At 45.9% G+C, this 72,089-nt stretch overlaps 1 protein-coding gene and 1 long non-coding RNA gene across 2 annotated transcripts; one reads left to right on the forward strand and one right to left on the reverse strand.

Annotated features, from left to right (window-relative positions):
- Positions 1 to 13,630: 13,630 nt before the first annotated feature.
- LOC120997340 lies at positions 13,631 to 37,478 on the reverse strand. The gene is made up of 3 exons (XR_005778152.1): positions 37,314 to 37,478; positions 13,703 to 13,709; positions 13,631 to 13,644 (listed from the first exon to the last, which is right to left on the reverse strand). It is a non-coding gene; the product is annotated as an uncharacterized LOC120997340 (long non-coding RNA).
- On the forward strand, positions 33,552 to 34,964 carry LOC120997339 (rho-related GTP-binding protein RhoB). The gene has a single exon (XM_040427381.1). It carries the CDS (start codon positions 33,716 to 33,718, stop codon positions 34,304 to 34,306), a length of 591 nt encoding a protein of 196 aa, XP_040283315.1. The 5' UTR covers positions 33,552 to 33,715; the 3' UTR covers positions 34,307 to 34,964.
- Positions 37,479 to 72,089: the final 34,611 nt, after the last annotated feature.

The raw sequence follows: 72,089 nt of genomic DNA on the forward strand, positions 1-72,089 counted from the left end.
AATATAGCCACCTTTCTTTGCAAGGACACTCAAAAGCCTGCCATCCATGGATTCTGTCAGTGTTTTGATCTGTTCACCATCAACATTGCGTGCAGCAGCAACCACAGCCTCCCAGACACTGTTCAGAGAGGTGTACTGTTTTCCCTCCTTGTAAATCTCACATTTGATGATGGACCACAGGTTCTCAATGGGGTTCAGATCAGGTGAACAAGGAGGCCATGTCATTAGATTTTCTTCTTTTATACCCTTTCTTGCCAGCCACGCTGTGGAGTACTTGGACGCGTGTGATGGAGCATTGTCCTGCATGAAAATCATGTTTTTCTTGAAGGATGCAGACTTCTTCCTGTACCACTGCTTGAAGAAGGTGTCTTCCAGAAACTGGCAGTAGGACTGGGAGTTGAGCTTGACTCCATCCTCAACCCGAAAAGGCCCCACAAGCTCATCTTTGATGATACCAGCCCAAACCAGTACTCCACCTCCACCTTGCTGGCGTCTGAGTCGGACTGGAGCTCTCTGCCCTTTTTTTTTTTTTTTTTTTTTTTTTTTTTTTTTTTTTTTTTTTTTTTTTTTTTTTTTTTTTTTTACCAATCCAGCCACGGGCCCATCCATCTGGCCCATCAAGACTCACTCTCATTTCATCAGTCCATAAAACCTTAGAAAAATCAGTCTTGAGATATTTCTTGGCCCAGTCTTGACGTTTCAGCTTGTGTGTCTTGTTCAGTGGTGGTCGTCTTTCAGCCTTTCTTACCTTGGCCATGTCTCTGAGTATTGCACACCTTGTGCTTTTGGGCACTCCAGTGATGTTGCAGCTCTGAAATATGGCCAAACTGGTGGCAAGTGGCATCTTGGCAGCTGCACGCTTGACTTTTCTCAGTTCATGGGCAGTTATTTTGCGCCTTGGTTTTTCCACACGCTTCTTGCGACCCTGTTGACTATTTTGAATGAAACGCTTGATTGTTCGATGATCACGCTTCAGAAGCTTTGCAATTTTAAGAGTGCTGCATCCCTCTGCAAGATATCTCACTATTTTTGACTTTTCTGAGCCTGTCAAGTCCTTCTTTTGACCCATTTTGCCAAAGGAAAGGAAGTTGCCTAATAATTATGCACACCTAATATAGGGTGTTGATGTCATTAGACCACACCCCTTCTCATTACAGAGATGCACATCACCTAATATGCTTAATTGGTAGTAGGCTTTCGAGCCTATACAGCTTGGAGTAAGACAACATGCATAAAGAGGATGATGTGGTCAAAATACTCATTTGCCTAATAATTCTGCACGCAGTGTATATATATATATATATATATATATTATATACATTCTTCCCAACACCTCTATAAATACATAGGGAGGGAGAAAGTTCAGTTCCTCCTGCTCTTCACAAAATGGCGCCCGCTCCCCCCACTCTCGCCTATTTAAATCCTACGGCCAACCCCCCCTCCCCCCCCCCCCCCCCCCCCATCCCCTGTACTAACCATCCCCAACTCTTTCCTGGCCGGGCCCTTTTTACCAACACCTCTCATGTCTTTCTCCCTGAAACTCTATCCCGTCCGTCCTCACTTGAGTAGGTTATTGGTTATTCTTCGGGCCCTCCAACCCCCTCTAATTTCACCACAGTGCCACCATCCCCCAAAAGAAACACACACAGCCACTGTTTGGATTAAATCGGTCACAGCAGTCGTTTTATTAATAACTTTAAATATATAACATTAATATTAACATTAAACCTGACGAGGGAGGTCGTAAAAGCCCCAAAATTTAACCTCCATAAACAACCCCCATGGCAATTCCATCTTGCCTCCAGCGGTGTAACACCAGCTCGGAGACACCAACTGATGGACGCCTCTCTGAACCAACCAGGTGCTCCAACTATGAGAATCCAGCCCCCATTAAGGCCCTCCCATTTACCCATACCATCCTGTACCACCAGCTTCTAGGACCTCCCACCGCCAACAACGCGCAGCTTGACCTTACCACACTCAAGCTTGCGCGTTCCTCCACACCACACCACGCGCGTTCCTCCACTCCATACCCCCTTGCAAACCCAGTGACCATAAATCAATACCGACTGCGTTAAGGTGTACCCCATCCATTCTCCAAAACCCACCACTGCCAGCCTCCAACTCGGGATGTTGCACTGCCACTGCACCATTTCTTGTACAGAACCACCCTTTCGCCCTATTCAACTTAACCCTGGCCTTATTTAACCGCTCCACCGATCTCACCTCCCGTCATGACTTCCTCGGCACATAAACGCAGAAGATCAAATTTGATGTCTCTGATCAGTTCCCTACAGGGCCTAACTCCCAAATCATTGCCCCAACATGTAACACTAGGATGTCGGGAGTCCGGTCCAAACACGCATAATGATGCACTTCCTGCAACACAAAACCCCACAACATACCTCTACGCCAGAGCCACCTGATTACCGCGACGTCCTGCTCAAACTCCAATTGCCGCTCGTTCAGCCGCACATGAGCTATCAGCGCCCCCAAAACACAAATAAATGACCTAAAATCCAAACAAGCACCACCGCGGTCCCTGAAACACAAAAAACAAACAACACATATTAATCACAAAACCCCGAACCCTCACATAACTCCCAACCTCACATACAACCTAAAACGGGCCGTTTCCCACCTACCAATCCTTTTATTCACCTCGTCACTCATGCCTAATCTAGCCGCCTCCGTGGCCGCCCCGATCCGAAAGGAATGACCCGTAAAATCTCCAGAGTCCATTCCCAAAGCTCTCAAGCACTTCTTAAACACTGCTACAAATTGGAATCGGGACAAGAATGACCCATCCTCGTGTCTGAGGGCCTCCCACAAAACTCAAACCCGACCTGTACTCCCTCATGCACTTGACCGGACATAACAAACCCAGGAACCTCAAACAATTTAACACAGCAACCCCTACCCTCCCTGTCCGTTTTGGAAAAGTGAATACGAACCACCACCCTGTCCCCGTATAGATCGATATCATCCCCATATAATCCACCCTCACACACGCTTTTGCAAACTAATTCCCCCAAGCAAAATGCTCAGAAAAAAGCCAGTGAAAATGCCAATCTAAACAACCGCCCCTTTCTGAATGACCTACACACCAAACCCGCCTGAACACCTAAGCTTAACAACAAAGAAAAAGACACTGGTCGCCTACTAGAATCCACTGTCCACCTACCCCGCCTGCACCGCTTCAACACTTGCCTGACCAAGAATGCCTTAGTAACATCCCGCAAACCCCGCAATTTAAAACCAAACGCCAAACCCGCCATGCAACTATTTATCGGCGCTACAGACCAACCCTTTTCTTCAACATTCCCAATGAATAACAACAAAGGTATCTCACCGGAATCCGCTCCCACCGCCAACTCCCCACACCACTGTTCCCAACTACGCCACGCCCTATCGTAAGACCACCATGTCCCCTCACTCAAAGAGTTCCTCAAAAGTCCCGCTACCTTACCTCCAAGATAGGGACTCCGGACACACCAATTCTTCTGCATTCGATTCTGGTGCCAGCTGACGAAAACACTCCCACTGCAAACGAGAAAGAGCATCAGCAATGCCATTGGAAATCCCCGGCACATGGACAGCCACAATCCAAGCGTTAAGCGACAAACAAGGTAAAACGAAATGCTGCAATAAACGAACTACCGGTGGCGAAGATGCCATCAAACCATTAATCGCCTGCACCACCCCCAGATTGTCACAATGAAAACAAACTTTATTTTTGAACTATCGGAAACAGTTCCAGCAGTGCCACATTCCGCACCCAACCCCTTACAATCCAAGACTCCGGCCATCTGTCCCTGACAATAGGATCCAAAATCAGCCCCTCCCGCTGCATCTGTAAACAATTCGAAATCAAAACTATCGACCGCAGCTCCCATCACCAACGCCCTGCGAATAGCTATTGCTATAAAAACCAGTCCCACACCGCCAAATCCCCCTTAAACTCCTAACCCAGCCTGATAAAATGATGCGGAGCAACAACCCTTCCCGTGGCCGACGCCAACCGCCTACAAAAAATACGGCCCATAGGAATAATGCGACAAGCAAAATTAATTTTCCCCAGAAGGGACTGTAAGTCTCTCAACCGTATTTTTTTCGCCCGCAACGCTTCTGCCACCACTGCCCTCAGATCCTGCACCTTGTCTTCCGGCAAACGACACTCCATCTTAACTTTATTGTTTATATATTTCATATGTGAAATTGGGAAAGGGGGTGATTTATACTTAATATTTTGGTGTTTTTTTAATTTTTTTTTACACTTTTTATTTAATAACTATTTCCCTCCTTAGGGGCCAGAACCTGGGATCTTTTGATCCCTTGTCCTCCGTAGCTGACCTCAAATTCTTCCCCTCTTGCCAAAACTCCCCTTCAACAAACGGGATACGAAAACCTTCCCTAAAACCCGTTAAGGCCTTGTTCACACATCAGTTATTTGATCAGTTATTTACATCAGTTTTTGTGAGCCAAAACCAGGAGTGGAGGCTACACAGAGATAAGATACAATGAAAAGTTCTGTGTTTTTGACCCACACCTGGTTTTGGCTCGCGATAACTGATGGAAATAACTGATCAAATAACTGAAGTGTGAACAAGGCCTAACAAGAATTCCGCCACCTCCACATTAGGGTACCTATTTAGAAAGGGCTCCATCTCGGTTACCCGAATTTATGTCCGCCCCTTTTCCCGACGCATCACCCCAACCTTTTCCTTTTCGCCCTTTGAAGCATCTCTGTGCTCCATGATTCCCGCCGCATGAGGAACACTCGTGCTTAAATTTGCACTTGTCCCCATACTTGCATCCTCCCTCATTGAACAGAAAACATAACCCCTTTTGCCAGGCTGCCGAGCGCTACGATTGCCCAGAATCCCCGGCGCCCCCCAGAAAGGGCTGCCTGTCCTGACCGGTGTCATTACCCGCATCCACAGACCGATGTCCTTATGATCCCAGCGGATGCTAGGCCTAACCGCTTTTTGCTGCCGAAACTGCTCATCATACCTCAACCATCCCTGCCCCCCATACACTCAGTACACCTCCCCTATGGTGTCTAGGTAACAGAGAAGCGCAGGACAATTTTCCGGCGCTTTTTCCCCAATGACACTGGCTAGGATCACAAATGCCTGCAACCAATTAGCAAAGGTCCGCGGAATCAAATGGTACCGCCACCTATCCTCCTCCTCTTTCTTCCTATCCTCCCTCCTATTCCTATCTAAGTTGAAACGTTCAAGCGGGAGTAACGAAAATATGTCCATTTACTCCCCTTTCCAAATTTTTTCTCTGACCTCCTGCTTCAAGTGGGCCCCCAGGGGCCCCTTAAAACAAACATAAACTTCCCTTTTAGCTGCGTCATCCACACGCGTCTTCCCCCCATCCCTCTCTTTAGTCTCTTCCCTCTCTTTGTCCCCATACTTATCCGCCAATCCTTGCTGTGCTGCCCCAAGCGATCCACCAGCCCCCATACCCCCATCCACACTATCCCCCGTCATTTCTGTTCCCCCTGCCACACCAGTACTAGTTGACCCTGACCCTTGTAAACCCCATGCCGCCAAAGGTGACCCCGCCACAGACCCAGTACCTACTAAATCCCGCAACCCCAATAATAACTTCCCCAGCCCTCCCGTAACAGACACCCCTGAGCCCTCCCCAACCCCGGGAACCCCCCCAAAATAAGCAACCGCTAATGAGGAATCCCTGCATGTCTCACCTGGCTGCATGGACGCTGTGATTCCAGCAGCCGGATCGTGAGAAATTGGGACTTGACTGGCGACGGACTCTCTTCTGGCAGTCCTCTTCTCTTCAGCACGTCCTGTGCCCTTTCGTGCCGCCACCGACGCCAAAGCCTGCAGTTCTGCAGCCTCACCACTAGGTGCTGCCATTGTCAAACCTGGCGTCGCCTCCGAGCCAGCCGCGGGCTGCCCGATCAGTGAAACAAGCGCAGGGCCGCTGTCACCACCAGACATCTGAGAAGCTCTGACAGACGTCCTTCAGAACCTCCTCCTTGAGGTTCCTTGTGTTTTGCTTTCATTTTCTCATCTCGTTAGCCTCTCTCAGCTGTCATGTAGTTGCACTGATTGCATCCCTTTAAATCCCTTCCCATACTGCATCACTTTGCATTTTATACAACTTCCTGGAGTATATGCATGCTGGATGCTACTACTGAGTATTCTACAGATAAGTTTTGTTTATTCATTTGTATTTTCCTGTTTGCTGGATCCCAGGAGACCCTGACTCCCTCCGTATCAAGTGTAGGGAGCCGGTGGTCGTGTCCCCTCACTATTATAGGGTGTTCAGGGGTTATTCAGTCGAGGTACGAGGATATCTTCTGGGGGACAAGGTGACTAAAAATGGCGAATTGCGTGGTTTAAAGTTTTTTTTTCTGTTACTGCCTTCACCAAGCGGAAATATTTTGTAATATTAATAGCTCACACTTTTTCGGACGTGGCTATATGTAATATGTTTATTCTTTATTGTTTGTAATTTTTTTATGTAAAACTGGGAAGGGGGCCATTTAAACTTTTAGTATTTTGGTGTTTTTTTAAACTTTTTATTTAATAACCATTTCTTCCCTTAGGGACTAGAACCTGGATCTTTTTACACCCTTGTGCTATTCACCCTGATAGATCTCTATCAGGGTGAATAGGATCTCACATGTCTCCCTGCTGCCCTGGGCTTTGTGCACACAGCAGCAGAGAGCTGAACATGGCAGCCAGGGCTTCAGTAGCGTCCTGGCTGCCATGGTAATGATCTGAGCCCCAGCAGTGTAATCTGCCACTGCCACCACTGGAGGGGATGGGACGCTGTGGCCACCATATAACAATGGGGAAGGGGGGGGGGGGACTTGTGGCAAGTGATAATGGGGGGGGGGGCTTTGGGAGGGCGCACTGCGCCACCAATGAATGTAATTAAAGAGGACCTTTCATAGGTCCAAAGAATATGAACTTAGTAGCAGGATGCATAGAGCGGCGCCCAGGGATCTAAGTGCACTTACTATTATTCCTGGGCGCCGCTCCGTTCGTCCGCAGTGGCCCCCGGTATTTTCAACATTCAGAGTGTTGCTGTCAGGGAGACAGAGACACTGGCGTCTCCTCCTCCTTGCTCTGAATGTTGAAAATACCGGGGGTCACAGCGGACGAACGGAGCGGCGCCCAGGAATAATAGTAAGTGCACTTAGATCCCTGGGCGCCGCTCTATCATAAAATGGCCAGCCTCTGTACTTTCACTATGAATGCACTGCAGTGCAGAGAGCGGCAGAGAGCGAGCCGGCCGGCGTGTGACTGACGTCACTGTCACGCTCCTCCCACTTAATTCAGGAAGCAGGAGCGTGACTAAGTGACGTCAGTCACGCGCCGGCCGGCTGCCTCGCTCGCTCCCGCTCGTCGCTGCAGTGCATTCATCATGAAAGTAAGTACAGAGGCTGGACCTGTTATCAATAGGACAGAGGACTTTTTATCAATAGGGGACCCTTCATATATAATCGCAGCATTTACGGGTCGGCCGAATCGCCAAATCGCATTTGCCGATTGTCGCGATTCGATTACTTTTGCGATATATCGTGCAGCCCTACTTCCCATACTGCATCACTTTGCGGTTTATACAACATCCTGGAGTATATGCATGCTGGATGCTACTACTGAGTCTTCTACAGATAAGTTTTGTTTATTCATTTGTATTTTCCTGTTTGCTGGATCCCAGGAGACCCTGACTCCCTCCGTATCAAGTGTAGGGAGCCGGTGGTCGTGTTCCCTCACTATTATAGGGTGTTCAGGGGTTATTCAGTCGAGGTACTTCTTCTACCATTGAGAATTTTGCATAGGCTGAGCAGTTTAGGGAGAGAGCCAGGTCTGTTGCAGGGCTATCCCTTTGGTTCCTTAGTTTTGGATCCAGTCAGCCGGATCTTCCTTTTGTGTCTTCTAGTTTGCTGTACACCTTCCGTGACAGCCGCCATCTTGACCCAGCCGTCGTGCCCCGCATCCTGGGCCACTCTCCACCGATAGGCAAGGTGACCACATCCTGGTTCCCCCCCCCCCCCCGCCCCCGCCGATCCCGGTCCTGACTCCCCGCCGACTGAATCCGAGGAGGGGGCATCCCAGAACCCCCTCCCAGGGCCCCGCCTCACTACAGGATTCCTCCCGGCATACAACCACCTAGATGCCCTATAACTCGATGCGGAGCATGCCAGAGGGTCCCCGGAGGGGCTCCTTACCCGGCGCCGGAGGCTAAGGCGCGCCGGAGGCCTAGTCCTCCGCGGCCGGCTGATGGGGGGAGCCGATGTAGCCACATCCCCTGACCCCAGGAGCAGGTCTTGCATGGAAGCCTGCAGCCATCCGAATCCTCTGCACTCCGCTGCGCCAGTATCGCTTCCACCTCGGACATCGTGGGACAAACAGCGTCACTAAGAGGTACCGCAGCAGCTCCGGCAATGGGCTGCTGCAACACTGCTGTCCTTACAAAATGGCCCCTTTTTCCGCCCTTGCTACCCCATTTAACCCCTAAACCCCACCCATTAGCACACTGCCCAACTTTATACCCTATCCTTAACCCCATATGTCCCAGAATCCACTCCCTTAAAGCCTCTGTCATGCCAGGCCTCTGTCCAGGCTTGCAGCCCTAATTCTGGCCTGTACTGGAGCAGTGGGACCCGCACCTTTCTGACGTTTATAGCATATCCTATCAAAGTGCCATAAATGTCCTAGATGGGAATATTCCTTTAACACACCCAACGGTATTCTGAGTATTTTCAGTGACCTAATCTCAAGTTCTTCTTGCCAAGATGTGATAGAATTTATCTGACCGCTCACTTCTGAACATGTCCATTTATGTGAAGATGAAAACAATCGTAAAAAAAGGAGGAGAGCGCTCTGTGCTGTAAGAACATTCCTAATCCCTGTGCTTCCTTCCAGGAGACATTTTATGCTTCACTTTGCAATCTGTTTATGTGATGATGAGTAGAAAGGCGCCTGATACCGACAGTTTACATACAGTAAGTACCACAGGCATCAGGAGACACATCTGTATGGTACATAAGCTTGTCTTTTGTCACAGCTTTACACGGCTGTCTTTTGGGGAAAGGTTGTCATGGTTGAATGGGATTGTACAATAAGGAAACAGAACAGGATTGTCAAATTTGCTCATATTTAGTTCTTGCATGGTTATGGGCAGGGGTGCACCACCAATGAGGTCAGGTGAGGTGATCACCGCAGGCAGCACCAGGTAGGGGCAAGAGGGAGTCAACGGAAGGGCCATGGGTAATGAACGCTTTAATTGTGTTAAAGGGGTTAGGTTAAGAAATGGGCATTGGGGGAGAGGGGGTGCCGTTTCAGTTTTCGCCTCAGGCAGCAGAAAGGCTAGGTGCACCCCTGGTTATGGGGGCAATAAGGAGAATTCTGGCTCTTTCTTGGAGGCACCATGATTGGTTCCAATATGGAGCACTCTGGCTGCCATAAACTACTTTTCACTCTAACTAACTAACTAACGTTTATTTTCATCAATTACTCTAGCTCCCATGCCTCCTTAGATTGTTTTTTTAACCTCATTTGCAGTTTTCTCTTATCCCCCATGCTTGAATCCTACTTCCTGTTTTGTCTCGTGTCTGCTGTCCCATCAGTGAGATGTGTCCTGACTTCAGCAGGACATGTGACCCTAACCACATCCCTTATTCTTGCAATGACTCTTGAGACTCCTGCATTACAAGGCTCCAATGCAGGATGTAACCTAAAGCAACTAAATATCAAAAGAGATTTTCCACAGGGTGCCATGGGAGACTAATACGTTTAGAAGAATAAGGCAGTTTTGATGAATGGTGGTATTTGCAGAAAGTGTTATATAATGGCGATATCTGTTGGGTGCGATACATTTACATGAGTGTAACAACCCCTTTAATGAGGGTCCCTTGGATAGCTCTTACGGTTGCACCCGTGCAAATATTTTGGGAGCAATCTGGTTGCTATCACGGCTAGCTCTAACTTGTGGCACAATTGCAAGGTTTTCTGTGTCTTAGGGTCTACACGTCCGCAATTTCGTTCCGCATTTTGCCATTATGTTACATTATGGTATGCACCCCTTTATTGGGCTTATTTATATGGCTCTCCTGATCCCTCATTATTATTATATTATACTCACTTATATAGCACTGACATATTCCACAGCACTTTACAGATGTTAGTGAAAGAAGACGAGGGCTGGGCCCACAGGTACAGAGGGTACACGATGCCACACAGACAACGGTTATTTCCCAGCAGTTGAGTTTACTGAACAATGTAGTGAACAAGAAGCTGAGAATATATAAAACAGATTGGAAGACAGAGAATAAACCAACAGTAAATGTAACACTGTCTAACAATAAACCAGCAAATGTGATATTTTACCCAGAGTCCATTAAGCAGCCTAGCTGCACTTGTATGTTCCTGGACGAGTTCCTCGTTGGGGCGCACCCTAAGTATTGTGCACTAATATTTGTAATCCACAGGGAAATGATGTCTGCCTCTTGTAACTTTAATCCTTACTCCAGCTCACAGCATATAACACCCTATGAGCAGCCAGTGAGATAGGAAGGTGTCGGTGTATGAGTCCCTTAGGGCAATGCATTAGCTTGAAGCCTGTACACCGCAATGTAACTGTGTTATTGTATGTCCAAATGCCACTTCAACAGTGTGGTGCAAAGCTGCACTTACAGTGCCTTGAGCAGGTTCTTGGTGCTTTTTCTTATTTCCTTGTCCACTCCAGAACTGGATGCTACAGACACGACACTCCTGGGTTCGTCGCAGTCTTCACTGTGAGCCGGTCCATTCCCTTCCAGATTCAGCAGAGATGATCCCTTGTGGTTTCCAGCAGCACCAAGCACAGCCTCCGTCTGCTCACTTCCTGCTTTTAACCTCATTTGCAGTTTTCTCTTATCCCCCATGCTTGAGTGTGATACAATAAGTCATTTGCTAAGTGCACTTTTATCTTCTTATCCTTTGCTGCCGTTTACTGACCAAAGTGAGATGTTGCCGTAATTATACAATTTACAACATAGCAGAGTAATACATTTAAGGTCCCTTGTCCCACATCCTTACATTAGCATCACTCACTGTCCTCAATGGGGCTTACAATCTAAGCTCCCTATCAGTATGTCTTTGAAGTGTAGGAGGAAACTGGAGAACCCGTAGGACCCGTAGGAAACCTACGCAAACACGGGGAGAACATATGAACTCCATTCAGATGTTGTCCTTGGTCAGATTTGAACCCAGGACCCCAGAGCTGCAAGGCACTAGTGCTCATACACATGCATGCTGGACTAGGCAGAGCATACGTGTCCAGAGCAGTGGATTCGACCGTCATAAATTGAATGTCTATAGCAAGCTTCATATTTTCACTGCATTTTCAATGTATGTCCCCTTGGTTTGGAAATCTGATAATCGACCATTACTCTAGACACAGATCCAGTATGTTGCTATGAAGAAACATCATTATGATTTCTGATATTCTCAGGAAGCGAGGCCTCCATGCTCTGTATGCAGATCCCTGTGGGCACAAAGCCTCCTCTCATTGTTCGTACCCATGAACAGTCTTCCTCTGTATGAAATCCCTCCAATAACACAAAGATGTTATGTATCTGACACATTGCTCTTGTGCCCCTGATTTGCTGCTTCTCCTCTCGCTATGCCCACATCATGCCCTGTGTGGGTCTTCAAACACCAGCTTCACTTTGAATACTAGTTCTCAGGCAGGGAACAAAGCGGCTTTGTGTGACCGTGTATATTGCTGAGGCCTGAAACCACCAATATGAAGTACATACAATATATGGAGAAAAGTATTGGGAAACACGTTTTAACCATTGAATTCGGGTGTTTTATTCAGTCCCATTACCACAGGTGTATAAAATCCAGCCCCTATCCATTTGTGAAAGAATGGCTATTTCTAAAGAGCTCACTAAATTCCAGCATGGTCCTGTAATAAGATGTCACAATTCAGTTCGTGAAATTTCCTCCCCCCACAATCAACTGAAAGAGGTATTATTGTAGAATACCGAACCACAGGGGAAAACACGTGAGGCTCACGGTGGGCCGATGGGTGCAATAGTTTATGTACTCACGGTTAGAAGATGCCTCCCTGGGCTGGCGTACAGTGGATGGGAAGACAGCATGAAATCCTCCGGGGCACTCTCCGTTACAGGGAACACCAGCCAGATGGAAGTTGAGGTGTCCTTGATGGTAATGGGTGTTAGGTGCTTTTGCGGCTGGGCCCCTGGTTTGTGACGCCAGCACCGTTAGGTGCAAATGTTGAGAGTAGTAGTAAGAATGAGGAGTCGGTTGTTGCAAACCGGTTGAACATTTACTAAATCAATTGTCTCTGGACAGTCCGTACAGTTCATTAGTGGACAGCTTTTTGCATAGCATAAGTAATAAATTCCCTGGTGATCCTATTATCAGGTAGTGGCAGTTGTCAATGAAGGAGTTGTCCTTTTTAAAGTAGACACTTTACAGTCAAGGATCCTAGGGTTATCCTAAGTTCACTCTTTACAGCACTCTGGCACTAAAGATGCTATTAACTATTTATTTAGGAGTTATTCTTTAAAGGGTTTCTGTCACCCCGCAAAACTAATTTTTTTTTTTTGGGATAGTTAGATTCCTCATAGTGCGATATAGCAGAATATAATGCTCTTACTTACTTTCATGCGGCCGATTCTTTATAAAACGAACTTTTATAATATGTAAATGAGGGCTCTACCAGCAAGTAGACGCCCTACTTGCTGGTAGCTGCTGCAGAAATCCGCCCCCCTCGCCGTGTTGATTGACAGGGCCAGCCGTGATCTCCTCCTCCGGCCGGCCCTGTCAGTAATTCAAAAATCGCGCGCCTCTGGTCATTCGGCGCAGGCGCTCTGAGATGAGGGGGCTCGTCTCCTCAGCACTCCCTCAGTGCGCCTGCGCCGATGACGTCTTCTCTTTCGGTGATGTCATCGGCGCAGGCGCACTGAGGGAGTGCAGAGGACACGAGCCTCCTCATCTCAGAGCGCCTGCGCCGAATGACGCGAGGCGCGCGATTTTGAATTACTGACAGGGCCGGCCAGAGGAGGAGATCACGGCTGGCCTGTCAATCAACACGGCGAGGGGGCGGATTGCTGCTGCGGCTACCAGCAAGTAGACGCCCTACTTGCTGGTTAGAGCCCTCATTTACAATATTATAAAAGGTTCGTTTTATAAAGAATCGGCCGCATGAAAGTAAGTAATGAGCATTAATTCTGCTATATCGCACTATGAGGAAATCTAACTATCCAAAAAAAAAAATATATGAGTTTTGCAGGGTGACAGAAACCCTTTAAGGGCATTCCCCTCACGGCAGGCAAACACATCTGCTTCATTCTTTGGCAGGAAACTCTTCTAGAAAGATTTTTGGTTTTCATTACTACCCAGAAGGTTTAGTTAGTGATCAAGACAATTCTGCGCATCAACTGTCCATTTGTGTCCAGATACTCGGAAAGCTACTCCTGGTCACTTGTGCTAATGAGGTCCATAAGCTATAGTTAGCTGTTACCTCTCATAGTCTCTCTGCATCTTGGTGTATAGACTTACTGTCTGGTGCTTGGTTTCTGTAGTTATCTTCTCCAGGCTTGATCAGGGCCCAGAGGAAAGGAACACAGCTACATGATGACTTTAGCCTGTCTCTCTCCTCCATGAACTTGCTTCTCCTCCTCTCACCAACTACTGACTAACATCCTCCTTCTCTACATTCTGTTCTCAGCTAGACCCCCCCCACACACACACACCTAGGGGCGAATGGATGTAAATGAAAATGCCAGCCAGATAATAGAGAATACCATAAAATGCTAATAAACACATGTATATACAAATGTAAAGATGTTTGAAGTGTCCCATTTAAACACATATGTGGGACGCTGCATAATTGCAAAGTGGTAGCATTCAGGAACCACAGCAACTCAACCACGAGACCACATAAAGTTACAGAACAGGGTCACTGAGTGCTGAGGAGCATAATGCATACAAGTCACCAACACTCTGCTGACGCCATAACTGCAGAGTCTAAACCTCTTCTGGTATTAATCTGCACAAAAACTGTGCTGTGTCGGAAGCTTCCTGACATGGGTTTCCATGGTTGAGCAGCTGCATGCAAGCCTTACATCACCAAGCACAATGCCAAGCTTCAGATGGAGTGGTGTAAAGCCTCTGAAGCAGTGGAAATGTGTTCTGTGGAGTGATGAATTACACTTCTCTATCTGGCAGTCTGAGGAACGACTCTAAGTTTGGCCAAAGTTTGGTGGAGGAGGGATGTTTCTATGGGGTGTTCTTCAGATGTTGGCCTAGGCTCCTTAGTTCCAGTGAAGGGAAATCTAAAAGCTTCAGCAGAGCAATACATTTTCGACAATTGTACGCTTCTAGCTTTGGAACAGTTTGGGGGAAGCCCTTTTCTGTTCCGGCATGACTATGTCCCATTGCACAAAGAACGATCCATAAAAACATGCTTAGGTGAGTTTGGAGTAAAAGAACTTGACTGGTAGCACAGATCCCTGACCTCAACCCATCCAACATCTTTGGGATGAACTAGAATGGAGATGCGAGCCAGACCCTTTCCTCCAACATCAGTGTCTGACCTCGCAAATGCTCTTCTGGATAAATGGGCAAAAAATTCCCACAGACACCCTCCAAAATCTTGAAGAAAGCCTTGTACCTTATCTGTGTGGGGGGACAGGGCACTAAGGGGCACCTTAACTGTGTGGGAGCACTAACTACTGCATGTGCAGGGCAGAAAGGGTGCACCATTACTGTAAGGGGGGCACTATTATTGTGTTAATACCAAAGGGAAGGATAATGTAGGGCAGAGATGTCAGAAAACTCTGCAGAGATAAGTCATGGTTGGGAGAAGTTGTCATGGTGGTCCTTGTCAGACTGAGAAGAAAAAGGGAAAATGATTTTTTTTTTTTTTTTTTTTAAGAAATCCAAACAACTTTATTTGCTTATTGAAATTTATACATGTTTCCGTTTTTTGCGGATCCGCAAAAAACGGATGACATACGGATGACATACGGAAACATTTTCAGGAACAACGGATCCGCAAAAAACGGACAGAAAATCGGATTATAGAAAAATACTGACGTGTGAATGTAGCCTAAGGGTCCATTCACACGTCCGTTGTTTCTTTCCTGATCTGTTCTGTTTTTTGCTGAACAGATCTGGACCCATTCATTTTCAATGGGTCCTGGAAAAAAATCAGACATTGAGCTGTCCGTTTTTTTTCAGGACCCATTGAAAATGAATGGGTCCAGATCTGGTCCAGATCTGTTCCGCAAAAAACGGAACAGATCAGGAAAGAAACAACGGACGTGTGAATGGACCCTTAGGATGGGATTACAGGACTGCATTTTCACAAGAAAGGTATGATTATCCCCACAAGACAGGGGATAACTATTAGATTGATGGGGTCCTACCACTGGGACCTCCACTGATCACGAGAACAGGGAACCTGGTGCCCCCAGAAATGAACAGATCTGCCGGTCAGGCACATGCGCTGCTGCTGATCCATTCACCAATCACATGATGATGTTCCAGCAGGGGGCACTCTGTGATCAGCTTCTTGCGGGAGATTATGCAAATTTGACAAATTTAAAGGGATGTGTGTGAGAAGCACTGAAGGTCTGGAGAATGCCCAAGGTCCATCTATGCTCTCAAACACCAATGAGTTCCCATACCAAGGATCCCAGACTGATTTGTAGCTGATCATTGCTTGCATTTCTTGACAATTAATTCCATCCTCTTGGATTTTGCCCTCATTTGCCTCAGGCTTATTATTCGCTGGTTCTGTCTCCTGACCTTCTGGTTGTCACATCATCCAGAGCTGAAGATTTATGAACCACATGGTCCCTCAGGATCTCTCTCCCTCAGGTTTATTTATAGTGAGGCCTCCCTGAGTCTCTAGATCTGGGTACTGTTAACCTTCAACAAACCGTTACAAAAAAATTAACGCTTTCAACAAATTTTTCCTTCCCAATGTCAGACTTTTTTGGCACACTTGTCAACTCTCCTGTAACGTCCAGGGAGCGCCTGGAAAAAAGGAAGACCTTCTAGATTCCCAGAAGAGCTGGCAAATATCCTGCACAGCATATGGTGTGTTACTTTCTCCTGGAGAGCAGCCCTCCATGAGCTGACTCGATGTGGCATCATCAGACTAAGTCCCGAAGCCTATACAGTGGTGCTTGAAAGTTTGTGAACCCTTCAGAATTTTACCTAAAACTAAATCAAGTTCTAAAAAGACCTAAAAAGCCATACAGTCGTGTGCATGAGCCCTAAGCCTTATTCACACGTCAGTGTTTTCCATCAGTGATTGTGAGCCAAAACCAGGATTGGAGCCTCCACAAACATAAGGTATTATGAAATGATCTGCACCTGTTCTGTGTTTAGAGCCGCACCTGGTTTTGGCTCAGAATCACTGATGGAAATCACTGACCAAAACAATGACGTGTGAATGAGGCATTAGACTAAAACGATTATTTATTGATAAAAATGATCCAATATTCCATGTTTGGGTGTGGCAAAAGTATATGATCCTTTAGGATTAACAGATAAATTGAAGTTAAAATTAGAGTTACGTCTGAGTGGATGTCCTGATTTATTCAAAGAACATGGATCTATCAACATCTGATCTTCGCAACATGTTTATGGAATTGTATCATGGTACAAACAAAGGAGATTTCTGAGGACCTCAAAAGAAGAGTTGGTGATGCTCATCAAGCTGAAAAAGGTTACAAAACCATCTCTAAATAGTTTAGGCTCCACTAATCCAAATTCAGAAGGATTGTGTACAAAAAAGGAATTTCTAGACCATTATTACCATCCCCAGGAGTGGTCAACCAACTAAGATTGCAGGATTGCAAGGAGAAAGCTGCTGCTCTCCAATAAGAACATAGCTGCCCATCTGCAGTTTGCTAAAGTTCACATGGACAAGCCAGAAGGCGATAGGAACAGTGTTTTGTGGATGGATGAGACCAAAATATAACTTTTTTGTTTAAATTACAAGCGTTGTGTTTGGAGAAAGAAAACACTGCATTCCAGCATAAAGATCTCATGCCATCTGTGAAACACGGTGGTGGTAGTATCATGGTTTGGACTTGTTTTGCTGTACCAGAGCCAGGATGGCTTGCCATAATTGATGAACTATGAATTCTGAATTATATCAGCAAATTCTAAAGGAAAATACCAGGACATCTGTCGATGAATGGACTATCAACTGGGTCAAGCAGCAAGACAACAACCCTAAGCACACAAGTCGTTCTTCGAAAAGATGGTTAAAGAAGAGTAAAGTTAACATTTTGGAAATGTCAAGTCAAAGTCCAGTAGAAATGTTATGGAAGGACCTGCAGTGTGCAGTTAATGGGAGAAAGCCCACCAACATAACAGAGCTGAAGTTGTTTCGTAAGGAGGAATGGGCTAAAATCCAAGCTGATGTGCAGGACTAATCAGCAATTACCGGAAATGTTTAGTTGAAGTTATTGCTGCACAAGGAGGTCACACCAGATACTGAAAGCAAAGATTCACATCCTCTTTCCACTCACGTACATGTGATATTGGATCATTTTCCTTAATAAACAAATTATCAAGTCTAATATTTTTTACTTATTTGTTTTGGTTATCTTTATCTACTTTTAGGACTTGTGTAAAAATCTGATGAAGTTTTAGGTCAAAATACAAATATAGACACGTCTGAAGGGTTTGCAAACTTTTAAGCACCACTGAGGGGGCATGATGCATTATGGAAAGGGACGTAGCACACCACCAAGGAGTGGGGGGGGGGGGGGGTGGACTTTGAAAAGTGGCTTGTCTACAGCCAGAAATATTTTGGGTGCAAAGAAAAAAACCTTTAGGAGTTGTCTCTGGCAGTCAATCAGATTGTAGCTCCCATTTTTCAGAGGCCCTTTTAAAAATGGAAGAAGCTACCTGATTGGTTGCTCTGGGAGATTACTCTACATTTCCTTTGCATCCTCTTTGCATTATGCATTAGAAAGGGGATCAGACCCCCAAAAGTTGAAGTCCCAGAGTGGGACAAAAAATTAAGTGAAAAAAAAAGTGAAAAAAAAAGATTTACAATTTTTTTTTAATTTTCACGTAAAAAAGAAAAAAAAGCGTCCTTTTCCCAAAATAAAGTACAATTTTTTTTTTTTAAATAGGGGAAAAAAGAAAAGTAGACATATTAGGTATCGATGCGTCTGTATCCACCGGCTCTATAAAAATATCACATGATCCACCCCGTCAGGTGAACGCCGTAAAAAAAATAAAAAAATAAAAACAGTGCCAAAAATTATGGTGTGCTTTTTTCCTGTTACCCTAAAAATTTGGGGCTAAAGCAACATTTTATTGGAAAAAATTAAACTTTTCATTTTCACAGTCAAGTGTTTCCAAATTCCGTAAAGCGCTTAGGGGGTCAAAGTGCTCAGTACCCCCCCCCCCCCCCAATATATTCTTTAAGGGGTGTAGTTTCCAAAATGGGGTCACTTTTTCAGGGTTTCCACTGTAGGGGTACATCAGGGTTTCTTCAAATACAAAATTGTGCCGAAAAACCATTCTAGCAAAATCTGCCTCCAAAATCCATATGGCGCTGCTTTTCTTCTGACCACTGCCACGTGCCCATAGAGCAGTTTACCACCACACATGGGGTATTTCTGTAAACTGCAGAATCAGAGTAATATATAATGAGGTTTATTTTGCTGTTAACCCTTGCTGTGTTGCAATAAAAAATTAACATAAAAAATCTACAATAATAGTGAAATTTGGAAATTTTACCTCCATTTTCCTTTAATTCTTTTGGAACACCTCAAGAGTTAACAAAGTTTGTAACATCAGTTTTGAATAATTTGAGGGGTGTAGTTTCTAAAATGGGGTGGGGCGGTTTCCATTACGTAAGCCCCTCAAAATCACTTTATAACTGAATTGGTGCTTAAAAAATGGTTTTGGAAATTTTGGTGAAAATTTGAAAAATTGCTTCTAAAATTCAAAGCCTTCTAACGTTCTAAAAAAATAAAATGACATTTACAAAATTATGCCAACATAAAGCAGACATATGGGGAATGTTGATTGATAACTATTTTATGAGGTATTCCTATCTGTCTTAAAAGTAGAGAAATTCAAATTTAGAAAATTGTGAATTTTTCCAAATTTTTTGTAAATTTTGGATTATTTTATAAATAAAGGTGAAATATATTGACTTAAATTTATCACTGTCATGAAGTACAATGTGTCACGAAAAAACAGTCTTAGAATGGCTTGGATAAGTAAAAGCGTTCCAAAGTTATTACCACATAAAGTGATACATGTCAGATTTAAAAAATCAGCCTGGGATTTAGGTCTCTTTCACACTACCGTATGGCTATTTCAGTGTTTTGCGGTCCGTTTTTCACAGATCCTTTTTTTCGTTTTTTGTTTCCGCTGTGTTTCCGTTTTTCCGTTCCGTTTTTCCGTATGGCATATACAGTATACAGTAATTACATAGAACAAATTGGGCTAGGCATAACATTTTCAATAGATCGTTCCACAAAAAACGGAACGGATACGGAAGACATACGGATGCATTTCCGTATGCATTCAGTTTTTTTTGCGGACCCATTGACTTTAATGGAGCCACGGAACGTGATTTACGGCCAAATATAGGACATGTTCTATCTTTGCACGGAACGGAGATACGGAAACACGGAAACGGAATGCCCACAGAGTACATTCCATTTTTTTGCGGACCCATTGAAATGAATGGTTCTGTATACGGAATGCAAAAAAACGGCCCGCAAAACGGAAAGAGGCCTTAAGATGAGAAGTGGCTCGGTAGTGAAAGGGTTAAACAGCATTCACCATGCAGGTTATTTAATGTGAAAGTTGTGTAGTTCAGATCATTACAATTATATTAATAATGTCTTTTCATTTTTCCATGTAATAAAGCATTTTATGGGGAAATAATTTTTTTGATTTTTTTTCTAAAATCTTTATACAGTCCTGATCAAAAGTTTAAGACCACTTCAACATGAAACAAGAAATGGGAGTGAGACAAAACATTTTTTGAGCATTCAATTTAATGAAAACAACGAATAAACTGAAACAGGCTGTTTTTCAGCTGATCAAAAGTTTAGGACCATACCTCCAAAAAAAAAAAAAAAAACCCCAAAACAGAAATCCAACTTCCAAACATGAACTCAGTAATGAGTAGCTCCGCTGTTATGGTTTATCACTTCCAAAATTCTTTTCGGCATGCTTGATGCAAGCGTTTCCATGAGGTGAGTGGGAACATTTCTCCAAGTGGTGAAGACGGACGCACGAAGGCCATCTACTGTCTGGAACTGTTGTCCATTTTTGTAAACTTCCCTTGCCATCCACCCCCAAAGGTTCTCAATTGGATTTAGATCAGGGGAACACGCAGGATGGGCCAAAAGAGTGATGTTATTCTCCTGGAAGAAGTCCCTTGTCCTGCGGCCATTGTGTACTGTAGCGTTGTCCTGTTGAAAAACTCAGTCGTTACCACACAGACGAGGGCCCTCAGTCATGAGGAATGCTCTCTGCAACATCTGGACATCGGCCAGCGGCCGTTTGACGCCCCTGCACTTCCTGAAGCTCCATTGTTCCACTGAAGGAAAAAGCACCCCAGACCATTATGGCGCCCCCTCCACTGTGGCGCGTAGAAAACATCTCAGGTGGGATCTGCTTGTCATGCCAGTAATGTTGGAAACCATGAGGACCATCAAGGTTAAATTTTTTTCTCATCAGAGAATAAAACTTCCTTCCACCTTTGAATGTCCCACGTTTGGTGCTCTCTTGCAAAGTCCAAACGAGTAGTTCTGTGGCGTTCAAGGAGAGGTGGTCTTTGAAGACGTTTTTTGTTTTTGAAGCCCTTCAGTCTCAGATGCCGTCTGATGGTTATGGGGCTGCAGTCAGCACCAGTAAGGGCCTTAATTTGGGTCGAGGATCGTCCAGTGTCTTGACGGACAGCCAATTGGATCCTCCGGCTCAGTGCTGATGAAATTTTTTTGGGTCTTCCACTTGACTTTTTTGTTCCATAACCCTCAGGATTATTTAAGAAATTCCAAATGACTGTCTTACTGCGTCCCACCTCAGCAGCGATGGCGCGCTGTGAGAGACCCTGCTTATGCAGTTCAACAACCCGACCACGTTAAGTTTTTTGCCTTTGCCATCACAACGTGTGACTACCTGACAGAAAATTACAATTAATCCACATCTTTGCACAGATTTGGCCTTTTGGAGGCATGTGGCCCTAAACTTTTGATCAGCTGAAAAACAGCCTGTTTCAGTTTATTCGTTGTTTTCATTAAATTGAATGCTCAAAAAATGTTTTGTCTCACTCCCATTTCTTCTTGTTGCATGTTGAAGCTCCACTTGGAACCTTGTTAAGATCCAGCCGTGCTAAATATGTTTTTTTGCCATTTTTCAAGTGGTCCTAAACTTTTGATCAGGACTGTATTGACTTTTTGATCAGAATCCATCTTCCACTGAGGACACCCCCTTTGGCAGGTTTCTGGCCTGAGCTTTTTGGATGGGACATCCCTTCCCCTATGGATCAGGCCAGAACTATTCCTCTCCCTGACACATGCACAAATGAGGTGGATTCAGATATCTAACCTCTATAGACATTTCATAAATGTGCATGAAAATTATAGTCATTTTAATTGGAATATAAATGAAGTTACAGAAAGAAAATCAATGCACATCCATATTTAAAATCATTCAGGGAATTGATAAAATGATAACATTTTAATACTGGTCTGCTGACACTAGATGGCGACATTGTACAACCATCCTGGACTTTGTACATTGTGGTGCAGGATTCAGGCTAAAAAAATGTTTTTTTTTTCTATAAACCTTACTGACAGTTTCCATTTAAGGCTACTTTCACACTAGGATTTTTGCGGATCCGTCATGGATCTGCAAAAACGCTTCCGTTACAATAATACAACCGCGTGCATCCGTCATGAACGGATCCGGTTGTATTATGTCTTCTATAGCCATGACGGATTCGTCTTAAACACCATTGAAAGTCAATGGGGGACGGATCCGTTTTCTATTGTGCCAGATTGTGTCAGAAAAAACGTCTCGTTCCGCATCCCAGGACGGACAGAAAAATGCTGCAGGCAGTGTTTTGGTGTCCGCCTCCAGAGCGGAATGGTGACTGAACGGAGGCAAACTGATGCATTCTGAGCGGATCCTTTTCCATTCAGAATTCATTAGGGCAAAACTGATCCGTTTTGGACCGCTTGTGAGACCCCAAGACGGATCTCACAAACGGAAAGCCAAAACGCCAGTGTGAAAGTAGCCTGACTTATAAAGTGTCACTTGAGGCAATAAGGAATTACAAGTACTACCATACCGCTACTCTCCAGTAGTGGAAAAAAAACATTAGGCTAGGTTCACATGATAGGTTATTGGTTAATTCCCTCGGGTCCTATTTTTACTGTTAAAAAAAACCCTTCCCCACTTACAAATTAAAACACAGTTACCAATTCGTATTTAATCGGCCACAGCAGCCGTTTTATTAGCAAAAATAAATGTATAAGCATAAATAACATAAATTAACCCTGACAAGGGAGGTCCTCGAAGCCCCAAAGTGTATTTTTCACACACCAAACATGGCCCTTCCATCTTGCCTCCAGCCCTAAAATGCCTGCTCGTAGACACCAACTGATGGACACCTCTCACTACCAACCAACTGCCCAACTATGAGAGTCCAGCCCCACCACTGAGGCCCTCCCATTCTCCCGTACCATTAATACCGCCAACTTTGTAGACCTCCCACCGCCAACATTGCGCAACTTGACCCCTTTCAACCTCAAGATTGTCCCAGGGACCACAAGTCTATTCCCACTGCATTGAGATGAACGCCATCCGACCTCCAAAATTCCCTAACACCCAACTCCAGTTCAGAATGCCTTACAGCCACCTCCCCATTCCTGGCCACAAATTTACTGATCGCCCTATTGACCTTAATTCTAGCCTTATTCAAGCGATCCACTGAACGTGCCTCTCTCCACGCCTTACGAGGCACAATACCAGACCATACCGTTACCATGGTCGGGAATAGGGACCACAATCTCAACAAATCAAATTTTATATCCCTTATCAATTCTCTAAACGGCCTAACACCTAAATCATTACCCCCTACATGAAGCACCCAAACATCTGGGGGCCTATCCAGTCTTGCAAAACGATGCACCTCCCTTAAAACACCCCCCCCCCCCCCACAACATACCTCTTGAACCTAGCCACTGCACAACCACAACGTTCCTCTCAAACCCTAACTGCCGCCCGTTCGGCCGGACATCCACCTTCAAAGCCCCCCAAAAAACGAAAGAATGCCCAAGGATCCATACTAACGCTGGGCCATCCCCTGAAACAAAGCAAACAAGCAAACACCATGTTAAACTAAAAATAATCCACGTTCACAGCTTGCTTAACCTCACATATGACCTAAACCTAACCGATTCCCACCTACCAATCCTTTTTATGACCTCATCACTCAGTCCTGATCTCGCTGCCTCCGTAGCAGCCCCAATTCTAAACTAATGACCTGTATAATCCCTTGAATCTATCCCCAAACCTTTTAAACAACGCTTAAAAACCGCCAAGAACTGAAAACGCGACAAGAATGATCCATCCTCATGCTTAAGTAGAGGACCAGCCCCAAAAGACGACCCTAAACCATAGTCTTGCAGACACCTAACTGGGCATAACAAACAACCCGGAACTGAAAACAGCCGAACACAACTCCCTCTACCTTCCTTATCCGTTTTTTGACCTGCGGATTCTAACCACCACCCTATCTTGAAAAAGAGCAACATGTTCTCTGTTACACACCAACTCCCCCAACCTAAATGTCGCCAAAAATGCAAGCGAAAAAGCCAGCTTGAACAACTTCACCTCCCCTGCCGACCAACACACCTTATCTAATTGTGGCCCATTTTTAGCAATAAAGCAAAATAAACTGGCCTCCCTGTATCTTCCATCCTCTGTCCCCGTCTCCATCCCCTCAAAACCTGTTTTATCAGAAATTTTTTGGTCGCATCAGGCAAGCGCCTCAATTTAAAACCAAAGGCTAAACCCGCTACCTATTTATTCAACTGCGCCACCGACCAGCCCTCTTCCTTTGCATGACCTAAAAACAATAACAATGGGATATCCCCCTCGTCCACCCGGGCTCCCAACTCACCACACCACTGTTCCCAATCACGCCAAGCTTTACCGTAAGCCGCCCACGTCCCCGCACGTAGCAGCCCTTCTATACACTGCGTGCAGAATTATTAGGCAAATGAGTATTTTGACCACATCATCCTCTTTATGCATGTTGTCTTACTCCAAGCTGTATAGGCTCGAAAGCCTACTACCAATTAAGCATATTAGGTGATGTGCATCTCTGTAATGAGAAGGGGTGTGGTCTAATGACATCAACACCCTATATTAGGTGTGCATAATTATTAGGCAACTTCCTTTCCTTTGGCAAAATGGGTCAAAAGAAGGACTTGACAGGCTCAGAAAAGTCAAAAATAGTGAGATATCTTGCAGAGGGATGCAGCACTCTTAAAATTGCAAAGCTTCTGAAGCGTGATCATCGAACAATCAAGCGTTTCATTCAAAATAGTCAACAGGGTCGCAAGAAGCGTGTGGAAAAACCAAGGCGCAAAATAACTGCCCATGAACTGAGAAAAGTCAAGCGTGCAGCTGCCAAGATGCCACTTGCCACCAGTTTGGCCATATTTCAGAGCTGCAACATCACTGGAGTGCCCAAAAGCACAAGGTGTGCAATACTCAGAGACATGGCCAAGGTAAGAAAGGCTGAAAGACGACCACCACTGAACAAGACACACAAGCGGAAACGTCAAGACTGGGCCAAGAAATATCTCAAGACTGATTTTTCTAAGGTTTTATGGACTGATGAAATGAGAGTGAGTCTTGATGGGCCAGATGGATGGGCCCGTGGCTGGATTGGTAAAGGGCAGATAGCTCCAGTCCGACTCAGACGCCAGCAAGGTGGAGGTGGAGTACTGGTTTGGGCTGGTATCATCAAAGATGAGCTTGTGGGGCCTTTTCGGGTTGAGGATGGAGTCAAGCTCAACTCCCAGTCCTACTGCCAGTTTCTGGAAGACACCTTCTTCAAGCAGTGGTACAGGAAGAAGTCTGCATCCTTCAAGAAAAACATGATTTTCATGCAGGACAATGCTCCATCACACGCGTCCAAGTACTCCATAGCGTGGTGGCAAGAAAGGGTATAAAAGAAGAAAATCTAATGACATGGCCTCCTTGTTCACCTGATCTGAACCCCATTGAGAACCTGTGGTCCATCATCAAATGTGAGATTTACAAGGAGGGAAAACAGTACACCTCTCTGAACAGTGTCTGGGAGGCTGTGGTTGCTGCTGCACGCATTGTTGATGGTGAACAGATCAAAACACTGACAGAATCCATGGATGGCAGGCTTTTGAGTGTTCTTGCAAAGAAAGGTGGCTATATTGGTCACTGATTTTTGTTTTGTTTTTGAATGTCAGAAATGTATATTTGTGAATGTTGAGATGTTATATTGGTTTCACTGGTAAAAATAAATAATTGAAATGGGTATATATTTGTTTTTTGTTAAGTTGCCTAATAATTATGCACAGTAATAGTCACCTGCACACACAGATATCCCCCTAAAATAGCTAAAACAAACTAAAAACTACTTCCAAAAATATTCAGCTTTGATATTAATGAGTTTTTTGGGTTCATTGAGAACATGGTTGTTGTTCAATAATAAAATTAATCCTCAAAAATACAACTTGCCTAATAATTCTGCACTCCCTGTAGTACCTCCAAAAGCTCCCACAGGGACTCCGGACACACCAACCCCTCGATATCCGCTTCCGGCACCAGGTGACGAAAACGCTCCCACTGCGAACGAGAAAGGGCATCCGCAATGCAATTAGACACCCAAGGCACATGCACCTCCACCACCCAAGTATTAAGCGACAGACAAACTAAAACTAGATGCTGCAGTAAACGAACCACGGGAGGTGATGATGTGGTTATACCGTTAATGGCCAGCACCACCCCCAGATTATCAAAGCTATCCACAGCGTCACCCAACACCAAAGCTCTACCATAGAATTTTTGTAGAAAACCCTCCCACACCTCCAGATCACCCCTTAACTCTTTTCCTAAACAAATTAAATGATGGGGGGCCTAAACGCCGACCAAAAATCTGTCCCATAGGCATAATACGACATGCGAAATTGAGTTTACCCAACAGAGATTGTAAGTCCCGCAACCTAATTTTTGGAGATCTTGCACCTTCTCATCTGGTAACCGGCATTCCATTTTTTCCGTGTTAATAACTATCCCCAGGAAACTCAATTCCGTCGTAGGACCTAACGTCTTTGTATCCGCTAACGGCACCCCAAACGACACAAAAATAGATTTTAACGTATTTAACAACAACGAACAAACCCGAGACCCCACCGGGCCCAAACAAAGAAAATCATCCAAGTAATGTATAATGAATGAACAACTAGAAACGTCCGCTACAAACCATTCCCCAATAAAACTGAATGCTTCAAAATACGCACACGACACTGAACAACCCATGGGCAAGCACCTGTCTACAAAATAATCTTCTTGGGCACTACGCCCAATGGCGTCACCCTTAAATTGACCATCGGTGGTTCCAAAAATGGGCCGTCCATATGGCCCAAGGACACCTCCCTAGGCAATTTTTGGGACACTACTTCCGGATGTTCAAGAGCCGAGCGCAGATTATTTTGCACCATAACCACCGGCAATGGCGCCGAGGGAATACTAAATTCCCCCGTGAAACCCTTTCTCCAAAACTCTGCCTCCTCCCGATTGGGGTATCTACTTAGATACTGCCCCATCTTTTCCACCTCCAGACCCTTTTGAAGCACCATCCCCCCCCCTTTTTGCCTATTTTCATTTGAAACAGCGATTGGCCCCGTGATTACCGCCGCATTACGAGCATTCATGTTTAAATTTACATTTTCCCCCGAACTTGCAACTCTCCTCATTAAAGAGGAAGGACAAATCCTTGGCTGATGCTGCTGTAAAACTAGACCGTCCCAATCCTCCTGACTCCCTCCAAAAGGACTGCCCAGGGCGCATTAGTGCCGTTACCCTCAACCAAAGCTCAATATCTTTATGGTCCCACCGTATGTTAGGGCGTACTGCCTTCCTCTGCCTAAACTGTTCGTCATAACGGAGTAAACCCGTCCCACCATAAACCCGATACGCTTCACCGATTGCATCTAAATTGCAAAATAGCGCCAAACAGCACTCCGCCATTTTTTCACCAACCACACTTGCTAGAATAGCAAATGCCTGGAGCCAATTAGAAAAAGTGCGCGGAATCAAGCGATACCGGCCCTTTTCCTCTTCTTCCTTTCTTTTTTACTCCTATCCAAATTAAACCGCTCCAGGGGGAGTACAGAAGAAATGTTGATGTACTCCCCCTTCCAAATACGCTCACGAACGTCCTGCTTCAAGTGAGCCCCCAATGGCCCTTCAAAGCTTTGCCTTTGCCGCATCATCCACCTTAGGTCTATCATCCTCACCCCCAGCCTGTGTCTGAACTGATACCGCTCCCCCCACCCGACCAGCAGCACACCCCGCTGCCCTGCCAATCCCAGCTCCCAAGCCCCACGCCGGTAGCGGGGAGAACCCAGGGGCCCCCAATCCCAATACCCATCCAGCTAAACCACTTAAAAGCTGCCTAATACCCCTACCCAAATCCCCTTGATGCCCCCCAGCCGATACGCCCCCTGGACAGCTAATAAAAGAATTAAGTGTTCTCCAAGCTATCTCACCTGGCTGCCCGGGCGCTGTGAACCCCGCAGCCGATGGTCCTGCTTCCTGATGATCTTCATGTGATGATCGCACTTCATCTCTCTGTCCTGTTGCCACGTCTTCACGGATGTACTGCATCCCAACATCCTCCCTGGTGGATGTGCTCTGTGCCAGCCATACTTTTTCTTCTGCTTCTCCCTGGTGGGCGGAGCCAATGCCATGCTGCCTTCCATCCTGCTGTGGCCTGTGCATTCCCTTTACCTCACCATGCACAACCATGTCATGCCGAGCACTGCTTCCACGCCGAGCGGGCCCCCCAGACCTCCTAGACAGGGGAGGAGAGCCCGCAGATCCCGGTCCTGCCTCCATGTCTTGCGCTGCTGAAGGCGGAGGAAGGATCCCCCCGCCCTGCTCTGGGCCCCGCCGTGCATTTGGATTCCTCCCACACCGGGAGGACCTGGCAATAGGCACCCTGCTGTCCCCCCGTTGTGAAGGGTCCCCGGAGGGGCTCCGCACCTGGCGCCGGACCCTAGGGGTTTCTTCAGGACTAAGGCACGCCGGCGGCCATACCCGCTGCGGCCGTCTTGTACGTGGCAGCGGGCTGGCTGTACCCGCCGCCTCCTGCAATAAGCCGGACACCTGATCCTGCAATCCTGCAGCCATTCGGGTCCCTGAGCCTCCGCAGCCGCCCGCAACTGCTGAATGATGTCGTCCACAGCCTGCATCACGGTAAGCCTACTGCTGCAATGGGAGATAATAATCACCCACCTCTTCATTTTTCAAAAACTTTAACCCCTGGAGTGCGGGCCCCTCACACCAAAACCTATCATGTCGGCTGCTGGAGGGGGCGTGCCAGAGGATCCATAGACCATCAAAGTGGTCCCACAGATGCTTCATTGGGTTCAAGTCTGGGCAATTAGGGGCCAGGGTAGTACTTGGGAGTCTTGAACATGCTCTTCCAACCAATGTTGGAAATTTCTAGCCGTGTGACATTGCATTGTCTTGCTGAAGAGCCCATCTGCCCCAGGGAAGACCATCAGCATGTATGGGTGCACGTGACCTGAAAGGATGGATTCATACCCAGGGAATGCCAAGAAAACATCCCCTAGACCATAAAGCTACCACCACCAGCTTGTCTTCTTCCAGCAATGGTTGCAGGGCGCTTGTTCTCTGATGTTTCTCACCTGACACGTCAACGTCCATCCTTCGATGAAGCAGAAAACTTGACCTATTGGAGAAGACAATTGCCAATCAATGGAGGTCCAATCCTAATACTGCTGCGAAACCTGAAGCCTTTTCTCTGATACAACTTCATTATCAGAGGAGCAGTGTCAGTCCGCTCTCTGGCACCTTCATAGCCGACGTTCACGTCTCACATCAATGGCACGTGGTCCTCCACAGTTTCCACGTCACTTATTCACAATGCTGCCATTTGTCCACTCACCAGACACTTTCACAACAGCAGCAGAGAACAGTTCACACTGCGCAGGTTCAGAAATACCGCCACCCGCGGCCCGAAAGCCAATAATCATCCCTTTTTGCAACTCTGATACATCGCCCCTTTTACCCATTACAGCAACGAGGGATATGTGTGCAGACAGCCTATCACATACCTTATATACCCACCGAACCAGCTCAGCACACCTTATATACCCACCGAGCCAGCTCAGCACACCTTATATACCCACCGAGTCAGCTCAGCACACCTTATATACCCACCAAGCCAGCTCAGCACACCTTATATACCCACCGAGCCAGCTCAGCACACCTTATATACCCACCGAGCCAGCTCAGCACACCTTATATACCCACGAGCCAGCTCAGCACACCTTATATACCCACCGAGTCAGCTCAGCACACCTTATATACCCACAAAGCCAGATCAGCACACCTTATATACCCACTGAGCCAGCTCAGCACACCTTATATACCCACGAGCCAGCTCAGCACACCTTACATACCCACGAGCCAGCTCAGCAATCCTTTTATACCCACCGAGCCAGCTCAGCACACCTTATATACCCACCGAGCCAGCTCAGCACACCTTATATACCCACCGAGCCAGCTCAGCACACCTTATATACCCACCGAACCAGCTCAGCACACCTTATATACCCACGAGCCAGCTCAGCACACCTTATATACCCCCCGAGCCAGCTTACCACACCTTATATACCCACCGAGCCAGCTCAGCACCAGTGACTTCCTTCTTGAGCTGTGTGCTGCCAACGTCAAAAATAGGAAGTGGTCATAATACTGGGACTCGACTGTGTATCTAATTATTATTTTTTATGACCCTGGGCCCTTTACCCCCTTGTTTACCCCCCTAAAGTCTCATTCACATGTCTGTGCGTGAAAATGGGGTCAGTCATGCCTCCGTGAAGATGTCCGTGATGGATTCGTGTTGGGTCCATGTGTCAATTTTTTGCTGTCCGTGTTTCACGGACTCTACAGCTGAAAAATAATTTTCAAAGCATCTCTTCCTAATGATCCGTGAAACACAGATGGCATCCGTGTTGCATCCGTGTTTTTCAAGGACCCATAGACTATAATCGGCGTGCTGGATCTGTAAACACGGACAAAATAGAGTGTGCATCCGTGCTAAAAACATACATTAAAATGAATGGGTACGTGTGCTGTCCGTGGAGAACACTGACGTGTGAATGAGGCTCAACCCTGCAGTCCCCTATATAGAGAGAAGTCCGGCAGAGGTTCTCGCAACACAGTAGTAAAGGGTATTCGAGACCTCTCATGGATGGGACCCTCTCTCCAGGGGCCCCATAGCACCTGCCTGCTCGGCCCCAATAGTACATATTTTAAAAAATGCATTTTGGGGAAAATCTGTGAATTGGCAAAGAGATTTTTCAAACTGGTGTAAAGTAGAACTGGCTCAGTTGCCCATAGGAACCAATCAGATTCCTCCTTTCATTTTCCAAAGGAGCTGTGAAAAATGAAAGGTGGAATCTGATTGGTTGCTATGGGCAACTGAGACAGTTCTCCTTTACACCAGTTTGATAAATCTCCCCGATACGTCTGGACGTGTATACCCTTAAAATGCATTGTGGGTAAAAGCGGGCGCCCGTATACGGTGCATGTGCCGACCAGTAACAGGACAGCCCTGAACGGAGTCCAAAATCCTCCTTATCCAGCACGGCAGCCAGGGAACAAAACGGCCTGATCCGTCCGGGATGATTCACTGCGGCTGGCAGATCATCGCTCCACAGGAAAAGAGGCCAAACACTGGGGAGGGCCAGGAAGAACTGTCACAACCCCATGATTAGAGCATCCCGAATGTGCACGATACGGGGGTGCCATGCACACACTGCGCAATACATAGGAGAGCCACGTCATGAGGAAAGGGAAGCTCCTGCTGCATTAGGGCATTGCATTGTAAGCAATTGTCTGCTGGAGTCATCCCTTTACAAGCTGGAGCGACAGCCTCATCCCAGAGTCCTCACAGCGTGCCCCCAGCTACAGGCTCCCATCATCAGACCATTCACAGAGTGCAGGCTACCAAAAATGGCACCTGCATTCTGCATGTTAAAACTTGGATGTGGGGGAGGGGGGCGTCCTTGTAAAATGTCCCAAAATGCAGGTTATCCATAGTTATGGTGTTAGTCCCATAGGACTTAAAGGGGTATTCCGATTGGCGGGGGTCCTATCACGGGGTACCCGTACTCCCTGCAGCCCCCCTGAAATGAAAGGCGCGTCAAGTCATACATGCGTGCGGCTGCTCCATTCATTTCTATGGGAGCGATGGTGGAGCGCTGTTCTTGCCTTTCTCCGGAACCCCCATAGAAATGAATGGAACGGCTGCACATGTGCGACCGGCTGCTCTGTTCATTTCTAGGGAAGGGGGGCGGGGGCACCCGTTCTCGTGATCGGTGGGGGTCACAGCGGAAGGACCCCCACCAATCTAATAGTTATCCCCTAGCCACAGGATCACGTCTAAGAACCGGAATACCCCTTTAAAGGGGTTTTCCAGGACTTAAAGGGTTTCTACCACTGTTATGTAGCTGACTGATATAGCGATGCGCCAATGTCAGCACTACATAACAGTATGTTTCTAACATTAGTCCCTGCAGCCTTTTTTTTGTTAAAAAAGCACTTTTCTTATATGCTAATGAGCCTCTAGGTGCTATGTGGGCGTAAAAATCAGCACCTAGAGGCTCCGTCCACTCACCCTTTATCCCGCCCAGGTCCAGTGTTCTGCCCGCCCAGCTCCTCTTGATTGATGTCACGGTTCCCTGCATCGTTGGCGAAATCCCGCGCCTGCGCCGTTCACTTCTGTCTTTGGCGCAGGCGCAGTGAGTGAATGATGCGATCCTGGTGCCGGATTCCTCACTGCGCCTGCGCCGACTACGTCACAGTGAGGAAGCCGGCATCAGGAGAGCGGCCTTCACTCACTGCGCCGAAGACAGAAGTGAACGGCGCAGGCGCGGGATTTCGCCAACGATGCAGGGAACAGTGGCATCAATCAAGAGGAGCTGGGCGGGCAGAACACTGGACCTGGGCGGGATAAAGGGTGAGTGGACGGAGCCTCTAGGTGCTGATTTTTACGCCCACATAGCACCTAGAGGCTCATTAGCATATAAGAAAAGTGCTTTTTTAACAAAAAAACGGCTGCAGGGACTAATGTTAGAAACATACTGTTATGTAGTGCTGACATTAGCGCATCGCTATATCAGTCAGCTACATAACAGGATTTCTGGTGGTAGAAGCCCTTTAAGGTATTGATGGCGTATCCTCAGGACAGGTCATCAATATCAGATCTGTGGGGGTCTGACTCCCGGCACCCCCACAGATCAGCTGATTTTGTCTGCTGAAAACTATACAGTGGACGAAGGCGGAAGGTCCCATTCACGGTGTCCTCAGCTGCCATTCCCTCTTTCCATCCACTGTATCGTTTTTGTCACTGGCAGATGCCTGAAACAGTTAATTAGTGGGGGTCCCGGGGTGTCAGACCTCCACCGATCTCATATTGATGACCAATGAGTTTCTGATGCTCTGAAATCTGCAACAACAAAAAAATTGCCTGTGTGAACGTGATCTTACAAAGTAAAAACATCTAAGGCCCTCAGAACACCTGGTGTTATCCAGGCAGACCCCTCCAGCTTGCATTGACCCATCCTGAACCCCATCGTTTTTAGGGGCAGCAGCTACAAAGGGTACAGTATTGTGAGAGGCCACTGGAGGTGATAGGGGTGCATGATGACAGAGAGGGGCCCCAGCCCACTCCCCTAATATTATCAGAGCCAGCAAGCAGGACAATGAATTATGTAATGAATCATCCCCAGCTCCTATATCCAGTGATCAGCAGCCCCCTCTAGTAGTGATGCCCCCCCCCCCCCCAGCTGTAGTGAAGGACCCCCTCCTCCAGTAGTGAATGACCCCCTCCTCCTGTAGTGATGACTCCCTCCTCCAGTAGTGAATGACCCCCTCCAGTTGTAGTGAATGACCCCCTTCTACTTTAGTGCACGATCGATCCCCTCCTCCTGTAGCGAATGACCCCTCTCCTCGGCCCCCGCCCCCCGCCCCCCGCCACCTCCTCCCCCTCCATTCCCAAGCTCCAGCCTGTAACACCCTGTCAGCGGCTGCCGGAGGCGACCCCGCCCCTTCTCCTACCTCCACCAATCAGCGGCAGCTTCCCGGAGCATGCCGTCATTGCCGCCTCTGCCATTGGCTGGCTATATTAAGAAAGCCACAGGAAGGTTTAAATAGCCGGCACGCAGCGTGGCCAAGACTCACAGAACCCGGAGAACAGACGGGAGAGCGTCCGCCTGAGTGACCGCCACATCCCGCAGTGCTCCTCCCCGTCGCAGGGCGCTACAGCCACCATTAAAACCATAGGCAACCTGAGAAAGCGCCGGGCAGCCGCCGGCAACAGCAGCAAGGTGGCCATGGCCGCGATCCGCAAGAAGCTGGTGGTGGTCGGGGACGGGGCTTGTGGCAAGACCTGCCTGCTGATCGTCTTCAGCAAGGACGAGTTCCCCGAGGTCTACGTGCCCACCGTGTTCGAGAACTACGTGGCCGATATCGAGGTGGACGGCAAGCAGGTGGAGCTGGCGCTGTGGGACACGGCCGGCCAGGAAGACTACGACCGCCTCCGGCCGCTCTCCTACCCTGACACGGACGTCATCCTCATGTGCTTCTCCGTGGACAGCCCGGACTCCCTGGAGAACATCCCCGAGAAGTGGGTGCCCGAGGTCAAGCACTTCTGCCCCAATGTGCCCATCATCCTGGTGGCCAACAAGAAGGACCTACGGAACGACGAGCACATCCGCAACGAGCTGGCACGGATGAAGCAGGAGCCGGTGCGGACCGAAGACGGACGGGCTATGGCCGTCCGTATATCCGCCTACGAGTACCTGGAGTGCTCCGCCAAAACCAAGGACGGGGTGAGGGAGGTCTTCGAGACGGCCACCAGGGCGGCGCTCCAGAAGAGGCACGGCCCGAGCGGGGAGTGTATGAGCTGCTGCAAGCTCCTCTGATCCTGGAGACTGTATGTACTGGTACCCACCTGACAGAGGGTGGCCTGGCCCTGATGCCAGGATGGTGACCCCCAGACTAAGACCCCCCCTCGGGGAAGGAAAGCCACCTACAGTATTTGGGTGGGGACAGGGCATTGCTTGTGACCTCTGTGCCCTTTACACTACCTTGAAAGGGGGTCGCCCCCTAAACTGAGATGGGACGCATTGCCTTGGAGACTCCTGTACATTGATCTGTATGGTCTGAACTGCGCTCTGTGCCTCCTCTGCAGCCGACGTGTTCAACTTTTTTTTTTTTATGGTTTTATTTAAGTTTTCCTGTGAAAACAGAAGTTTTGCACATTTTTTTTATTTTTTTTTACATTTTTTTTTGGACACTCATGCACTTGCTGTCTGCGTACACACTGTAACGCGATTGCTACGGGCGGGACAAGAACGTCCGCTTTCTCCTGAGATGCGGATGTAGTAAAGCTGAGTTTGTCACGCGGCACATGTCACGTTGCGTAGGTCTGTGGGTGAACGAGAAGCGACGCAGTGGCCTCCCGTGGAATTCGGCTCTGCTACATCTGTACTCGGTGTATTGCTTTGTTAGAATGAGAGTCGGCAACATCCAGCTGTTCTGAAACTACAACTCCCAGTATGCTGCATTCACTTGTATGGGAGGTAGGATATCTGAGCATGCTGGGAGTTGTAGTTTCAGAACTACTACTCCCTGGATGCTCCATTCATGTCTATGGGAGAACATATGAGCATGCTGGGAGCTGTAGATTCAGAACTACTCCCATAGAAGACAATGGAGCATGCTGGGAGTTGTAGTTTCACAGCAGCTGGCGGGTGCTGATACCTGTGTTAGGCTACTTTCACAACTGCGTTCGGTGCAGATCCGTCTTGTATCTGCACAAACGGATCAGCACCAATAATGCAAACGCTTGTATCCGCTCAGAACGGATCCGTTTGCATTATTCATAAAAAAAAGTCGAAGTCAAAACGGATCCGTCTTGACTTACATTATAAGTCAATGGGGACAGATCAGTTTTCAATTGCACCATATTGTGTTAGTGAAAAACAGATCCATCCCATTGACTTGCATTGTAAGTCTAGACAGATCCGTTTGGCTCCGCATCGTCAGACAGACACCAAAACGCTGCAAGCTGCGTTTTGTTGTCCGCCTCCAGAGCGGAATGGAGGCGCAACGAAGGCATTCTGAGCGGATCCTTATCCATTCAGAATGCGATGGGGCTGCACTGATCCGTTTTGGGCCGCTCATGGGAGCCCTGAAACGGATCTCACAATCGGACCCAGAAACGCCAGTGTGAAAGTAGACTAACGGAGCCGAGGTTACACGACCTTCTGCACCCCCCCCCCCCCCCCCAGCCTGTAGTCGGTGCCGCCATGTTGGCGTTGACCTCTGGGGCAGATATTATAATGCTGATTTTTGATATTTTTGGACAGTGGTACTGAACTGTTAATTTCTGAGAACACAAGCTGTCGGCGGTGAAGCCATGCGTTTTGGATATGTTTACATGAAGTGTAATATGTGTATATACAGTTTTTTTATGTGAACTATTAAAATATTCTATATGCAGATACTTATTGTGTTGCTTTTGCTTTTTAAAGGGATCGTTCACTTAGAATAAAGGGATTTTTATTTTATTTTTGACTGGTATTGCAGCTTCATCCTGTTGACTTGAATGGGAATGAGCTGCAATACCCTACACTACCTCTGCGTAAGAGTGGCGCTGTTTCTGAGCTCTTGTGTAATCTCCAGTGACCCCCCTCCTTTCATTACTGGTACCTGGGGCTGATTTTTATACATGGTTATACCTAGGGACCAGAAACCTCTGGCTGCTCTGAAACTACAACTCCCAGAATCCCCCTTTGGAGATGGGTGCGGACCTCTGGTATAGTGATCTCTTATAATGGCACAATAACTGTACACTTGTTTAGGTGTTTATTCCCCCCCCTTATCACGATATGACTGCAGTGTGTGAATACCCCCTTAGACAGAGGAATACCTCCATGTACATATATAAAAAAAACTGTATGGGGGCACTCCGGTACAGATTTTGCTCAAGGGGCTCAGATTCAAGTTCTAACCCTGTAACCTGTATACAAACAACAAATCATTTGGGGCTGAAGCTCTTACTATGCTCTTGCAGATTTCCGGTTTAAAGGGCCGCTTACATTCCTGACATTGCTGCTTGTGTTTGCGCCTGTCCCTTCCACTGGGAGCCTGCAGTGCTTTTCAGTTTAGTACAAAAGTTTTCCCTCCCCCCCATCCCCCCACCTCCAAAACATTTTCACCCTCCATTTCACAGTGTGGGCCCTGTTCACCAGGAGGAGCATATGGGATCTGCCAAAATGAGCGCTGCTGTCCTGGCGCAGAGAGAAAAATATAATGGTTTTACTAAGAGTGAGGGTACACAGGGGGTTAAACTGCCTGCACCAGATCTGTGCGCTGTCTTGGGGTACTGGCACATGTGGCGCCTAGAAATGCGTCGAAACTGCGCCAGTTTGCCATAAAACTGCATGTCTGCGCAGCTTTCAGCTGTGGCTGCTGTGCGTGCATGCCCCCTAATCTGTATCCTTCTTCAAGTAGTAGACGGAAGGTGGCACCGTGCCACTTCTTTAACATGGTGATTTCATAGGTTTCTCTTCTCTGTCCAAAGTGAAGCGCATCTGATAAATGTCAGCTGAATTGGCATTAGCTGACAATTTAAAGGGATATTCTGCTTAGAAAAAGTCCACAGGAAATGGGATAACTAAGATTGGTGGGTCCTAATGCTGGCACCTCCTCCAATCATAAGAACTGTGGAGCCCCCCTGAAATGGACAGGGCGGCTGGTCAAATGCGTGCAGCTGCTCCATCACTATCTATGGGAACTCCGGAGATGGCTAAGTACAGCACTCCCATAGAAATGAATAGAGCGGTGGCGAGCAGTCCATCCATCTCAGGGGGTGCTCCAGGGGGTATGGGGACCCTGTTCTTGTGGGGGTCCCAGCTGTAGGACTAGGGATGAGCAAATTTCATATTTTGAAATTTGTTTTGGGTTCTGCTTGTGGTATAATGTGAATTGCGTTATAGATTCCATTACCACGGACCATAACGCAATTCCAAAACGGAATGCCTTTAGAGGCATCCCGTCATAATAGAAGTCTATGGCCTGCATAACGGATCTGTCTGTCTTCCATTATGCAGGAGAGGACTCAAGCATAACGTAAACGGGACGGATCCGTTATGCAGGCCATAGACTTCTATTATAACGGAATGCCTCTAAAGGCATTCCGTTATGGTCTGTGGTAACGGAATTCATAACGCAATTCGCATAATAACACTAATTGAACCGAAAACTAACTTCAAAATATACAAATTCGCTCATCCCTATGTAGGACCCAAGCCTTGTTGTTGGGGCGATATGTCTGGCAGGGGCTGCTTCTTTGTTCAGGACACATGCATGCTCGGCCAAGCTTCCATGTGTATACAGGGGTTGGGGCGAGATAGCGGTTGGCCAGTAGCTATCCAGTGTGTATGTCTAGCCTAACCGTGTATCGTTCCCCAACATCCATAGATATGGACACCATGATGTATGGCGTATTCAGACATGGCGGTCAGGGTGCAGTTCTTGACGCACAGGTGAGAAGTGAACTGTGGCAATAAAACAGTTTACAAGAACCGCAACACAACTGAAGTCTGAATGTACCCTAATGGGGGTCATTTATCAAACTGGTGTGAAGTAGAGCTGGCTTAGTTTCCCATAGCAACCAATCAGATTCCACCTTTCATTTTCCAAAGGAGCTGTCAAAAATGAAAGCTGAAATCTGATTGGTTATGGGCAACTAAGCCAGTTCTACTTTACACCAGCTTGATAAATGACACCGTCAGTGTTTTTGTGCAGCAAGTCTCTGTAGTCCCATTTTTTTGGTGTAATAAAAAGAAAGAAATAGAACATGGACCTGAAATGTACTCGTCTGAACAAGCCCTTATAGTCACTGGGGCTGAGCGGAGACCTGGGTGTGTTTATCCACAAAACTGCATATGGCACTGTAGAGACATGCTGCCTGCACTGCAGGATATGGGCCTTGTTTGTCAAAACTGTCTGTGTCGCCTATAGCAACCAAAAAAAAACTCCCTCTCGTCCATAACAACCAGAATAACTGTCCTTGTCAACCATAGCAACTAGAAAAGCTGACTTTATTGCAGCCAATCAGAACACAGCTTTCATTTTGCTCTGGCACATTATGAGATGCAAGCTGCACTGTGATAGGTTGCTATGGTCAACAAGGCCTGTTTGATAAATGATGCCTCATGTAAACGGCAGTTTGGCTTGAGGCGTGTTCACATCTCCTAGGCCCAGTCCTCTCCATCTCTGAGGCCCCTTTATATCAGAGTTGGAAAGAAACTGATGGCTAAAGTGTTCCCATAAGGCCCGTAAACAAGTGTCCGCATGGACATTGTATATGATTTGTCCTTAGTAACCTGCCATATACTCTGGGCCACCATTAGAGTACTGCTCTCAGGGGCGGACTGGCCATAGACCCTACTGGGATATTTCTAGTGGGTCGCCAGCCACGTACATAAACGATCTGATGCTATCGGCGTTAGAGGGGTTTTGGCCTCATGCACTTGGCCGTATATATACGCCTTCCGTATTTTGCGGAACGGAACAGCTGGCCCCTAATAGAACAGTCCTATCCTTGTCCGTAATGCGGACAATAATAGGACATATGGTAACGGAATGCACACAGAGTACCTTCCGTTTTTTTGTGGACCCATTGAAATAAATGGTTCCGTATACGGTCCGCAAAAAAAAACGGAATGGACAAGGAATGAAAATACGTTTGTGTGCATGAGGCCTTATCCAGGAAATGGGTTTGAGGCCGGGCACCCCCGCCGATCAGGTGTGCTCGCCAAGCACAGCGCCGTACATTGTATAGAGGCTGTGCTTGGTATTACAGCTCATTCACATTCACTTCAATGGGGCTGAGCTGCTCCTAGGCCACGTGACGTCACACGGCCTAGGAAGCGGCCGCGGCACTCACGGAAGCACCGCCCCTCTTCTAACAGTTGAGTGGCGGGGGTCCTGGGTGTCCCCCGCCGATCTGATATTGATTACCTTTCCTGAGGATAAGGCTACATGCACACAAATTTTAGGGCTCTGTGCCCGTGCTGTGGACCGCAAATTGCGGTCCGCAATGCACGGGCACAGACCGTGGGGCAGCCGCATGCACAATTTGGTGCAACCCTAACAGGTGAGCGCATTACCTCTCCTCTGTGAAGGCAACACCATTTGACCTATTCACCCTATGAGCTTCCTTTCCTTTTTTGCCACTCTTTGCTGCTTTGTATATGAGAACAGTATATACAGCATAGTAAAAGATTTTTTAAAACTAGACAACCCCTTTAATATAGGCTGGCACTTTTTCCTATAGTGTACAAGCACGACCACCACTGATGGATTGCAGGGTGGTGATAACCATGGAAATGAGCTGTGTATTATGTGATGGAAAAATGAATCAAGCCAGCAAAGGAAGCAATATGGACAATAACAATACATTAGTAAGTGCCTTGTATTAACTTTCTCTACATGATAAATGCCAATTGCTGAAGTGAGACAACCCCTTTAATGATGCACTTAACAAATAGTATCATCTATGACTGAGTTCTCCTCAAACAGCCTTAAAAAATATTCATAGGGGACATCTACCCTGGTGCCCAAGGCAGTAGTTTAAGAAATTACCTCCCCCACTGTTGCCCACTCTAATAAGTTGATCCCTTTAAGGGGTTGTGTCACAAAACATATTCTACATTTTTCAAACCAGCACCTGGATCTGAATACTTTTGTATTTGTATGTAATTAAAAATTTAGTACAGCCACGGAGTTATTCAATAAAATGTATCTGTATAGCGCCACCTGCGTTTGTTCTTTTCCTTATTTTCTGTCCGTCTCACTGAGCTGGTCAAACGTGTTCAGTTTAAAATCTTCAACTGCCCCCAGCTATATGTTCGGAAGATGTGGTAGTTACAGGGAGAGAGCAGCATCAGAAAGGACACACCCCATGAGGTACAGGGCTTGGTTCTAGCTTTGTTAGAAAATGTATTGTCAATGTACTATATGATGTCTTATTTTAATTTTTATCATCAGTCAAGGCCATAAACCCCTTTGGCCCCTTGCGACGGCATGTCCAGATTAGGTCCAGATGCGTTGTGTCTGTGATCAGGGGAAATCGCTGCAAGTGGTACACAATTTCAGTCAAGTTTTTGACTGCGATTGCATTGCGTTTGCTCAGATTTTTTCCGCGCGAGGTGCAATGCGTTTTGCACGCGCGTGAGAAAAGACTGATTGTGGTACCCAGACCCGAACCCGGACTTCTTCACTGAAGTTTGGGTTTGGGTTAGGGTTAGGTGTTCTGTAGATTTTATTTGTTATATGAGAAAATAATAGCATTCTTATTTCTTAATACAGAATGCTAACTAAAATGTGGTTTTAGAGGTTAAAAAAAATATATATATTAACTCACCTCATCCGCTTGTTCGCGCAGCCGGCATGTCTTCTTTCTTCTTCTTTCAGGACCTGCCAAAGGACCTTTCATGATGTAATCGCACTCACCACGTGGTGAGCGTGGTGACGTCAGCGCAGGTCCTGCTGAATGAAGATAGAATCTTCTATTTTCATTCAGCAGGGCCTGCGCTGATGTCACCATGCTCACCACGTGGTGAGTGCGATTACGTCATGAAAGGTCCTTTGGCAGGTCCTGAAAGAAGAAGAAAGAAGACATGCCGGCTGCGCGAACAAGCGGATGAGGTGAGTTAATTTATTTTTAATTTTTTAACCCAAGCCACATTTTACCCAGCATTCTGTGTTAACCCCTTCCCGACCTACTACGTCATGGGAACCACTGTGTTCCCGCAATTTGACGTAATAGTACGTTATAGTGATCGCGCGGGCACCGGAGCGGTGTGCGCGCAATTACTGCAGGGGCCCGGCAGTCCCTGGTAGTCGGGCCCCTGCTGTATCCGCCGGCATCGCTGTAAAAGCCGATGCCGGCAGATTAACCCCTTCTATGCCGCGGTCCGAGACATAGAAGGGGTTTGTTTCGGGTGAGTGATCGCATCGAGTCCCCGCGCTGCTGTGGCCGGGACTCGATGCGTCACAAGGCAGCCCGATGCCGTGCAGAGGCTGCCCAATGCCTTGCACGGCATCGGGAACTACCTTCTACAGGTGCCGAGGCGATCCAGCCTCAGGCTGGGTCTCCTAGGCAACCTGTTTGTGTACTACTCACTGTAGTACACGAACAGGCAATGCATTACTATACACATGTATTGTAATGCATTACAGAGGCGATCAGACCCCCAAAAGTGAACATCATAAATAAATTGTTTTTAATAAAATCAATAATCAGTAATAAAATTAATAAAGTGAAAAAGAAAAAAAAACACTTCTTTTCCCTTATTTTATAATAAAAAACAGAAAAATATAAAAAAAACCACACATATTAGATATCGCCGCGTCTGTAATGACCGGCTCTATAAATATGTCACATGATCCACCCTGTCCGATAAACACCATAAAAAAAAAAGCCACTTTTGTCACCTTACATCACAAAAAGTGCAACACCAAGCGATCAAAAAGGCGTATGTCCCACAAAATAGTATCAATAAAACTGTCACCTCATCCCACAAAAAATGAGCCCCTACCTAAGACAAGGAAAGAGAAGTTAGGTGGTCTCTTGGACCTTAGCGTGTTTCTGCAACCTCACTGACAATATTACTAAAACGAAATCTTTATTATAGTTGCTAAAATAACATATAAACCTCTTGGGATCAAATGGTTAAAACTCTCAGGAGTGGGTTAGTTGCGGGACATGGTCTCTAGTGCTGAAATGTGATTCACATGTTGATCCATGTCATCCCCGAAAGGTTAAGCTGTACTCTAGATGCTTGAATACATTTATTTAGAGATCCCTATCTACCCTTCCTGCCTAAAATCTGGAGCCTGCTTCCCTACCTAAGACAATCACCCAAAAAATAAAAAAAACTATAGCTCTCAGAACATGGAGACACTAAAACATATTTTTTTGTTGTTTTAAAACGGCTATTATTGTGCTAAAGTAAAATGCATTAAAAAAAATATACATATTAGGTATCGCCACGTCCGTAACAACCAGCTATATAAAAATATCACATGACCTAACCCTTCAGGTGAACACCTTAAAAAAAAAAAAATCTGTAAAAAAAAACTTTTTTGTCACATTACATCACAAAAATTGCAACAGCAAGTGATCAAAAAGGCGTATGCCCCCCAAATAGTACCATTCAGACCGTCACCTCATTCTGCAAAAAATGAGACCCTACCTAAGAGAATCGGTCAAAAAAATAAAAAAGCTATAGCTCTCAGGCAATGGAGACACTAAAATATGATTCTTTTTTGGATAAATTGAAAAAATTGGATTGGCTCACCCTCCAAAAAATTATGGAATGGGTGCTCCCCTAAAAAAAGATATCCCCAATCTTTTAAGGCTGGGTTCACACTTGAGCGTTTTACAGCGCGTTCAAACGCGCTGTAAAACGCTCAACACATGAAAACCAATGCTTCCCTATGGCCCTGGTTCTCACTTGAGCGTTTTACAGCGCTGAAAAACGCGCTGTAAAACGCCCTACGCTCAAACAAGTACTTGAGCTTCTTTGGGGCGTTTTGACGCGCGTTTGTGGCCATAGGACATTGCAGTCAATCACACAAACGTGCGTCAAACGCGCGTTTACTATTGCAAAAAACGCTCGTCAAAAACGCGCGTTAAACGCGCATATCAAAGACGCTCAGGTCTGAACCCAGCCTAAAGGTATATAAATTAGCTGAATAAATGAGAGGGGCACACCTACATCTAAAAGTCACATGAAGCTGCAGCCAATACGTTTATAAAACTATTTATTTGCACCAAAAATAATTAATTCAAAACAAGTGGGGTACCTCAATATATTACATTAAAAATACATTTGCTTAAAATCATATAACCATCTGTAGGGAATAAATAGCAGAATGTGTAGCAGAATCGCTATTATGTTACTTTGCAATGGAGGATCGTGACTGTCTATCTTTGTGTACAGTCTTTGATACAATTCCGATACGTAGAGTTTGATGTGCAATGTCTCTGCTGATATGTAATACGTAGGTTGCAACTGTAACCGGTAATTGGCAAGTATATACACAGTCTTTTTGTTATTGCTGGTTGTCTTCACAGCATATGCCGAGTTAGTCTGCTGTTAAACCTGTTAAACCTTGTTGTGTGTGATCCCACTACTCACTGTTCTGAAGCGGTGGAGTGACCGATCACTCGTGCTTAGCGTGGCGTCCCACGTGTTACAGCATAGCTGGTCTCAGTTCCGGTCCGCTCTTTTGTATAAGTGAGTTAAATACCAAGGCAGGGGAAAAAAAACTGTCCGTTTAGACGCCGGGGTCTAGAGTGGTTGAGACCCACTTGAATGTTCGGCGTTACTTAGTGTCTCTTGATATAGACACAAAAGGACTTGTGTTTCTTCCGATCGGCTTTACAGAAGCGCTTCCAAAAATTCAGAGATATTGCGCAGATGGTAAGCTGCGGATTCCTTCCTTACTCGAGACTTGTGTACACCAGACGCGTTTCGGAGTTGGCAGTGACTCCTTCCTCAGTGGACCACTGACGCCAAGTAACGCCGAACATTCAAGTGGGTCTCAACCACTCTAGACCCCGGCGTCTAAACGGACAGTTTTTTTTCCCCTGCCTTGGTATTTAACTCACTTATACAAAAGAGCGGACCGGAACTGAGACCAGCTATGCTGTAACACGTGGGACGCCACGCTAAGCACGAGTGATCGGTCACTCCACCGCTTCAGAACAGTGAGTAGTGGGATCACACACAACAAGGTTTAACAGGTTTAACAGCAGACTAACTCGGCATATGCTGTGAAGACAACCAGCAATAACAAAAAGACTGTGTATTATATATACTTGCCAATTACCGGTTACAGTTGCAACCTACGTATTACATATCAGCAGAGACATTGCACATCAAACTCTACGTATCGGAATTGTATCAAAGACTGTACACAAAGATAGACAGTCACGATCCTCCATTGCAAAGTAACATAATAGCGATTCTGCTACACATTCTGCTATTTATTCCCTACAGATGGTTATATGATTTTAAGTAAATATGTAATATATTGAGGTACCCCATTTGTTTTGAATTAATTATTTTTGGTGCAAATAAATAGTTTTATAAACGTATTGGCTGCAGCTCCATGTGACTTTTAGATGTAGGTGTGCCCCTCTCATTTATTCAGCTAATGATTATTTTTTCCTTCAAAACTGCTATTATTGTGCTAAAGTGAAAAAAATAATAAAAGTATACATATTAGGTATCGCCACGTCCGTAACAACCAGCTTTATAAAAATATCACATGACCTAACCACTCAGGTGAACACCGTAAAAAAAATAAAAAATTGCAACAGCAAGTGATCAAAAAGGCGTATGCCCCCCAAAATAGTACCAATCAGACCGTCACCTCATCCCTCAAAAAATTAGACCCTACCTAAGAGAATCGGTCAAAAAATAAAAAAGCTATAGCTCTCAGACTATGGATACACTAAAATATCATTATTTCGGTTTCAAAAATACTATTATTGTGTAAAACCTAAATAAATAAGAAAAAGTAGACATATTAGGTATTTCCACGTCCGTAACGATCTGCTCTATAAAAAAGTCACATGACCTAATCCCTCAGGTAAAGGCTGTAAAAATAAAAATTGTGCCAAAACATAAATTTTTTGGTTACCTTGACTCACAAAAAACTTAATATAGAGCAATTAAAAATCATATGTACCCCAAAATAGCCATGTTATAAGGGAATATAATACAGTAAATTGACTTTAATGGGGTTGCTCATCCCTATCATCTCCTAGCAACCATGGGTAAAAATCACACCGTATGCGCACTTGCTTGCGGATGCTTGCGATTTTCACGCATCCCCATTTATTTCTATGGGGCCTGCGTTGTGTGAAAAATGCAGAATATAGAACATGCTGCGATTTTCACGCAACGCACAAGTGATGCGTGAAAATCAACGCTCATCTGAACAGCCCTATTGAAGTGAATGGGTCCGGATTAAGTGCGGGTGAAATGCGTTCACCTCACGCATTGCACCCGCGCGGAATTCTCGCCCGTGTGAAAGGAACCTTTAAGGGGCAGAGCCAGCTGCGTACAGTGACTGCCTGTTACACAGCTCTTTCTGTGGGACTGGTGCCTTTTCAGAAACCATAAGCACTTCACTTTAGCGCCCTTTTACATGGGTCGATGGAGCGGACAATGATCAGGAATTTCATTCCCGATCATTGCCGATTGGTAATCTACATTTACATGCAGCAATCATCGCTACTGTATGGCGGGATGAATGATCGTTATTACAATCATTTACTCTCATGCAGTTAAATTTTTTGTCAGCCACACATTCCTGTTCATCCAGAATATTTGGTGCCACATGAAAAGTGTGATCAGCGGGACAATCATTTGTTGCCAGATATCAGCATCTAGCATTCATATGAAAATTTGTTCCCTATAATTGCCCAATTCTCAGCTTGTGTAAAAGGATCCTTTGTGCAGGGACATCACTCATTTGACCCCAGCTGCTATAGTATTATCAGCTGCTGTCAATGTCTGATTGATTGTACTACAAAATTTAAAAACAGAGGATTTCATCAGTTATACCCCATCCCCAATGGTGCCCTAGACAATCACCCACTCTGCCTACCCCCAGGGGTGCACCACCAGTAAGTACCACAGGCATCAGGAGACACATCTGTATGGTACATAAGCTTGTCTTTTGTCACAGCTTTAGGCCTATTGCACACAACCGTATGGCTTTTTCAGTGTTTTGCGGTCCGTTTTTCACGGATCCGTTGTTCCGTTATTTGTTTCCGTTGTGTTTCTGTTTTTGCTCCGTTTTCCCGTATGGCATATACAGTATACAGTAATTACATAACATTTTCAATAGATGGTTCAGCAAAAAACGGAACGGAAGACATACGGATGCATTTCTGTATGTGTTCCGTTTTTTTTGCGGACCCATTGACTTGAATGGAGCCACGGAACGTGATTTGCGGGCAATAATAGGACATGTTCTATGTTAAAACGGAACGGAAAAACAGAAATACGGAAACGAAATGCATACGGAGTACATTCCTTTTTTTTGCGGAACCATTTAAATGAATGGTTCCGTATACGGACCGTATACGGAACGCAAAAAAACGGCCAGTAAATGGGAAAAAAAAACGGCCGTGTGCAATAGGCCTTATACGGCTGCCTTTTGGGGAAAGGTTATCATGGATGAATGGGATTGTACAATGAGGACACAGACCAGGATTGTCGAATCTGTTCATATTTAGTTCTTGCATTGTTATGGGCAAGGGTGCACCACCAATGAGGTCAGGTGAGGCGATCGCCGCAGGCAGCACCAGGTAGGGGCGAGAGGGGGGCAGCATAAGGGCCATGGGGGCTTTCATTGTGACAAAGGGGTTAGGTTAAGAAATTGGCATTGGGGGTGGGGTGCCATTTCAGTTTTTGCCTCAGGCAGCAAAAAGGCTAGGTGGACCCCTGCCTACCCCCTAGTCTTATCCTGCATACTGGCATTCTATGAAACTGACCATAGATGTGCCTGGAAACCTCTATCCTAGAACAGGAAAGTTTGGTTTGTTGTTTGTTCCTCATCATGCCTTGATGGTTGGGTCGATTTCCACCATTGTGGTGTCTGGGGAGAGGAGGACCAGGCACAGGTTCACAATGCCCATAGGGTAAGGAGATGTAGCCGCTTGGGGTCCTATGGCCTCTGCAAACCCTAGAAGTCCCATGACATGGACCCATGGATTAGGGACATGTCCTGAGAGAACATGTATGTAGGCTACTGGACACCTTGAAACGATGGTGTAATTGACTTGCATCTGCATCACAAAGCATCGCCGGGGGGTAGGAAACAGTGGCTTTTATGGAGACAATGGGGGTTTACTTGAGGAAGCGGAGAAAGTGTCATCAGGGCCTGAATACGAAGCAGAGTGTGACTTTGTATATGAATGGAGAGATAATGGCGACTCTTCTCAAGTAGCTGCTGGAGTTTTTTGTGTTTTCTTGTTGTGGGACCATTACCAATTGTCTACATGGATTTTCTAGGTTTTTATGTATTTTGCTACTTTGGTTCCTAATCTCTGTTGTAATAATCCTTGGTTTAAGTACAAAAATCATCAGCAATGAAAGAAAGTATTGTCTACCACTGGAAGAAAGTGGTTAAGGGGGTCATCAAACTGGTGTAAAGTAGAACCGGCTTAGGGTACTTTCACACTTGCGGCAGGACGGATCCGACAGGCTGTTCACCACGTCGGATCCGTCCTTCCGCTATTTCGGCGTGACGCCGGACCGCCGCTCCGTCCCCATTGACTATAATGGGGACGGGGCGGAGCTCCGGCGCAGCACGGCGGTGCACGGCGAGAGCCGCCGGACTAAAAAGTCGGACATGCAGGACTTTTAGTCCTTTCGCCGTGCACCGCCGTGCTGCGCCGGAGCTCCGCCCCCGTCCCCATTATAGTCAATGGGGACGGAGCGGCGGCACGGCGAACAGCCGTCGTATCCGTCCTGCCGCAAGTGTGAAAGTAGCCTTAGTTGCCCATGGAGGCACATTACTCCCAGTAAACCACTTAATAATACTTAACTAAATTATTACGGTAAATAAAAAAAACAGACTACTTCATGTTGGATAAAAAGGCCGCAATGCTTTAATCTGAGTTACCAAATAACTTACCATCTCATAAATTAATAGATTAATAATTCAGAATAAATAAATAATTAAATAACCATTAAAATACCAAATCATTAACCCTTAAAACCACAATCCACTCAGCTATAGCTTGATAGAGTGATCAATCCCACTAATAAAGCATGCGACAATAAAATAATAATATTTGAAGGGAGGGCGGGGGCGCAGAGAGGTTCTTCTTCAAACTGGCCCCCCAGCTCAGCCAGATGCCGCAATATAAAGGGGTCAGGTTCCCGCCGTCCACAGCCACAACAAATCAAGACCTTGGATTTCTCCCCCAGCAACCGATGGCAACCAATCAGGAGGGGCCTGCACCGCTTCTAGCCAGATGAAACCGGTTTTTACTTCACCCAGGTAAAATTTCTCCTGAGGTAGATTACCTGTTAATATAAAATAAAAAGGAAGGGGAGGGGGGGGAGGGGGCAGAAAGAGACAAAGAACGACCAAAAACCCTAAAATGTAACTACCTAAGGGTGTATGTGCCCCCATGTGTCCCCCAAGCTAAACGCTCTGGGGGGCCTATACAATCAGATTCCACCTTTCATTTTCCAAAGGAGCTGTCCAAAATGAAAGGTGGAATCTGATTGGTCGCTCTGGGCAACTAAGCCAGTTCTACTTAACACCAGTTTTATAAATCTCCCCTAAGTGTCCATACTGATCCCTATCATTTATACACAGAGGGGGTCATTTACTAACACCACCTTTTTACGCCAGTCTTAGGCCTCTTTCACACGGGCGTTGCGAGAACATGCGCGATTTTTCCGCGCGAGTGCAAAACATTGTAATGCGTTTTGCACTCGCGTGAGAAAAATCGCGCATGTTTGGTACCCAAACCCGAACTTCTTCACAGAAGTTCGGGCTTGGGATCGGTGTTCTGTAGATTGTATTATTTTCCCTTATAACATGGTTATAAGGGAAAATAATAGCATTCTTAATACAGAATACATAGTACAATAGTGCTGGAGGGGTTAAAAAATAAAAATAAAATAATAAAACTCACCTTAATCCACTTGCTCGCGCAGCCCGGCTTCTCTTCTGTCTTCTTTTTTGCTGTGTGCAGGAAAAGGACCTGTGGTGACGTCACTCCGGTCATCACATGGTCCATCACATGATCCATCACCATAGTAAAAGATCATGTGACGGACCATGTGATGACCGGAGTGACGTCACCACAGGTCCTTTTCCTGCACACAGCAAAAAAGAAGACAGAAGAGAAGCCGGGCTGCGCGAGCAAGTGGATTAAGGTGAGTTTTATTATTTATTTATTTTTTTAACCCCTCCAGGCCTATTTTACTGTGTATTCTGTATTCAGAATGCTATTATTTTCCCTTATAACCATGTTATAAGGGAAAATAATAATGATTGGGTCACCATCCCAATCGTCACCTAGCAACCGTGCGTGAAAATCGCACCGCATCCGCTCTTTCTTGCGGATGCTTGCGATTTTCACGCAACCCCATTCATTTCTATGGGGCCTGCGTTACGTGAAAAACGCACAAAGAGGAGCATGCTGCGATTTTCACGCAACGCGCAAGTGATGCGTGAAAATCACCGCTCGTGTGCACAGCCCCATAGAAATGAATGGGTCAGGATTCAGTGCGGGTGCAATGCGTTCACCTCACGCATCGCATCCGCGCAGAATTCTTGCCCGTGTGAAAGGGGCCTTAGTTTCCTCCTTGAGCTGCTGTAAGATTCGGCTAATTTATGAAGGGGCGTGCGCCTCGTCATCAATTAGGCGCATTTATGGCAGTCCTTGCGCCTGGAGTAGTTTTTTTGACATCTGTGGCAGTCCCTGCACGTCCCCGTCCTGCCCAACTGCAAAACACTGCATAAAACCGTCCGTGCGACTAAATATTGTTGCATGGCCGGTCAAAAAAGGGACTTGCGCCTATTTTTAGGACCAAAATAGTCTCCCTCTGACCAATGTAAACTAGCCTAAGAGTTCATGGACACAGAACATGCACCTCCAATTACTGCACTATTTTGTATAGAGGCGTAATAAGGCTGTGTGCATGAGCCCTTTGCCATGTGATAATTCTGTAATACTGCCCACTTGGAAAGGGCCCATACGGTACTACCTAATTCCTACATGTTGCACATATTTTGGGAGAAAAGCTCCTGACATGCTCCATCCCACATGTGGTGTTATGGAGGTATCTTCCCCTAGAAGCCTCACAGAGACCCCCTACGCAGTCTGCCCTGCATACCCATAGAGGCTCCAGTGACCACGGTACCAGGGCCTGGCACACTACATTATTCCTAGAACGTAGATGGCGTCTTACAACGACTTGGTCAGAGCCACAGGCTGCAGCGCACACAATGGAGCCCAGTACCGGCTGACCCCGGTACAAGAAAGCAGACGTCAGCACTTTCCTATGGCATGGGGGGGGGGGGGGGGCAGAGCGACAGATCAGTGAGCTCATCCTCACCAGGCCCAGAACCAACAATGCGACAGCCTTAACCCTTTCATTACGTCTGCAGCCTCAGATCTCCAGGAGCCGGGTTGCTGTTTTAGGCCACGTTTTCCAGCCTTGACTTCAATGTAATATGCGCACGACTGTGCGACTTGCAAAATGTTTTATCTTACTGTATAATAAATGTTGCAAATGCAAAATCAAATTGTAAGAAAAACAGCGGGTCGCACATATCACGTTTTATGGTCTCAGGAAAGATATTGATGACTTATCATTTGGATATGTTGTCAATATCTGATCAATGGAAGTCCGACCTCTGTGACCCCTCACTGGGCAACCACATGGCCTTTAAGAAGGTGCGCCACCGAGCAGCTCGGAGGTCTAACTAATACAATCTTGTAATAATAGTGTAAGGTAGGATGTAAAGTTCTACTTCTTCCATACAAAACTACTAAAAAATTTTGTCCCAACTGGAAAGAAAAGTAAGATCACGTAGCGGGGCACAGACTAACATAACCTGACAGGGCATGGTTCTGCTGGGAAACTAGGTCCACGTGTGGACTGGGTGCAGATAAAGAGGATGGGGTGTACCTCTAAAAAGTAATAATGTCCCCCTGAGTAGCACCTAAAAAAGTAATAATGCCCCGTGATTGCTCCCTTTGATAAGAAATTATGCCCCATGTGGCCCCCTGAAAAGTGCCACACACTAAAATAATTACCACCTTTGTGCCCCAGTAGAGAAAAAAAACTATACTCACCTTATCCCGATTCCCCAATTAGTGAAGAGAGGCGTCCTCTTGCTTGCATAGTTAGGGGTCCTGGCACAGGCTGCAAAATGCAATGATGTCACAGTTACGCCACCTGTGCACTGATGTTATGTGGGTGGCCCCGACATTTTGTAGGCCAGGGGCCTAAAGTGGCCTGCGACCACCAAGACGGAGAATGGCAGGGCAGTTAGTCTATGGCTCCCTGGTCTACCACAGGTCTCAACTCTATCCTGTGGAAGCAGATACAGTGGTAAGTTGTGCTCACCTTGCCCTTGTCTTTCCCTGGTGAGCCCCTCCATGCTTGTGGGCCTTGGGATGCCACCCCCTACAATTCCTTTAGCTGTGCAGTTGTCCTATCTGGAAGAATTACCAGCAGAGGGGTACAGCAGCAGTTTCCTGATGTACCAGCAACAGTAGGGAGGTCTTCAGGCCATTTCTAAAACTTTGGAAGAAGGGACCAATAGAGGTATAGGTAGGGTACGCTACACCTGAAGATGGTGAGTGTGGAGTGTAAGGGAAAGAGACCACATGGTCCATCTAGGTTCAAGGTCACTTGGTGCCTGACATATACAGCAGGGTGGTGGGTTGGCATGAGGTTGGCTAAAGTTACCTCAGCAATACCTCCTCTGGGAATTTGTATGTGGCTCTAATTCTATGTGGTTTTCGCCACCATGATCCTCGTTCATGTCTAATGAAGGAATTATTTTTAAACCCATTGCTACAATGTGACCTAATCAAACCCAGTGTAATTCCATACATGGCATCGTCCTAAAAGAAGCAACTTTAGGAACACTTTCCTAGAACATGTTTTTCCCCGGTCCATGCGTTCCTGGCTCCGGGCCACACTGTGTAATGGGATTGTTTAAATTCCATCAGACATAGAAAATATGAAGCTGAAATGAATACAGCCTTAGGCCTCATCACGTATTAGTTTATGGCATCCTGTAGACTGCTCGGCTAGTTTTTAGAATAATCAATGGGGTTACTCGTGTCGCCCCTATACAGTGCCCCCTGGTCATGGCCGCCAGCCCCCACTTCCATTCTGTGTGGTGGCCAACCCACTCCTGCTTCAATTCAATTCTGATCCAAACAGCCCGACAGTGGGGATTCACGGGTGGAGATTCTGTACCCCAATTTCGTAAGCATTAAACCAATTGCAGTTAAAGAGTCCATTTCCCCAGTCAGAACCATAAGCAGTGGATTATCTTCATGGTAACATGGGGTTAGGCATGTTGAAGCGCAGCATGACCGATCCCTCTTTTTGCTGACATCAGCAGTCAGGGCAGGATCCAGTAAACATTAGATGGTTGGCTGATCCAGCCGACATCGTCGTGGTCAGCTGCCATTTATATAATGTGTACGGCCAAGGATAGCTATTTTACTTTAAGCCACGGATTGATGGAATATTAGATTGTGGAGAGGTTCTCTAAGAACGGAGCATTCCCATTTAGTGCCACGCGTGTACAGTTTGCAGCATGTAGAATAGACCGATTGACTTCAATGGGTTTTTAGCTGCAATACCAGACACAACCTATGCACAGATGTGGCGCTGTTTATGGAAGAGAGCATGCTTAATTCTCCAATCCTATACAACCCCTTTAAAGAGCACCTGTCAGCAGGATCGACCCTATTAAACCAGGAATTCTGTCTAGTAGGGTTGAGCCTGTGGATTAATATGATAGCTACCTTGTGAAAATTGGTTGTGGTGTTCCCCAGAAAAAAAAGACTTTTAGGCCTCATGCACAAGAACGTGTGCCTGCCGGGCCCATGCTGTGGACTGCAAATTGCGGGCCGCAATGCACGGGCACCCACCCCACCGTAGGGCCGCCGCATGTGAACGTGGACCCATTAACTTGAATAGGGTCCACAATCTGCATCCGATGGTCCACACTGCAAAAAAGTAGTGCATGCAGTGCGGAGGCACAGACAGAAACCCCACGGAAGCATTCTGTTCTGCACCGTCCTCCTGGATTGCGGACCCATTCGAGTGAATGGGTCCGCATCTGTGATGCAGGGTGCACACGGACGGTGCCCATGTATTGCGGACCCGCTGTTTGCGGGTTGCAATACGGCCATGGCCGGGCAACGGCCGTGTGTATGAGGCCTTATACTTTATGCAAATGAAAGCCTCAGTGCATAGATGGGCGGGGCCTATCTTTAGCGCCACAGATTTTAGTGCTGGCCCCGCCCCTCAGTGCACTGGAGCCCTCATTTGCATGAAAAATAAAAGTTTTTTTTCTTGGGAACGCCGCAATCGGTTTTCACAAGACAGGTATTGTTTTAATCAGCAGGATGAACCCTACCAGGCAGTATGCCTGGTTTCATAGGGTTGACCCTACTGATGGGTGCTCTTTAAATACTTGTTGTCCTTGTACAGATGTAGCAGAGCTAACAGTTACACTTGGTGAGTTATCACATCTAGTTAACACGTTATGACTGTAACTGTTAAGAAGATTCAAAGATATATCTTCTTCCACTGCGTAACCAGGACTGAAGGAGTTACCAAGGATGAAAATACAAGATGGGTTCTGTCGGTACATATCCTCATTTGCTTTCCATTGAGTTCCAAATGCTGTAAAACGATGATAGAATTACCCGGCCGCTCAGGCAGGAATTCATAGAATTATGGTAATTTCTGTTGATAAATTCCAAGAACCTCCTAGAATAAAGACTGAGCGATATGTAATTACAAAGCTCATTTCCAGGCTGGATTTCTGCCGCACAAGTGCTTGTCAGTATGCTCATCATACAATGTGACTGTGCTGGTTGGAGGAGGTCAGGGGCGGATTGGCCAGGGAAATATCCCGGTGGGCCGATGTCCAGGTGTCTGCTCGAGCCCTCCTCTCTGCCGCTGGCCGGCTACATAACAATCTGAACCCCGCGGAAGCACTACGGAGTGCTTCCGTAGGGTTTCTCTCGGTGCCTGCGCACCGCAAAAAAAATAGAACATGCCAACATGCAATAGTATTGAAGAGGTCTGTGTAGTACTAGTATTTCCAGGTGGACTGTTTCTGCAGTATAATACTGGGGAGCACAGCTAGCACTAATGGGGGTGGCAGTATGGGGTGGTCAGAAGGTGGGTGGATGATCGAAAAGTAGGAAACTAAGATGTCGAAGATTTGTCAAACTCTGCAGAGACAAGACATGGCTGAAAGAAATCACCTTGGTGGTCTGGTCTAAATGGAGAAGATGAGGAAAAAGAACATCTACAGAGGAGATGTCACTGGATATAAGAGGTATGTAGTGCTGTATTACCCTGTATGTTTTGTAGTACTGTATGTAATGTTAGGAGAAATGCCAGGGGAAAGTGGGGCCAGCCCACCACCTGTCAACTATTACTAAGCACTGCCAGATAACTATTTCCTACCCATGCACAGCCTTTTGGAATATAACGTACACAGCTGACATTTCAGTAAACTTTCTAACACCTTTAGAAGTGAACCATAATATTAACCCCTTAAATCTGAACCAGTGGGTCACTGCAGGGAAAACTGTGGGAAATTGGTATATGGCTAGCCTGAGCTCTCCGAACGACTCACCACTATGACATGTATGCCCTTGTGATTTTACCTAGTTCTTGTATTTTATGTTTGCAGTATACACATTTTATGGCATAATGCACTGCTCATGGTGACCAATCTAATAAGCAGTACAGGCTAGACACCTAGTGACCCAGCATCATTTTTTCTTTGAAGTAGTTTTTGTCCTCTACAATATATTTATTCCCAGTATTATATGCTGTATCTCACTCCGAGTCATGGAGTTTTAATATATTGTGGGGTAAGGGTATTTTTTAACTTCTGTTCCCTTTAATTCCTACCCCATATTTAGGCTACAGATATCTATTTACTTTTTATTATTCTGTATGTGATTTGTTTGTGTTATTGTATAATTAATCACACTTAGTAAATATATTTATTCACTTAGCCTGCGTAAGCTTATTGATTCTCAAATCTTTTGAGTTCACGTTACGATACAGTGGTAAATGATATATTCTGTGTCTATTCCCAGTTAATACAGTGGAATGTGGTTCAGAACCAGTGGCATGGTAAATGATCCTCAGAGGCTTGGCAGACATAGCCGTCACAGCCCAGGTATTGTTTATTTAGGGGGCTACATAAGAAGACACCAGTATTATAAATGAGACTTGATAGGTGTGGGGCTCTGTCACGAGTTTTGCATTATGGCCCAGGAGTAGTGTCCAGCTCCTGGTGACTCACTCAACTTTCATCTTCCCTTTGCGTGTCTCCTGGTGACTCAGTCCCCAACGTTTCTCTAGCAGGTAAACCATTGGGATTCTGGTCCGACTACTAGTTACAGAGAATTTAATTTGCTGTTCTTGACTATTTCTATGATCAGAGACCCTAATAACAGAAAATTCTAGCTTAGCAAAATAATAGGAGATTTAACCAATAGCCGGCTGCAGAAGCCAGGGGCCAGTAGTCAAACAATACTCCTGACAGAAGAGGGTTGCATTGAGATCTGTGCATCTAGTCATCTAAATTTATTATGCTGAGACGACAAGGCTGCTATTTCTGGCTGGTATTCCGTCTATTGTGCTATTGGTCAATGATTCGCAGATTAAAGCAGTCTTGACTGCAGTTGCTGATGGCTCTTGGTGCGGGGCTCTTTTATTTAATGTTCCTATCCATGGAATTACAATAAAATTCAATAATGCATTAGATGTAGCAATATGATCCATACGAATCACTGTAAATAGGGATTACATATCACATCATGTGCTGTGTGAAGGTCTTCAATCTTGGTGACACTTATGCTATGTATAGCATATGCAGTATAGCACAGTAGAAGGAGGTGAAGGTCTCCATGGTCCACAACGAGTCTATTGGTGACTTGTATTATAGACAAGGGAAGAGAAATATGATAGCTTTAAGTGTCCAAATACCTTGTGGTCCTCAAAGCCAAGTAATGATAGATGTGGGGAGGACATTTGAAGCAGAAGAGAAAGCATGTTGAAGTCACCACAGCTAGGCTCAGATTGGCCACCAATAAGATCTGTTGGACTAAAGGGGCTGTCCGCCTTGGAAAATCCCTTTATGATAGAAGTGTCATGAAAATACAGATCATAGTTGTATAATGTGTGTTCATGCAGAGCGTGGCATGGGAGGAAGGAGAGGAGAGGTTAGGAGTGATAGTAGTAAGAATAGTGTCGTAGTACTCAATCTGTCACTTCCCCGTGCAATGATGGAATGGGGGCATTACCGGTTCTTTCCTTTCGGGGCACACTCTGGTCCTGGGATTCTCCTGCCTGATCACGGTTGAGAGTGCCCTTGATATAGAAGGTTTGAGTGCAAGACAAGGTCCGGTTCATGACACCTGAAGTTTGCAGGAAGCAATGAGGGCAGTTTTGCAGCAGAACAGTTCTTTACTAAAGATTCAAATCAAAAAGATCAGGACAGTTCTTAGCGTGCAATGGACCGGCAGTTGGTACAGAGATTGAGCTTTCACAGATATAACAGGTTTCAGGCTGCACATGTAATTGATAGGCCAAAGGGGAGATTTATCATTTCTGTGCTCCTGAAAAGTGCCAGATGTGACTTTTTAACTGCAACTTTTTAAAATTTGTCGCATCTCCCCTTTTTTGTTGTCCTCGCCACTTTTCTAAAGGGAGGCGTGACAAGGGCAGGAAAAGGGGCAACGGTCAGCCACCGCGGCAAATTTTATCTTTATTTACGCCAGTTTTTCTGGCTTCTACGGCAGCTCTGAGCTGTCGTAGATTTCTGGTTAGGCACAACGGACTGCAGGAGGATGCGCCTACTTTATGACGAGACGTGCACCTTATAAATTAGGTACATTCCAGCAGTTCAGAGGATATCAAGACTTGATAAATCTCTGCCAAAGTGTCTATTTAAAGAAGTCTCCTCCTTTCTCACACTGCATTCTCTAGCTGACTTGTAATTAAGCATCCGTGTCGTGGGTGTAATGATTCTTTATAAAGAATGCAACCAACAGGACAAAACCTAAACAGCAGGCACCTTTTTTGTACAGGTTAAAAGTCCACCCTTCCACCTGTGGGATGTGGCCGTGTACTCATATAGATAGCCAATCTGCAGTGTGTGTCCAGACACCAGAAGAATACTCCTGAACTCATAGCAATGGAGCAATGGAGAAGTTGGGACCTCTTAGGACAGCAATTGATTTTTGCGCTCCCTTTTTTCATCTGGCCTGCTTCTCCAGTAGATAAAGGTCTTCTTTTGGCTTGCCCTGGCAGGTAACCTAGGTCCAGGGCAGGCTGAGCTGTCAGCTCTTACATTTTGCATCTGTTCTCACTTCTGTCTCAGACTCATCTCAAAAATGTTCCTCCTCCCTATATAGAGAGGGTGACATCAGCCCATCTAGTGTGGCTGTTAATATGGCCTATTAATACCTTGTGCATTCACATAAAGTAATGGCATAGTTTACACAGAAATACATCCTTTTGCACTTTGCAGTGTACCGCTACCTTCGTAGTGTGATGCTGTATTCAGTTTTCCTACAGTACCACCACAGGATAAATAGATATTACAGCAACTTCTTTGAAATCCATAGACTGTCCCATGTAATGCATAGACATAGTGGGTCCTTCTGCAGCTGACTTACTGATGGAGTTATAAATCTCCATCCCCATTGAATAATTTATCATTGAAGTGAGACAACACCTTGGAGACCACCCCCGTGACTCTTCACAGGAGAAGGTCCGCAAAACACGGAAGCCGCCCGTGTGCCTTCCGCAATGTGCGAAACGGAACAGGCGGCCCATTGTAGAAATGCCTATTCTTGTCCGCAAAACGGACAAGAATAGGACATGTTATATATTTTTTGCAGGGCCACGGAACGAGCAACGGATGCGGACAGCACACGAGTGCTGTCCACATCTTTTGCGGCCCCATTGCAGTGAATGGGTCCGCATCCGAGCCGCAAAAATTGCAGCTCGGATACGGACCAGAACAACGGTCGTGTGCATGAGGCCTTAACCAGCACTGAAACATTTTCATGGGAAAGTCAACTTAATTAAGCCATGCAATTAGCTCGACAAAGGCCACTCATCAGTGTTAAGTAGTATAGCTTAGTACTTTCATGCAAATAAAGATTGACATGAAAGTTTAGAGTCGTTGTGGAAAGTTGTAAACCAATGAAATAATCCTTTCACGTTTCATGTATCACAAAGAAATGAACTGATTTGGGGTCATAAATCTCAATGTCAGCTTGGGAGCCTTAAAAGACACTTGATGTTCTCCCATCCAGATGTTTTTCTTCTTAAACACTTGACCCCCCCATCTTCTCTTTAAAGTTTTAAGATGATATTCACCAAAAGGCCCCTAAGGCATGCACAGAGCCCTTTGATGACCAGCTGCAATTATTTGTGCACTTTAAAGGTCTATTGCATGCTATTATTCCTATGGTGTTATTGATCCTTCATATACTTCTTCTGGACGTTCTCCTTGAAGATCTTTCTTCGTTCTACTCCATGCTATTTGTCTGTCATATACCTACTCTGTTTAATTACTCATCAATCATGTTTTTTATAAAAGGCGTACCCAGAGAGGGTGCCGAGGTAAGCAGTTTGTACCCAGGCCCTGGCTTCGGAGGTAGCCTAAAGGTTCTTCTGCTTTATAAGAAGACACCATATAATGACACATGGTAGATAGGGGGAACTTTTCCACTGGGCCAGAAGCTTCAAGGTACACCTCCATTTTCAGCTTTCACCATCTGAGCTGTGAAGAAAACTATAACTCTGGAGTGTCATTAAGGTCATGCATGATAAACTTGGAAAACACAGTGTTCTTGGCTTGGTTTCTTCTTCTGAGTACCTTGAGAGAGGTACAAAGATCTAGTAGACAGTGGTGGGTAAAGGGGGCGACTTCTAGCAAGATTTCACCTTCATACGCCAACGCCCCAGAGACAGGAAACCAATAGTAGACCAATTTGCAAGCTGATGAAAAGACTGATGGCTGGAGTAGACACAGTGGATAGCATTCTTGAATGCCACTCAGACTGGCCAAAATATCAACCGATAGACCAGGGTGTTCAAACTCAAATTCATCGGGAACGCATAAGCAGTTTGGTCACCCCTCAAAGGGCCGGTTGTATCTGTAGGACTATGTGTCCACTCTTTATCATCATAAATTATTGTCACTGCATTCAATTATTACTGTTTTTGTAATAATCTAAGTAATAACTAGCTCTGAAAGCAAAACATAGTCAGAATAATGGCAAGTAGATATTCAAATGTACAATTATTGTACAATTTATTGAAAAAAGATTTTGGTAACAGACAGTAATTTTTTTTTTTTTAACATCTGTGATGACGGACACTGTTATGGGGGGGATCTGTGATGACGGACACTGTTATGGGGATCTGTGGATGACGGACACTGTTATGGGGGGATCTGTGGATGACGGACACTGTTATTGGGGGATCTGTGGATGACGGACACTGTTATGGGGGGGATCTGTGGATGACGGACACTGTTATGGGGGGATCTGTGGATGACGGAACACTTATGGGGGGAATCTGTGGATGACAGACACTGTTACGGGGGGGGGGGGGGGATCTGTGGCTGGCACTGTACAGGGGGGGGATCTGTGGATGGCAGTGTTATATATGTGGCCATCCACAGACCCCCCACCCCATAACAGTGCCATCCACAGACCCCCCACCCCATAACAGTGCCATCCACAGATCCCCACCCCTTAACTGTGCCATCCCACAGATTTCGTGTAAACAACAAAGTCACAGCTGACTTCTTCAGAACCAAGGCCCCCGTCTACCATGTGACATTTTTAGCAGTGCTGCTTCAGAATAGAATAGGGGCCTCTAGGCCCCCTCAGGGACACAGGCCCTTATAACTACACGAGAGCTCTGCGAGACGTCATCTGAGGTACAACGTTCTAACCACGCTTCAGTGGTGGCTGGATCATGAAAGTAGGAGAATTTAGCTATGGAGTCCAGTGATGATCATATATGCCCCCTGCTATTACTAGTATTAAAAAATCAAATCATATGCTGCAGTTTTGCAAAACCATTTTGTAACCATTTGTTGAATATGAACCGATGGCCGAGTCAGCAGAACTTCGATCGTTGAGCTGTGTTTTTCATAGTTTCTTTTCTGGTTAATTGTTGACCGCTGTAATGATTGTAGCACTAATGACTGTCAGTAAGAATTTCTAAACATCCTTCACCATATTACCTATAAAGTGCAGCCCCATTGTCTGGAGCCAGTGATGTCAATTGCCCCCAAATAATTGGTCTTTGATGGTTGTATTTCTTGTAATTGACTCCACCACCACTTCTAAGACATAGTACTCTTTATAGAAGGAGAAATAATCTGAATTATATGGCATATAATAATGATATGCATATGAAAATATAATATATGAATATATAACATATAATGATTGATATGACCTATACAATTGATATAATTTGACATTTATCTCTGTTCAAGGATAACTGCCGCAGTCAGGTTCGTGAGATAAAAGCACGGGTATATTTCATTTATTTCATTTAATGTTTGTGTCACCGCCAGCTCTGTGAGAAGGTCTGTTAGACGTTCTTCTCTACCTGTTGTATGATGTTCTTTGTTTTGGTCTCACTTTCTCATCTCCTTTTCTTTTCCCAGCTGTCACCTATTTGCACTGATTGTCTCCCTTTATATTCCCTCCCATACTGCCTCACTTTGCGGTTTATACTTCTTCCTGGATTGTGTTCACTGCTGGAGGCTGCTTCTCCTGATTCCTCAGATAAGTCTGTTTCCTTTATTTGTGTTTTCTTGCTGGCTTGATTGTAGGTGAAATAATGGGTAAATTCAGACTCCAGCACTCACTTTTTTTGAAGTATCAAGTTCTCCATCTTTATTCAGTAGTTGTACACAGACAAATAATACAGGACTCGAATTCTCTCTGTGTAGGCTGTTGACGCGTTTCGAAAGGTTCTTATTCGTAACAGAGTGTTACGAATAAGAACCTTTCGAAACGCGTCAACAGCCTACACCAGAGAGAATTCGAGTCCTGTATTGTCTGTGTACAACTACTGAATAAAGATGGAGAACTTGATACTTCAAAGAAAAGTGAGTGCTGGAGTCTGAATTTACCCATTATTTCTCTGTACCTGAACAAGGAGGTTGAAAAACCAGGACACCAAGCACGCGGATACATCCAAACCGCAGATATAGTGAGCTGGTATTCCACTTTACTTGATTGTAGGTGACCCTGACTCCGTCCGTATTAAGTGCAGGGAGCAGGTGGTCGTGTCCCCTCACTATTATAGGGTTTTCAGGTGTCACATAGTATAAGGTCGAGGACATGCAATCGTCTACCACAAAGATCTTTGCATGGGCATAGCAGTCAGGGAGAGCTCTAGGGCTTTTATAGGGCTCACCCATATGCTCCTTAGTTTGGGATCAAGCCAGTCGGATGTTTATTTATAAGTTCCAGCTTTCTGCAACACCATCCGTGACAGTTTGTGTGTGTCATTAAAAGATATCGACAGTATCCACCATAACAGTGACCTCTACAGCACCCTGCCCCTTTAACAGTGAATGCCACAGTCCCCCACCCCATAACACTGACCCCCCCACAGTGCCCCGCCACTTTAAAATGGGACCTCCACAGCAGCCCATCTCCTTAACTTGACCTTCACAGAAGCCCACCCCTTTAACAGTGAGTTTTCACAGCACCCCACTCCCTTGACAGTGATCTCCTAAGGGGCCCTCCGCCTTAACAGTGACCTCCACAGTACCCAGCTCCCTTAACAGTGACCTCACAGTACCCCGCCGCCTTAACAGTGACCTCCACAGTACCCAGCTCCCTTAACAGTGACCTCACAGTACCCCGCCGCCTTAACAGTGACCTCCACAGTACCCAGCTCCCTTAACAGTGACCTCACAGTACCCTGCTGCCATAACAGTGACCTCCACAGCAGTTTCCCCTTTAATAGTGGCCCTTGCCCCCTTAACAGTGACCTCCACAGCACCCTGCCCCTTTAATGCTAGGGCTACACGACGACATGTGTCGCGCAACATTTTGTCTCAACAATTTTTATAATGATAGGCTATGGTGTCGCACTGCGACATGTGACATGCTGCGACTGTGACAAGACAGTCGCAAAAAATCCATCCAAGATGGATTTTTCTGAGACTGTCGCATTGCAGTCGCAGCATGTTGCAGTGCGACACCATAGCCTATCATTATAAAAATTGTCGCGCGACACATGTAACATTGTAGTTGTGTCCTATGTGTCGTGCGGCACATGTTGTCGTGTAGCCCTAGCCTAAAGCTGACCTACAGCAGTGAAGAAAAATGGCTGGGTTGTTATGGAGACCTGGAGTAAAACTGTGTGTATGTGGAGACTAAGGGCCTGCGAGATTCTATTGGCTGATAAGGGACATGTGACCGTGTGTATGGCAGTTGGGATATGAAGAGAAAGACTTTCAGGCTTGTATTGGCTAATGCAGGTCTTTTTTTGGGAAAATCTCAGAAACGGTACGTCCTAGAAAGCTGAGACCCCCACAACATTTCTTTTCAGGTAGCAAGGGGATGTGTATACCAAGTTTCGTTGAAATCGATAGTTGCGTTTTTGGGTGATCGCGGAACATACATACATACACACACGCATATATATACGTCCTTCTTTATATATATAGATTATCCCACTATAGTGGTATAGGGTAGTTAAGTTGTTAATACTAGCTTCCCTAGTGGTCTAGGCACTAAACTGGGTCAATGCCAACATCCTTGCTTGTCTAGGGCAGTGAATTGGTTGGTGTAAGCAGCCCTGGTGGCCTAATGTAGTGAATGTTTTAGTTGAGTCAGGTTTTAATGTTGGGCCAAACTGGAACTGAAAAGCAGCCCTGGTACACAAAACCTACCAGCCCACCTACAGTCAGGTCTTAAATATTGGGACATCACACAATTCTAACATTTTTGGCTCTATACACCACCACAATCGATTTGAAATGAAACGAACAAGATGTGCTTTAACTGCAGACTGTCAGCTTTAATTTGAGGATATTTACATCCAAATCAGGTGAACGGTGGAGGAATTACAACAGTTTGCATATGTGCCTCCCACTTGTTAAGGGACTAAAAGTAATGGACAGAATAATAATCATAAATCAAACTTTCACTTTTTAATACTTGTTGCAAATCCTTTTCAGTCAATTACAGCCTGAAGTCTGGAACGCATAGACATCACCAGACGTTGGGTTTCATCCCTGGTGATGCTCTGCCAGGCCTCTACTGCTTGTTCTTGGGGCATTTTCCCTTCAGTTTTGTCTTCAGCAAGTGAAATGCATGCTCAATCAGATTCAGGTCAGGTGATTGACTTGGGCATTGCATAACATTCCACTTCTTTCCCTTAAAAAAATCTGGTTGCTTTTGCAGTATGCTTTGGGTCATTGTCCATCTGCACTGTGAAGCGCCGTCCAATGAGTTCTGAAGCATTTGGCTGAATATGAGCAGATAATATCGTCCGAAACACTTCAGAATTTCATCCTGCTGCTTCCATTGGCAGCCATACATGCCCACGTCATGACACTACCACCACCATGCTTCACTGATGAGGTGGTATGCTTAGGATCATGAGCAGTTCCTTTCCTTCTCCATACTCTTCTCTTCCCATCACTCTGGTACAAGTTGATCTTGGTCTCATCTGTCCATAGGATGTTGTTCCAGAACTGTGAAGGCTTTTTTAGATGTTGTTTGGCAAACTCTTATCTGTCCTTCCTGTTTTTAAGGCTCACTAATGGTTTACTTCTTGTGGTGAAACCTCTGTATTCACTCTGGTGAAGCCTTCTCTCGATTGTTGACTTTGACACACATACACCTACCTCCTGGAGAGTGTTCTTGATCTGGCCAACTGTTGTGAAGGGTGTTTTCTTCACCAGGGAAAGAATTCTTCGGTCATCCGCCACATTTGTTTTCCGTGGTCTTCCGGTTCTTTTGGTGTTGCTGAGCTCACCGATGCGTTCCTTCTTTTTAAGAATGTTCTAAACAGTTGTTTTGGCCACGCCTAATGTTTTTGCTATCTCTCTGATGGGTTTGTTTTGTTTTTTCAGCCTAATGAAGGCTTGCTTCACTGATAGTGACAGCTCTTTGGATCTCATCTTGAGAGTTGACAGCAACAGATTCCAAGTGCAAATAGCACACTTGAAATGAACTCTGGACCTTTTATCTGCTCATTGTAATTGGGATAATGAGGGAATAACACACACCTGGCCATGGAACAGCTGAGAAGCCGATTGTCCCATTACTTTCGGTCCCTTAACAAGTGGGAGGCACATATGCAAACTGTTGTAATTCCTGCACCGTTCACCTGATTTGGATGTAAATACCCTAAAATTAAAGCTGACGGTCTGCAGTTAAAGCACATCTTGTCCGTTTCATTTCAAATCCATTGTGGTGGTGTATAGAGCCAAAAATGTTAGAATTGTGTCCATGTCCCAATATTTATGGACCTGACTGTACATTAATGCAAACAACGGCAACTACTGTGCACCACAAAATCCTTCCCTAGCTGCACCAAACAAATATGAGAGTGCGGCACAAAATTCCTCCCCAGCAGTGCAAAACAGATACCAAAAAGCAGCACATAATACTTTCCTAGCAGCACCAAACAAATACCCCAGTGCAGCACAACATACCTCCCCGGTAGTGCTGAATATATACAATAGTGCAGCACAATATACCTCCTCAGAGCCAGAAACCACATTGCAAGACAAAATACCCTCCCAAACTAATATGTATATTTAAAGGTGGTCATCCTAAAGTATTGTCACTTGCCCCCACAGATTTCAGACACAGTGTCCACTGCCCACAGGTGTCATCCTCAGTGCCCCTCAGGTGTTACCCACAGTGCTGTCATGACCAGTGCTCCCTTCAGTATAAGCAACAGTGCCCTTCTCATGTGTCATGCCTAATGTCTCATAGTCCTCAGTATCTCTCTTCCTCCTCATCAGTGCCTTCACTTTTCAGTTGCGTGCTCCCACGTGCTGCCCTGCCTATTGTGTTTGCCCCCCTCTACTTTTCTGACTTCTCTGTACATTGAATATCTGGCTGTATTTCCTAGAGCCCAGGCTGGCTGTGCATGTAGCAGGACAATTCGATCACCATCACTACTATAAGTAGTGGCAACAAGGAGTACCACTTATCTCTGCTGCTTGCACCCAGCCAGGGGTGGACTGGGAACTTAAAGTGGCCCTGGAAAAAAACTCCAAAGTAGCCCTGATTTTGTAGGCAAATCCAAATTGACAGAAGGTGTGGCAACACAAGTAGGCAGGGACAACACAAGTAGGCAGGGACAACACAATAGGCAGGGTCAGCAATACCATCCCAGTAGAACCAAATACCACAGTACAGCACAACATACCTCATGTGAAGCTGTCCATCTGTGGTGTGGTGGCCATCAATAGCTGCCATGTTCTATCCTCCTCCTCCAGTTCACTGTAATTAAGATATGGAGCAGGTATCTTAGGAGGTTAGACACAGGCCACAGCACGGAGCCAGCCCTACTTTCAACTAAGTAGTAATGACCCCCATAGTGCCCCCAGTAGTATATTCCCAAAGTGCCCGAGGAAAAAAGAAATACTCCTTTTTAAAGTCGCTGTCTCTGGTGTAGACCACAGGCCTTTTCCAACCAGCGGCCTGTATCCCCGATTTCCTGCGTCACTTGTACACTGCCTCTGGGGTTGAACAGCAGGGCAGGGAGCCATGGGCTCCCATACCCCACCAGAGTATTTAACTGTGTCACCATTATAAGGAGAGCCATACAATTGAATTCAGAAGGGCACATATGCCTGCCGGCCAGGTCCATCAGTAACTGATGCTCCCAGCAATAATTAACAATACAATCATCAGATCATTACCTACCCTGCCAGCAGTAGTAAGGAAGGGGGATCGGGTGCCTCCCTGGGCATCGGCCCACCATGAAATGTCCCTGTAGGGTCTATGTCCACTCCGCCCCTGCAAGCAGCAGGGATAAATGGCACTCCGGGCTGCTACTGAGCCAGCCAGTATTAGAGATCAGTCTAATCCCCAATCACTGTCATAAAAAGGTACATGGTCCAAAAAGGAGCACAGGAGGGCAGATGGTATGGGTTGACATGAACGGTACTGATTTGTGCTCGGGCCAGTCCAACTCTGCATGCATGTGGCCCATGGTTGGACCCACTGGAAATTTGCCTGGTAGGTCAGATTACCAATCTGGGCCTGTTATACTGTCAGTATCTGTCGTGGTCAAGGGTAGTAAGGGCTTCATATCAACATCCCTGGCGGTTTCGGGCAGGGAAGCAGTCCTACCAATTACCGGTTGCTTTAATATGTTCATGACAGGACTGGTATAGATTTATGTCAGGACAAGATTTTATGTCAAGACAAGATGCAACAAATCTAAGATGCATGCGCTATTGCACGTCTTAAAAAATGTGCTGTGTAGTAATCTGACGTGTATAAAACGCAAGTCTTTAGTACAGGGATCAGCAGCCTTCACTCCGGCTGCTGTGAAATGAAAACTCTCAGCATGCACTTATTCTGCTGTTCTTGTAACGCCCATAGAAGTGAAGGAGGATTCTGGGAGTTGTAGTTTCAGAGCAGTACTGGAAGTTGAAGACCCCTACTTTAGTAATCATGTCTTCTGGTGTTCTCCTCAAACAGCACATTCAGCTCAGACACTGAGTTGTCCTTTATAATCGGATTGGACGGCTGCATAAAATGGCTGTGAACTGTGAATTAGTACTATGTGGCGGTGTATTGGCGTGCAGTGGTTTTTCATGAGCCAGTATATATACCACCTGCCAGCACAGCGTCACACCCACTAATCATTAACTCACAGATTAGATTGAACTTTGCAGTAGAAAGCATGAACAGTTCTGCGTCCGCAGACCTGAAGTAGCGCTTATGTCCGATGAGTAGCCAGACAGGCCTAAAAAACATGACAGTATATCATCAGAGGGTGACATTATTTAATCTCTTAACGGGGCTGTATCACAAAAAATATTCTACAGTATTCAAACCAGCACCTGGATCTGAATACTTCTGTAATTGCATGTAATTAAAAATTCAGTATAGCCAGTGAGCTATTCAATAAAAATGTATCTGTATAGCGCCACCTGCTGTTTGTTCTTGTCCTTATTTTTTGTCCGTCTCACTGAGCTGGTCAAATGTACTACGTCACAGTGAGGAAGCCGGCACCAGGAGCGCGGCCCTCACTGCGCCTGCGCCGAATACAGAAGTGAGCGGCGCAGGCGCGGGATTTCCTCAACGATGCATGGAACTTGGACATCAATAAAGAGGAGCGGAGCGAGCAGAACGGAGGACCTGGGCGGGATAAAGGGTGAGTAGACGGAGCCTCTAGGTGCTGAATCTACGCCCACATAGCACCTAGAGGCTCATTAGCATATAATAAAAGTGTGTATTTTAGCAAAACGGCTGCAGGGAGAAATGTAAAAAATATACTGTTATGTAGTGCTGACATTGGCGCATCGCTAATGTCAGTCAGCTACATAACAGTAATTCTTATGGTAGAAACCCTTTAAATACAGCCCTACAAAACAGACAGGAGAATACAGCACCACATACCTCTCACAGGTATTTTTTTTTAACGGGGCAAAGGTTCTCACACTTTGGGGGCATACTGCTAGGATATGCCAGCAACGTCCAGTAGATGCGCGTCCTGTCTCTGGGACCCTCAGAGGTGCACCCTTCTTCACTTTGGGGGCCCTGGTCTAGAAATAGATGCATGTCCCAGAGGTGGGACCAACACCAAATATATAGACATATCCGTACGTCCGCAAGTCCGTTCTGCAAAAAAATAGAACATGTCCTATTCTTGTCCATTTTGCGGACAAAGACAGTCATCGTTACAATGGGTCCTCAAAAAAAACAAACGGATGTAACATGGACGTCACACCGATGTCATCCATTTTTTTCGCAGATCTGTGTTTTGCGGACTGGGGTTGAGTGCGTGAGCCCTTAGTCTAATTTCACACTAGCATTACGTATCACTGTTCCGGTAGGTTTTGCCAGAAGCTGAAACATCGCTGTCTGGCCTCATTAACTATAATGGGGACTGGCGGAGATCCAGCCACAACCCAGCAAATATGCCGAGAATCAGAAAACCGCTGCCACTCTTAAAGAGGTTTTCTGGGAGTAAAATATTGATGAGCCATCCTTAGGTTAGGTCGTCAATACCTGATCAGCTGTTTGAAGAGGCCGCAGAGCTCCAGTGAGCGCTGTGGCCCTTTACAATATACCAAGCATAGAGCTCCAGTGGTGCAATCGGTTAGCGCACGGTACTTACAGTATACCAAGCATAGCACTGTACACTGTAAAGCAGGACTTTAATGGGACTGAGCAGCACATAGGCCATGTGACCGATGAACATGACGTCACTGGCCTAGGAAAATGTTGCAGTGCTGACCAGACTGCTGCGGCCTGATCGCAGGAGTGCTGGAAGTCGGACCCCCACAAATCAGATACTGATAAACAATCCTAAATCTGCCCGAAAGTATTTTATTGTTGATCATTCAAGTAAATAATGTGATCTGCCATATGACGAGAATATGTCCATAATACACTATACGCATACCTCCCGAATGTCGCGGATTTCGGCAGCTGTTCTGTGGTCCCCATTTCAACTGTTTTTGTGTCCCTGCTCCACCATTCCCTGGCCTGTGCTCTCCCGATGCAGTGAGAGCACAGGCCTAGAGATCATCCTCTTGCCTGCGCACTCTCCTGCTCAGCAAGTGCAGTGAGCCCTTGTTAAGCCGGAGAGGATGATAAGAGTTGTAGTGGCTTCTGTTATAACACAATCTATCACAGAGGCTGTCTTCTCTCCATTATTCCCTATGGTCAGTGCAGTGCAAGAAGGGAGCACCCTTTCTTCCCTCAGGGCACACCCTGGTTCTGGGGCTCCTGTCTGATGTTAGGTGTTTGGATGGGTACAAGGCAGGACGTGTAGGGTGCAATGGTAAGCGTATGGTGTAGGAGTCAGAAAACCAGGCCAGAGTTGGAAGAATAAACATCTCTCTTTACTACAGTACAAAAGGGGAGTAGTAGTACATCCAACTATAGCAGACACAGTTCCAACTGTACACAGTGCAGTTCTCTCCCAGATGCGATGTATGGATTTCAGCAAGGATGGGCGTTATGGTCCTCTTTCCTACCTATCTTGCTAAGGTCTCTCTCAGTAGAATCTCTGGCCAGTAAATGTAATCTGGCAATTATGGCTGTCGTGTCCACTGCAGGATACAGGTCTTTAGAGGCACTTCTGGCCAGGATGTGATTAAATGTGGCGGGTGTCTTAACTGTAATCCCACACTAGCAGCAAAGTCTGGTTAACTGTGATCGCAGGTTACCGTGTTTGGCAATGCAGATTCTAACTTCTTCTTTTTTTTCCCCCTCTCTTTCCTGCTGTAGCAGAAGCAGGAACTTTCTCAGAGATTGTTTAGTCTCTGGGTCCTGAGACCAAAGGAGTAGGAGCACATGGACTTGATTTCTTCATCTTTGAAGTCTCGCTATCCTCTCCCAAAAGGTTAGGGGTGGGGCCAGCCCACATCTAACCTCCTACGAGAACTGAGCCAGAGTTATTAACCCAGGGTTTGCCATCCATACACACTATACTGGGTATAATACATAACATGGTAATACAATACATGACATAACATTTAAGAACAAACCTATATGCAGATACCCCCTGACTTTACTTCGGGCTTGCTGCTGGGGAGAGGTCCATTCATAGGGGAAATGGGGGAGATGAGCATTCATTTCTTATTCTATTAATGCTAGAGGGACAGCACTACTGTAAGGAGGGGCACTAAGGTGTGCATAACTACTATGTGGGGTCACTAAGGGAGTATTCTACTGTGTATAGGTAATGAGGGGGCATACTACTGTGTGGAGGCACTAAGAGGGCATAACTACTGTGTGGGGGCACTAAGAGGGTATTCTACTGTGTAGGGGTAATAAAGGGGCATTCTACTGTTTGGAGGCACTAAGAGGGCATAACCACTGTGTGGGGGCACTAAGAGGGTATTCTACTGTGTAGGGGTAATAAAGGGGCATTCTACTGTTTGGAGGCACTAAGAGGGCATAACCACTGTGTGGGGGCACTAAGAGGGTATTATACTGTGTGGAGTCACTAAGAGGGCATAACTACTGTGTGGGGGCACTAAGAGGGTAATCTACTGTGTGGAGGCACTAAGAGGGCATAACTACTGTGTGGAGGCACTAAGAGGGCATAGCTACTGTGTGGGGGCACTAAGAGGGTATTCTACTGTGTATGGGTAATAAGGGGGCATGTGGGGGGCACTAAGAGGGTATTCTACTGTGTAGGGGTAATAAGGAAGCATTCTACTGTGTAAAGGAACTAAGAGGGCATAACCAGTATGTGGGGTACTAAGAGGGTATTCTACTGTGTGGGTTACTAAGAGGGCATTCTACTGTGTTGGCATACTAAAGGGGCAAAATTTGCTGTTGTCCCTTCTTGGAATTTTAAAAAATTGAGTTATGCGGTAAAACATGCCAATATCTTTTTTTCCTTGCAGATTTCATTTGAGTCCACCAGTAAAAACCTCTGTGTGCCTCCATATAAAATCTGAGGTATAGTATGGGCTCATAGCCCGCCCTGGTCCCCATATTACCTATCTGTTGCACACAGATTCCAAAAAGTCCTGATATATTGAAAAAAATTGCCTCTAGAAGACATTATTACTGATTACAACAGGTCCAAATCCCTCCATTCACTGGGTTTAAAATACTACATATCCAAACCAGGACAAGGATGGGATAGTTGTCCGTAGTAACCAATCAGATCTAACATTTCATTTTCCAGAGGCTATTTTGAATATGTACAGCACAACCTTGTTTGTCATCATGGGCAACTAATTCTACTTTTCCTGAACATTTGTTTCGATAAGTGTCCTCCTAAATCTTTTGGTGCCTCAGTGAACTCAACAGAAAGTCAGCTCCATGTGTGTAGGCCCAAGTGTACTTTAAGAAGATGGGATTTAAATTAAGACTTGCCAAACAAGGCCCACCTGCTGGTGGATTACTCTTACGGCCCGTCGGCATCATCCTGCCATAAGGGCACCAGTATCTTTGTCTCTTATCCTGTGTTTTCCATCATTTTAACAACAGCTGTGGGGGATTCAATGTGCTCCATGCTTTGAAATACTGAGCCGGAGAATAAAAACAAGAATTTTAATTAAAGAGCTATATTTGTCTGCTCAGGTCTGCATAGATAAGGCATCGCACTTCTGACACGTCTCAACAATTCCACTGCACTGACCCATATCGTGAAAGGACTGGGCGTCACTGCCACGGGTCATGGTCTGGATTAGTGTTGATCGAGCATGCTCAACCGAACACCGCGTGTGCTCAAGTGCAATGTTTGAGTCAGTGTATTCAAATGTCATTTAGCATCTATTTCTGAAAAGTTCCTGCTGGGATTTGAACTCCCAACCCCTTGTACATTAGAGGCAAGGACCTTATCCACTCAGCTATAAAGCTGAATGCTATAGGAGATTCTTTGGTATTTACACTGGGAAGTGGAAATTCCAGACTTTCCATTTCTCGTATATACCTGGAATTGCGAGAATCAAGTAATAAAGCCTCGGCGCATGCTCTTTTCAGAAAATGGGAAAAAAAGCTCAATATCACAGTAATGGCTGAGCAAGTCTTACAGGGATGGGCTAGAGTTTGCAAGGCAGTGCCGTGTGAAGTATGGAGGGAAACACACTTTAGATTGATGCACTCGGCCATTTATGCCTTTACAT

Source organism: Bufo bufo, chromosome 4, assembly GCF_905171765.1.
Source record: "Bufo bufo chromosome 4, aBufBuf1.1, whole genome shotgun sequence".
Lineage (NCBI taxonomy): Eukaryota > Metazoa > Chordata > Amphibia > Anura > Bufonidae > Bufo > Bufo bufo.

Coding starts and splice junctions, on each gene's coding strand:
- LOC120997339 (XM_040427381.1), top strand. CDS start 33,716: ATGGCCGCGATCCGCAAGAAGCTGGTGGTGGTCGGGGACGGGGCTTGT.